The sequence below is a fragment of the Prionailurus viverrinus genome, chromosome C2 (genome assembly GCF_022837055.1).
Source record: "Prionailurus viverrinus isolate Anna chromosome C2, UM_Priviv_1.0, whole genome shotgun sequence".
In the NCBI taxonomy this organism is placed as follows: domain Eukaryota; kingdom Metazoa; phylum Chordata; class Mammalia; order Carnivora; family Felidae; genus Prionailurus; species Prionailurus viverrinus.
The window spans coordinates 41750243-41822331 of NC_062569.1; the positions used below are offsets into that span (position 1 = coordinate 41750243).

The following is a 72089-nucleotide window of genomic DNA, read 5'->3' on the forward strand; positions in this document are numbered from 1 at the left end:
CATCTTTGCTAATATTTTATTTGTTATTTCTTTTTGATAACAGTTATTTTAGCAGGTATGAGGTGATATCTCATGATGGTTTTGATTTGCATTTCCCTGATGATTTATGATATTGAGCATCCTTTCATGTTCCTATTGTCCATTTGTATGTCTTCAGAAAAATGTTTAGATCTTTTCATTTTTTAATTGTTTGTTTTGTGCTACTAAATTGTATGAGTTCTTTATATTTTGGGGGTATTAGCCTCTAATCAGATAATATGATTTGCAAATATTTTCTCCCATTCAATAGTCTGCCTTTTCATTTTGTTGATGGTTTCATTCACTGTGCAGACGTTTTGTAGTTTAATATAGTCCCATTTCTTGATTTTGCTTTTGTTGCCTTTCTTTTTGGTGTTAAATAAAAAAAGAAACCCAAAAAACAAAGAAACAAAAACAAACAAACAAACAAACAAACAAACCATTGCCAAAACTGATGTCAGGGAGCTTACTGCATTGTCTTTTAGGAGTTTTCTGGTTTCAGGTCTCACATTCAGGTCTTTAATTCATTTCAAGGCCATTGTATTCCTATACACTTAAACAATCCAAAATTGAAATTAAGAAAACAATTTCATTAATAATACCATCAAAAAATAAAATACTTAAGAAAAATTTAACAAAAGTGCCAAATCTATAGCATGAAAACTACAAAACATCATGAACACCCAAAAACTGAATTTCACATTTTAAGTTGATGAATGATATGTGAATTACATGTCAGTTAAGCCGATAAATATATAAAATAATACCTTCTCAAAATGCTCCCTCATCAAAATCCTTCAAGAATTCTCGCTGGTCGACAAATTAAAGTCAAAATGCCAGGGCATAAGCTAAAAGCTCTGTGATCTGGCCTTTCCTGTTTTGTTCCTTTTTTGGTCCATTCATGCTGCATTAAAATTAAGTATGCCTGTTGCTCATATATGTCACATATTTTCTCTCCTTCATGCCTTCTCTACCCAAGAGATACCTATCTCTTGATCTTCCTGCCCCAATTTTTCCAAACTTTTAGTCCCATATCCTATGCCATCTTTTCTCTGAAAGAGGTGACTCTCTTGCTGTACCAAGTCACTCTCTCTCCTCTGATTCTTCATAGCAAAGTGCTTCTCTGTACTTCTTCCCATAGCACTTGCCACTTTGTGTTTTCTAGCATGGTTGAATCAACTTGGTACAAACTCCTTGCAGATAGGATCCCTGTCTAATGTATTTATTTTTAACCCCCCCCCCCAAGAACTAATAAAAAGGCATACATACAGTTGGTGCTCAAAAAATATCTTAAATAAGACAATTATTTACTCAGGAAGGGCCAAGAGAATTAATAAATGGAAACAGCAAACATCCGATCCAATGAATGGATGAATCTCACTTTCTGAACTTTTAATCAGGTTTCATGGATGTAGCTTCAAGGTTCTTAGTTGCAAACAATAAAGTCCATTGTGATTAATTTAGACGGAAAAGGAAATTGTTTTTGGAGAGAAAGAGCACACATGCGCATGCAAGTGGGGGAGGGGCAGAGGGCAAGAGAGAATCTTAAGCAGGCTCCGTGCCCAGCTCAGAGCCTGACACAGTCCTTGATCTCACCACTGGGAGATCATGACCTGAGCCAAAATCAAGAGTCCCACGCTTGACCGACTGAGTCACCCAGGCGCCCCAGAAAAGGAATTTTTAAAGGTACATTATCTCACAGTGTCTCCAAAAGGGCTGGAGAGCCACATTCTTTAGCTTTCTTGTCAGAAACAAAGCTCAAGCAGAGTGCAGATTTGGATATAGAGACGACACCGCCACCCCCATCTGCTCAGCATTTATGAGAGTCAAGATGGGATCACAAAACTATTAATGTCATCCCCTGAAGAAGTGGACACCAGTCTGAGCTAGATTTTACAAAATTAGTATGTGTCCTTTTCTAGCACCCACTGTCAATGCTTCTCCTTTCAGAACCTACTGCTTGTGAAAAACCAGGTATGTTTAGCAAGGCATGAAACAGCTACTGTCATTCATCAGTGGCCAGAACACATTTAAGCATAACTTTAAAGGTGTCATAGACCTTATATTTATTGTTCCGAATAAACATTAGTCTCATGAAGAGTGGAGTACTGTAGGCTGAAGGCCTGCAATTACCTACCAGCTAGGTACACTGTCATTAGCCATGATGAAACCGTCTCTGGGTTTCCGTGTCAGCGCACATTGCCCACCTTACAAGGTGATATACCGAAATGAGAATTCAACCTCCATGTCTTTATAGGCCCCAACGTTCACTCAACCAGAGCAAGCACATGCCGAGCTATCCTTGGGTTTCAATGCTGATTTCACAAAGGGCTGGACTAAGATAGATGACAATTCAAGTTAATGATGAGTGCAGTGGACTTTAAGCAGCATCACTTGTCAGTCATTAAATGAGGACAAAAATAGCGTGACAGGGATGACCTTCAGGAGAAAGAACCAAAGTATTTGATTTTCATATCATCTGTCTTAGAAAATATCGTCAGTCTTAGAACTATTTAGTTATTACACACAATGGAGTTATTATGTCAGATACTTGTGAGAGTATCTGACATAATTTCATATAGTAACTCACTACAGTAAACCAATTCAGAAGGATATTCTAGTCTTTTGTTCAAAAGCATAAAAGAATAAAACCCCCAAAAGCTTGAAATAGGAAAGCCTGAGCATGGTGAAAGTGACATTGTAGGTAAATCATGTGACCTGTCTTGAGCCTCAGTTTCCTCAAATGTAAAATAGAGAAAATATGAAATGAAGTATATGGTTGGTTGTTGTAGAGACTAAATGAAACAAGATATATTTAAAGGATCTAAGAGAGTGTCTGGTTCATAGTAGGCAATAAATAACTGGTGGTTATAATTATTTCCTTTAACCATAACATCTATCAAATTTCTTAATATTTGTAATTGTCTTTACTTTTTTCTACGTAATAGTTTTCTGGGCATATCCACAGAAACAGCACACTCATTGTGCTCAGAATTTAACAGGTGGAAAAACTCAGATAAAATAAAGTTAAGTGATTTAACCAAGAGGGATAGGAAAGACAGAACAATTCTACTGTTACAATTACACTCTTTCTACTAATGGCGGTGGGGGAGTGGTGGCATACACAAAGGTTGGAAACAGTCAAATTATAATTGACATGAGAGATAAATTGCCAGGGTGAAAGATGAAAAGCTAATTTCTAATCCAAGAATCTCTTATGCACATCACTTTTCTTTATAAAATCATAGATGTCATGAATATTAAATCATCCATCTTGGGCCACCCCTGGTCCTCCTTATCAAGTAAGATAAAGCATTTCAAAACCTTTTTCAGACTCTTCATGACAATGTCAATATGTGACAGAAATATTATTTGTCCCCCATATCCCTTCCTATAATTTTTAATGCAATAACATTTTGTTGCTAAACACATAGAATCCCACCTTGTATCCCAGCTTTGCCTGGGTTAGGTATAACCAGGTGATAAAGGTCTGGCTAATGGAATAGATTAGATGGGTATGCAAATTCTCGACAATGCTTATTTTTTAAAATTTTTAAAAAATTCTGTTATTATTTATTTGGGAGAGACAGAGAGTGCCAGCGGGGAAGAGTCGAGAGAGAGAGCAAGAGAGAGAGAGAGAGAGGAGAGAGATTCCTAAGCACTCTCTGTGCAATCAATGCACAGAGCCTGATGTGGGGCTCGAACTCATGAAACCGTCAGATCATGACCTGAGCCAAAGTTGGAATCTTAACCGACTGAGCCACCCAGGCACCCCTGCTTTTAAAGGGTGTGAGACAGCATTTCATTTCCCATCTTATTCATCTGGCTGGCTAGAAGGTGGCCATGACAGTAGGAGCCACAACAACCTTTTTGGGCCATGAGATGGGAGCTACTGTTCAGGATGGCAGAACAACCAAATGGAAGGAGCCTAAATTTCTGACAACTTTGATGACTAAGCTACCGCACAACTTAGAATTGTATATGAAAGAAAAAGTTCTGTTTTATTCAGAGTTCAGCTACTCTGGGTAACATTAAGATTATATTAAAATCTTTTAATAAACACAATAGAATTTACAGTTTATTCCACTATTGCGATCACCACTGCTGTTAATTGTGTGTGTAACCTTTATTATGGAATTATAAAGTGCTATCTTTACAGGTTATCAGACATCAACCAGACCAATGTCTTCTCACCTCATGCATGTTTGTCAGATGAAAAATTCTAAGCCCCCAAAATAACAAATTCTGGAATTTCAAATAAATCACCTATTGCAACTTAATGGAATTTCACCTGAACCATGCTTAGGTTTTTGTTTTTGCTTTGCTCCTCCGTTTTGTAGTTAAAGATGAAAAGCATATAATGCCAATAATATGAATGTCATATCTATGTCACTTATTATACCTAAAATAACTTGCCTAAGCACATAATCTTAAAATAATTTTAAAAATACAGATATCCTTGAAAAAGTATTCATTTTAAAAATATGGTTTTAAAACAGTCTGTATTTTATGATCCAGTTTTCCTTCAAAAATATATTTATGTGTTTGTTTTTGCATGGATATGTCTATATATATTTTTAAAAATTATGGAAGTGTGCACTTATCAGTACTGCCTTCTGTGTGAACATTTAAAGATGATAAGCAGAGAGCTTTGACATTTTTCTTTATATACTTCTGTATTCATTTAATTTTTCGATGGAAATTTAAAGCTTTAATAATATATCTTTATAAAAACTTGCATTAACAATTTTATATGGCTCCATCGAGAATAGCAATAAAATCTCCAAACTTTGGGGGCATTAAATTTAATTAAATGCATTTTAATTATTAAAATTTGTTCTTAACTTTCGTCTAGTTAAAATACAGCTGTATGAACAAACTCTTTTTTTAAAATATTCTTTTAATGTTTATTTATTTTTGAGACAGAGAGAGACAGAGCATGAGTGGGGGAGGGGCAGAGAGAGAGGGAGACACAGAATCTGAAGCGGGCTCCAGGCTCTGAGCTGTCAGCACAGAGCCCGATGCAGGGCTCGAACTCACGGACCGTGAGATTATGACCTGAACCGAAGTCGGAAGCTCAACCGCTCAACTGACTGAGCCCCCCAGGTGCCCCTGAACAAACTCTTCACACAGAGCATGGAAGCAATAATGATAATCCAATAGGGATGACTCCATACTTAAGAGACTAAGAGTAAAAATGTTACAGGTGGGGTCCCATGGGTGGCTCAGCCGGTTGAGCACCTGACTCTTGATTTCGGCTCAAATCATGATCTCATGATTTGTGAGTTCAAGCCCCACGTCGGGCTCTGCACTGACAGTGTAGAACCTGCTTGGGATTCTCACTCTCTCTCTCTCTCTCTCTCTTCCCCTCCTGCAGGCTCCTCTCTCAAAATAAATAAACTTAAAAAAAGTAGTACAGGTGTTGGGTTACCTGGGTGGCTCAGTCAGTTAGGTGTCCGGCTCTTGATTTTGGCTCAGGTTGTGATCTCACAGAGTTCAAGAGTTCAAGCCCTGGGTCGTGTTCAGCATCGACAGTGTGGAACCTGCTCGGAGTTCTCTCTCTCTCCCTCTCCGCCACTCTCTCATTCTCTCTCTCAAAATAAATAAATAAACTTAAAAAGATAATAGTACAGGTATTTGTCAAAGTGTACTGGCAAACATTAAGTGGATACAAAGGTGCTGTTTTCCTTACTGTAAATGGTACAAATTAAAAATGGGGGGGCGTATGAAGAAAGGGAAGGAGGAGGAGGAGAATAAAGAAAAGTAGAAGGAGGAGGAAGAAGGAAAGAGGAGGGGGAGGCAAAAAGTTAGTGATAAAGAATAAAATGTAATCAGATTTTTACTTATTTCATACAGAGCTTGAGAGTAAAAAGATAAATCTAACCTCACCAGCCAATGTCTCAATTATTCAGTCAGTGAACAAACTGGCAACATGTGCTCTTGATATAATTCAAGAACTAATTAATCATATATAAACTTTTTATGAAATATGGAACATTACCAACATAATAGCATGAGTATTAGAGCTTTAATATATTCAGCAATTTTAATTTCGTTTAAAGAAAATCTTTCAGTACAAAACAATCTAAGTTTTGACACTCTCTAGTTATCTGTCAATGTTTTATGAGACTGAAAGAAATCATTAAGCAAAAACTAGTAAAAACTAATATTTTACAATGTACGAAACTTATATTGTACCATACAAAAGACACGGATGAGGGGCGCCTGGCTGGTTCAGTCAGTTAAACAACCAATTTTGGCTCAGGTCATGGTCTCACAGTTTGTGGGTTCAAGCCCCACATTGGGCTCTGTGCTGACAGCTTAGAGCCTGAAGCCTGGTTTGGATTCTGTGTCTCCCTCCCTCCTGTTCTTCTTCCACTCATGCTCTCTTTCTGACTCTCAGAAATAAATAAACGTAAAAAAATAAAAAAGACATGAATGAAACAAAGACCTAGAAAATTAACCCATGAATACCACAGTTTGTACATTCATTAGAGGGCAGGTAATATGATTCATCTTACAGTTAAATTGGCCATGGGAGGCTGTGAAGAAATTAATACTCCATATATTATTCATAAAATAAATACATTTGTCCATGTTGAAAGTTAAAGCAATTTTTTTCTGTTTAATCAATATGGAAAGAAAATAAAATTTAAATTATCAGTTATGTTTATAATTAAAAATTTAATATCTGCATATTCTGTTTTTTCAAATAAGGTTGTATTAGATGAATATGGCAAATGAATGAATGCCTAGAATTAAAAGGCAAAAGTGTGATGCATTTTTCTTCATGAATAGATATTATTACAGAATAGGAACAACCTTTGTCTCAATGTGGTTATTTTTTTCTTATTTAAATTTCAGTTCTGTTGAATCATGCAGGGAACAAAGATAAAATTAGGATTTTTTTCGTTTTTTTTTTTTTTTAGGACTGGTGGGAACATATAGGCTCAGAAAAACACCAGCGTAAAACACCATAGAGACTTACACTGAGGAAGCTAAATTATAACTGAACTATTAAAATCATTAACCTCCAATCCAACCCCAAACACGTAAAATCTATTGTTTCAAGATTCAAACTATAAATCTAGAACCCACATGAAGCAATGGTTAATTAAAAGAAAGAATATATAGAAATGAATAGTTTCTGCCATACAATAAAATGACTTTCTAAGTAGGTAATTGAGCTATAGCAGAAAAACAGAGGTTTAATTCTGAATAACGGACAATTAAATGAAAATTACAATGCAAGCCTAGTTACAAAATTCTATTAAATCTTGTTCCTTGTAAGTTTATCTTTATGTATATTCCAGTTGAGTAATATAATTGGTATTTTAATAACATGTTTTCCATTTTGTCCTAGAAGAAGAAAAGGGGAAAGGAAATAATGAAGAAACGGCCATTGCTCTGCCATTTTTCTATCAGCTTTAGCTGAAAAAAACTGCTTTGATGTGCTTCATTACAAGGTACCAACAGTATCAGGTGACAATTACCCTCTATTACAGCCTCAATATCCCCAGATAGAATAATATATACTTTTAGTATAATATTAATATACTTTTAGTATAATATTAATATAGTATATTATCATACTAATTATTATAATTTTAGTATAATATTATTATAATTTTGGTATAATAAATTATTAATAAAATTAGAATGATGTATACTTTTAGTATAAATTTAACTTTTAGTAAAATTTCCATAAATGTGTATCTGCTGGTGTTTACATGAAAAGCAGACGTCTGATAATAGTTGACCCTTGAACAATGTAGATGTGAGGGGTATCAACCCTCACATGGTCAAAGTCCATGCATAACTCTTGACTTCCCCAAAGTCAATAGCTTAACTAATAATGGCCTCCTGTTCATGAGAGGCTTTGCCAATAACATAAACAATTGATGAACATACTTTGTATGTTATATGTATTATATATGCTATATTATATAATCAAGTAAACTAGAGAAAAGAAAATGTTATTAAGAAATTTATAAAGAAGAGAAAATACATTTACAATACTGTGCTGTATTCGTTGTAAAAGATCTGCATGTAAGTGCACCTGCACAGTTCAGATCCCTGTTGTTCAAGGGTCAGCTATAACTGTCATTTGTTAAGAGGATGTTCAAGTTTGTACGACAGAGATAACAGATGTTTTATATAAAAGAATGTGCAACGGAGAACAGAAGTATTGCAAACTAAGTAGCAATAAAATGGATAAAGTCATTAGAAAGAAAATAAGATGTTAGTCTGAAATATAGTCAAATTCTAAGGTTTCTCCTTTTTTTAATACATGTCATTTAGTCTTTTTGGAAAACTATACCCTTAGGTAAAAACATCACAGGATTTTGAGTTTTTATGTGCCATAATTCTGTATTATAGAACTTATAATATTCTCAAAAGTATAAATAATCTAGGTACATAAGAAAATGTCAGCTTTATGATGACTCCTAACATATCAATATATATTCATTAATTCATTAATTCCTTCCATATGGAGTGTCTGCTATCCTCCAAACACTATTTAGTTCTAGGGATAAAAACGGTGAACAAGGTAAGTGCACAGTCTCAGGTACCATGCATTTTCTGTTCTATTGAGAAAGCATGAACAAACATACTAATGAGAAAAATAGTTTGAAATTGTCTTAAGCACCATGAGGGATATAACCAAGGTTTTAGAAACAAATGGCTGGAGGCAATGAGTACTAATTTCCAAAATTTTTCAATAAGAAGCTCAGAGAATTCCTTTTTGGAGAGTTTTTTTTTTCATGTTTATTTATTTTAGAGAAAGAGAAGCAGAGAGAGAGGGAGACAGAGAATCCCAAGCAGGCTCTGCGCTGTCATTGCAGAGCCTGATGTAGGGCTCGAACTCACAGACTGTGAGATCATGTCCTGTGCTGAAATCGAGTCAGATGTTTAACCAACTGAGCCACCCAGGTGCCCCTGGAGAGGTGATTTTTAAGCTGAGACCTAAAAGATAAGAAGAAGCTGGGTCTGCAAAGCTCCAGAAAAGAGAATGAGAAAAAAAGATTCTGAATGGGGCATTGGCTTCCTTGATATGATATATGTGTTTGGGGTGAATGGCCAAGGAGAAGAATGAAATGAGGTTGGAAGGTGGAGGGGGGGGCAGGTGATACTAGGCCCTATAAGTTACGGTAGCAAGTTTGTATTTTATTCCCAGCGAAAAGAAAAATCTTTGAAGAGTTTTAATCAATTTTTGACACAGATATTAATATTATTTGTCCCAATTAAATACTAGTTCCTAGATTCCGGAAACTAGTATTGATATCGTAGCCTATCTGACTCAAGACATAGGTATTTAATATCCAAAGTGTGGAGAAGGCACAGGAAATTATGTCAGAAGAAGAGTTTGAAGTAGACTGAAGAGAAAGGGTCATGAGAGTTCCTTATGATCCAATGAAGTCTGGGAAGAAAGACAGACACCAAGGTGGAGAAAAAAGCAGATTGTGACAAAAGGGTCAGAGCTTTCACTAGCTATTGTGAAATCCCAGTCAGAGGTGTGGAGTTAATTGAGGGGAAAGACAAATCAGAAGGGGTTTTGCCCACTTCTATTTTGAACTCTGAAAAGACAACCTCTACACTGTGGTATTTATAGCAACATGGGTCAGACATGGCACAGAAAAAAATGAAGATATGGCAGCATTAAGCAGACAGAGTATCTGAGAAAATGGCAGAATTAAGCAGAGAGCGTTTCTGAAAAAAAAAATGCACAGAGATGCCCTTGTTTTGTGGGGCATGGATGGGACTCAGAAGTGCCCACAAGCCCCATGGAGAAGTTGGAAGGTAGCTGAGACCAGAGCTAGGAGGCCTACCTGGGACTACCCTTGCAAGAGACGGGTGATCATGGTGCAAAGCCACAGCACAAATGGTCTAATCAGGCACCACATGGGAGGTGGTTTTGAAAATAAGGGGAGAGGACCATCGAGACCTGAAGCGTCTAAGAGAACAAGTCACAGGTTTATGCTTTACCTCAGAACACAGTACAAGGATCCTGAGGATGGACCGGCCAGAGGGCCCAGAGGTCACCCCAGGAGCCCCAGGTGTCATCTCCACTTCTGCAAAGGCAGGATGCCCCCTTGTGTCCCCTCTCCACATTCCCATTTGCCATTTGGAGACTTGCAAGTGGCAGTCTGGAACAGAAAGCACTTTCCTGAAAAAAAAAAAAAAAACATTTAATCCAGAGTCCGAGATACTAGTAATTAGCCAAGTTAAAATTTCGACCATGAACTCTGTCCCTGTCTGTCAGGGTCGGGGCTTGTGATGGAGATTAGACAGTCAAGAACCCTCAATTACTTTGTACGTTGGGTGGTCCTGAGTATAAATGTGCCGCACTACCCAGCGCCTAGATTTAATAATTATTCCGTTTATTTCAGTTCACTGACAATATGTAATTAGTATACATGTAAAAATGCATGTTTGCTAAGACATGTGCACTACTGTTAAAGAAATCCTCTGAAATGAGAAGTATTCTGAACCTGAGTAAGCAATCGTATGTTCTGTGGCTGTCACTGTCACTGCCACCAACTGGCTCTATAACCTGGGGCTAGTCATTTAATTTCTCTGGGCGTTAATTTTCCCTGAAAAATGAGGAGACTGGACTAAATCATTGCTAAGGTCAATTTTGATTTCTGATGTCTGTCATGTGAGTGCTAAAATGAGGCCTGCTGAGATGATGGCGGTTGGATTTGCATTAATCAAGAAACAATGATAATAAGTGTAGAACCATTTAATGAGTCCAGGCCATTTGCCTGGCACAAAGTAAGTCATTTTACATGGGTTATTTCTAATCATCTAAATCAACCCATGAGGAAATAGAGGTTCAGAGAGGCTGTAATTTGCTCCGTGCTACACAGCTGGTAAGTGACAGGCTACTCGCAGCCCAGGTTTTCTCTGAGGTTTTTGAATCAGTTACTGTGGTACTTATAATCCGTCTCCTCCTATGGTTGGTTTTGAAGATTCTACCTTCTAGACACTGGTAAAATTCTATCCTTCGGGCTCCTCATGTTATGAAGCTATTTTTATAGCCTGAAGGTAGAGCAAATTTTCCCTCAGCTCCTGAAGAATTCACTTATATCATTCATTTAGCACTTATTCTCAAGGATTAACGACACCGTATATGTTCTGAGAGAATGTCAAGCACTTGGACTAAGGAATGCTCGGGAAATGTGTGGTACCAGCAGTGCTGGAATTCTGATGAGGAGAGTGAAATGCCAAAGGTGCAAAGGCCCAGGACGCACTCATGCCTGGGGCCATGCCAGTGTAGGGTCACCTCACCCCAGTGATGGCTCTGGGAAGCACAGAGAAGCTGGTGGGGTAGGTAGTTCATTGGCACCATTTGAAGTTCAGCAAGATTAAGTTTTAGTAGTGATGCCTACTGAAGTTTGGCTGCCCAGGAAGACCCTAGGTAGTGCCAGGAGAATCAAGTGGGTACAAACAGAACTGGTGTCCAGAAATACAGAGCAGAAGTAAGCCAGGGTGGACAGACCTTTTCTGGCAGCATATCTTTATAATAGAACAGTGAGTCACCAGAAGAGCTGAAACAGGAGTCACTGAGCAGATATCTTTTGGTGCAATCATTCCTTCAGGCTGAACCTTGACAATGCAGTGTTATAAATGGAAAGGCTTCTGAAGCAACTCACAGGAGTTGCTTCAGGCTTTTACCCATGTGTGTTAGTCTTCTAGGGATGTCATGGCAAAATATCACAGAGGGAGGCTTAAACAACAGAAATTTATTTTCTCACAGTCCTGGAGTCAAGAAGCTCAAGGTCAAGGTGGTAGCAGGTTTGGTTTCTTCTGAGGTCTCTGTCCTTGGCTTATAAATGAATGGTTGGCTTCTTGCTGTGTCTTCAAATAGTCTTTTCTCTGTGCACATCGTGTCCCATCATGTGGCCAAATTTCCTCTTCTTGTAAGGACACGAGGCAGATTAGAGTAGGACCCACCCAGAAGCCTCATTACTTAGCCACCTTTTGAATGGTCTTGTCTCCAAATACAGTCTTACTCTGAGGTAGTAGAGGTTAGGTTTTCAACATACGAATTTGTGGAGGATACAGCTCAGCCCATAACACCATGGATCTAGAGAATTGTAAGCTCTCACCTAGACAGCTCAGCCCATAACACCATGGATCTAGAGAATTGTAAGCTCTCACCTAGACAGATAGTCCCATAATAGCTAGCAAAATGCCATGTACATTAATAGGTAATAAATATTTATTTCTTCATCCTTCAACATTTCAATTCTGACAACATATAGGCAAACAATAAACTTTTCTTGAATCAATATAATTGATAGAATGAATGAATTTAAGTTTAATATCTTGGATGGTCACCATCACCCTACCTAAATAGCAAAATTTAAGAATTAGAGATGTTTCTGAGATGCAAACTGATAAATCACACATTCTTTATTACTTAAAAGTTGATATTTTAAACAATTGAACTTACCCAATGCTGCAATTAAGGAAATAATTCTATACAGAAACATCTGTCTCTTTTTTAGTAAATATGTAGAATTGAATATTTTTCCTATTTCTTTGTTACTAGCTTTAATCAGACGTACTTCATATCCCCAGATGTAACTTGGGTATTTATTTCCCTTAATCCTATACTAACACTATACTAAATCATCTTGAAACTGGCTTTCTAGTTTTAAGTTACCTTGAAGTAAAAATATCACATTTAGTTTAGCTGCTGAAAAGATCTTTGCATCATGCATACATACTTTAAAAATTTATTTAAGCCATTATGCTAATAATGGATTGTCTTCATTGTATTTTTATTTATTTATTATATTTTTCATATTACACATGTCATCAACCAAAAGATCAGGACCTTTCATCTTATCATCTCTGTTCTAAAGTCTTCTGATTTCTCTTTTTTACATAGCAATAAATGGGAAAGAAAAAATGATTATGTAGATTTTATTTTACACATTACAGTGTACCATCAACATTCTTGTCAAGATTCTGTCTAATCAGATGATTATTTTCCACTTGACTCTTTAAGAATAAAATAGCTCATCACTCATCAATTACACTAACAAAAACCACTTGTTTTAACTTGAAATTTAATTTTTTAAGTTTATTTATTTATTTTGAGAGAGAGACAGAGACAGAGACAGAGAGAGAGAGACAGACAGCATAAGCAGGGGAGGGGCAGAGAGAGAGAGAGAGAGAGAGAGAGAATCCCATCCACTCTGTGCTGTGCTGTCAATCCCAACACGGGGCTTGAACTCATGAATCTTGAGATCATGACCTGAGCTGAAATCAAGAGTTGGACACTTAACTGACTGAACCATCCAGGCACCACTTCACTTGAAATTTCAACTGAATAGTTTACTCTTAGCAATATGCCAGCAGCAGTGGGGCTCAGAGTCGAAGCAAAGGCTCTCAAAACATCTGTTTTTGGTAAAGCCTATATTTTTGTTTATTACATTTATTTTTACATTCTTTTCTACTTACGAGATTTGGGGTAGAGTGTAAATTATGAGATGAAGCAGTATATTCTTATATCAAATAGAATTTCTTACTGAGCTTTCACAAGATTAATTTAAAATAGTACTTAGCTAATAGAGCTTGCACCAGGTTTAAAAGACTATACAAGATTGGGGCACTTGGGTGGCTCAACTGGTTGAGCGTAGGACTCAATTTTGGCTCAGGTCATGATCACAGGGTCGTAACATGGAGCCCCAGTCCAACTCCCAGCTAGTGTGGAGTCTGCTTGAGATCTCTCTCTCTCTCTCTCTCTCTCTCTCTCTCTCTCTCTCTCAAAATAAATAAATAAATAAATAAATAAATAAATAAATAAATAACTACAAAAGACATAAATTCATGGATTTTTTTAGAAGTTAGTTTATTTATTTTGAGAGAGAGCAAGAGCAATCTTGATCTCATGAACTGTGAGATCATGACCTGAGCCAAAATCAAGAATCCAACATTTAACCAACTGAGCCACCCAGGCACTCTTAAATTCATGGATTATAATAATTATTCCAACCATTCATTTTACAGGTAAAAAAAAAAAAACAAAAACAAAAACAAAAAAACAACTGAAGCTGGGATAGCATAGGCCAAAGTTGTATACAGAAGAATGATGTGGAAAGGGCTTTGATTATTAGGTTCAGAGATTGAGAAAAGTGTCCCAGACAGGACTGTTGAGGAATAAATAACTGTGCTTGCAGGTCAACAGGCATACACCAAAAATAATTTACCCAGGGGGAGTGTTGAGTTACTAGTGGTAGGTTTTAAAGCCAATGGGAAATTGAGTTTTGTATATTGGAAGAAGAGAGTCAGTTGAGAAATGGTACATCGAAAGTTCAATATGACTTGCTTTCATAGTTTGTGATAATGCTGGCTGACAAAATGGACTAAAGAGAAGAGAAGTCAGGCAAAGACCACTTGTGAGAACATGACTACATGGGATGCGTTTGTGAGTTAAATGGGATCTGGTGAAAGTCTATGGTGATGAAAATGAGGTGAAAAAAATACAATAGGAATCACATCATGCACTCACAAATTATGTCTAAAGATAACCTCATGACATTGAAACTAATGTCAAAATTTCAAAAAGAAAAATAAGTCAATAATAAAAAAGGAAAATGTTGTCATCAGAGAGAACAAAGACAGTTAAAGATGAAAACATTTGGGGGGGCCAGGGTGGCTTGAGTTGATTGAGTGTCTGACTCTTGATTTCAGCTCAGGTCATGATTTCAGGGTCGTGGGATCAAGCCTTGTGTTGGACTCTGTGCTCGGAGAGGAGCTTGCTTGAAATTCTTTCTTCTCTCCCCTGCCCCTCTCCCCTGTTTGCGCTCTCCCTTTCTCTCTCTCTTAAAAAAATTATGTGTATGTATGTATAAAATTTGGTCTTCATTATTTTTTTTTTGCAAAACAAGTGAACTAACTCCACATTCGCAATTCCTCAGGAATTATTGTTCACCAATGGTTTAAAAAAGGATAAAAGATGGTAGCTTCCTTAAAAAAAAAAACTAATATATATTTCAGTTGACCATGTAAAAAAACTTTAAATGCACCTCACCCTTTGTATATTCGCGTATAGCATCTCTACTCAGAGGTTTTATATTGTATAGACCTGAGAGCCGGTCCACATGACAGCACATATTTGCAGTGATAAGGCCGGGGGGCGGGGGGAGAAATCTCTTTGCTTTCACACTTCCTTTGTGACCAAAGTCATTTGACAACATGGAAAAAAACCACCTTTTTCTTTCTCCCCAGTGGTGTTTATGGGAAGGAGGCTGCATATTGTTTCACGGTATGCATTTGCACGTTGTTTGGATGTTAAGCATTCCACCCCAGAGAACCCTGAACTGGTGGGAAAGCTTAGAGTCAAGTCACTTGAAGTGGGAAAACAGCTCTGATGTATTGCCCCTCTTCCCTCCATTTTCCTCAATTTCTCAGCTCCCTACAGTGTTTTCAACCCTGGAAGTGTGAAGAGCAAAGCACCGCAAAAACATCACCAAGGTTAAGGCTGTGTCTAATCTAAATTCGTTCATATGCATTTAGTCATTATTTGTACAACACTTTCTGAAAAGGGAAGATATCGCAATTAAAGGCTGAGCAACTTAACGAAAAAGAACTCACTTAATTGGGGTTGAGGAAATAACTTCTTTTCAGTTTCTACTCTAGGGCCATGAGACTGTAGTTTAACTGACTAAGAAATACCCGAAGGTTCATTGTGTCATCTCTTCTTTTAGTGGATGATATGGCTTTGAAAATTAGTGTTGAAAGTCCAAGAATTATCTGATAATTATCTGTAGTCGGTTGAATTATGTTCCCTCAAAAGACAATGTCCTAACCCCTGGTACCTATGAATGTGACCTGATTTGGAAATAGGGTCTTGAAGATATCATCAAGTTAAGGTAAGGTCAGACTGGGCTCTAAGTCAAACGACTGGAAACTTTATAAGGGAAGGAAGATTTGGAGACACAAAGATACATACAAAGGGAAGAGAACATGTGAAAGCAGAGGTAGATAGTGAAGCTATGCAGCTATAAGCCGGGAATGCCAATCATTGCCAGCAGCCACCAGAAGCTAGGGAGAGGCACGGAAGATTTTTTTCTCTAGAACTTTTCATGAGAGCAGAGACCTGGAAATATCTTGCTTTCAGATTTCTAGCTTCCAGAACTGTGAGAGAATACATTTCTCTTGTTTTAAAGCATCCAGCTGTAGAAAAATTTTTACAGCAGCTCTAGGAAACTAGTACATGCTCTGAACTATAATTTTTCTCTGTTTATAAATTATCTACTCATTTTTAAATAATTTTTTAAGTGTCTCGTTGTTAAAAAATTCACCTCCCAGTCTTTTACATAGAGAATAACTAAGAAGTATAGGAGGTAACGGGGCAAGTGAAGCACTCGGGGCGGGGGGACACTTACTATAGCTCTCGTTTATTACGTTGACCACTTCTTTGGGCAATTCTGGACTTAACACCTTATGATAAAGATACTCTTCTAGATCCACAATAACTGCAATGAACATGGCCTTCCACCTCCTGGACTGAAATAACCTGGGCCTCCTTAGAGGTCACCACCTGTCTTACAATTCACCCAATCAGAGGCAGCTTAATGTCTCACACTCCCAGAATCTATGTCCCTAGTATGATCAGGGATTTTCCTTGCTTCCCGTGTCATGTTGTCACCCTGTCTTACATTTGTGACGCCTTCCCTTTGATTCTCAGAATTTTCTGTGCACTCCAACTCCCGTCAGTGATTATAATGACTTCAGCATTCATGTGAAAGATGCACCAGGTGTGTGGACTCTCAGTTCCTGGACCTTCTGGTTCCCAAAGACGTTGGACACTTGATGTTAGCTATCGCCTTCCACTGTTTTTATCTTAAACTCTTAGTTTACCAATACCTGAAACTACCTGGCCTCTAAATGTCACAAGCGAAGGCCCAAATCTAGAAGACAGTCGTGTCCAATGGTTTCCCAGAAAGCTATCATGTTTGAACTGTGATATGAAGAGGTGATGTGGCAACGAATTGAGGGCAGCCTCTCGCCAATAGCCAGTGAGGAACTGAGGCTCGTGGCCCAGCAGTCTGCAAAAGAAGTATATCCAGCCAACAACCATGGGAATGAGCTTGGAAGTAGATCCTTCCTCGGTTGAACCCTGAGATGACTGAGGTCCTGGACAACATCTTTCAAGATGCCCAGAGTCAGAGGTACCTAGCTAAGTGTCCCCAGATGCCTGGCCCACAGAAACTGTGAGACGAAGTTGTTTTTTAAGCCATTAAGCTTTGTTATTAAGCAATGGATAAAAGATGCCATATCTACGGCCAAAAAAGAAAATCATCCATTTCTTTGGAAACTGACATGAACACTGGGAACTAATGTTGAGCAATTAGGTGATTGTTAAGTCAGAAGTAACAATAGTCTCTAAGAAAAAGAGAGAAAATAGCTAAAAGGTGGACCATATACCCCATAATACACCCATGAATGCATCCACATTTCTGCCTTCCCCATAAAAGTGCTGTTATTGCCATTACTACTTATGATCACCCCCTAAGGACTTGCTGTTCTTGTCAAACAGTACGATATGTGTAGAATGACTCTAATGCATTCTTTGAGGCTGCCTTCCAGATTATATGAACAATTTAATAATACCTATTTCTTCCTGTTCTCAGCCTTCCCCTGCTCAGGCAATTTTGGTTGGTAACATTTTCATCTCCTACCAGTAGAGTGTGGTGTGGTAGGATTTCCCAAATTCTCCGCACCACCCTTTTTTTTTTCTGCTGTGGCCTCCATAGACTGTGGTCATAACACCAACAAACTGATTATGACATAAAAGTCTAATCTTAACACAGTTATGGGCCATTCAAAAGCAGGTCACTGTCATTAACCTTTGTCCTTCCATGCCTGGACTCCATTGTTTCCATGTAGACAATTCAGATACTTGGTGTATTGATTCCAACCTTACCTTCATATTGGCTGGTATTGTTTTTGAGGACTCAAATGTCGCACAATAGTATAGCTAAACCACTTTAGAATCCAGTTACTTGTGTCATAGCGTAAGCGTGGTACCAGTTCAGTCAGTGGCATCCATAAAGCTTTGGTAGAGTGTAAAGATTAACAATATCTATGAGTCACTTATTCTCTTAGGGTCTCAGTTTACCGATCTGTCAAATAGGGACAATAATCCTCTCTATGGTTGCTGTGAGCACTGAGTGAGTTAAATATTAAATCACTTAGAACAGTATCGGGCACATAGGAAGTTCTCGCTGTCAGCTGTATATACCAAATGTAAACCTTCCCCAAACAGGGACGATTATAAACAGTCTCAAAAAGGTTCTCGTGCACTATATTTCACCCTGCGGTGGCAAAAAGCACTGAGGAAGAAATGGTGTAGGGTATTTTACAGCATTTTCATTTTACAGATGAAAAAACAGAGGTTTTAAAAAATTAAATAACCAGCATCAAATCTCAGCAGTGTCAGGGATAAGACTGAAATCTAGGTTTTCTTCTGAAAAATTTGCTGAAGCTTTATCTGCCTGTTCTAAAGAGGTAGATAGGTACCCTTATATGCACTCATCATATTGAATGAGGATTCAGTGGGTTGTGATTTTTCTGCCTCTCTCCAGTATAGAGCCAGGACAAGGTGGGGGTATGATGGGAATTGAGTGAAGAGTTGAGGTGAATACATGTAAAAGAATTGCCACAATATATGGATACCCCTTTGTTTGTTTTTTTTTTTTTTTAATTTTTTTTTTTTTCTCAACGTTTATTTATTTTTGGGACAGAGAGAGACAGAGCATAAACGGGGGAGGGGCAGAGAGAGAGGGAAACACAGAATCGGAAACAGGCTCCAGGCTCTGAGCCATCAGCCCAGAGCCTGACGCGGGGCTCGAACTCACGGACCGCGAGATCGTGACCTGGCTGAAGTCGGACGCTTAACCGACTGCGCCACCCAGGCGCCCCTATGGACACCCCTTTGGACAATCATTATTAGTTGCTCAAGCTTGGGATGATGCACTCTTTTTTTTTCCTTTTGTTGTTATTTAATTAATTTATTTATTTTCAATATCAGTAACACAGTAATTTGTGGCCAGTGTTCAAGAATGTTGAGATAATGATGCTTAGGGACAGCACTTCTCAGTGCTTTTTGAGGGTGTGGTTTTGTTTTATGTGCGTTTTAAGAGTAAGAAAGTGTCTAGTCTCACCATTTGATAGCATGAAATAAAACCATAAAGCGAAGCATGATGTATACCTCATGCTCTATGGTATTTGAATGGTGTTTCTTGCTTTAACATAAGCCAAATATACAAAAGTACAGTAACGCAAAAGAAAGTGCTCCTGCTAATGGAAGTGAGCAAACCATGTATCAATCGGTGAGTTAAACCCCTCTTTTTTTTTCACCTCACTCCCATTTAATGCATCATTGCCAAGAGTTCTGGATATCGTCCTAATAAAATATCAGAAGGATATAATGCAAAAATATCCAAAAACCTGTTTTTATGTCTGGATTGAGTGGCTTTTTATACTTCACTTTTTTATTTTTATAGGAATTGACTGTCAGCAGAGAGCTATCAGGTCCTAGTGTTTATCTATAGTCCTGGTGAAAGTGCCGCCTGTCTACTTCTGGCTTGTGAGAGTTTCTTTCCTTTGGGGTGGTGGCTGGTGCCAGAATGAGAGGAAATATCATGCCCTCCGAGAGTCAAGAGCAGCTGGTGCAATTGCCCTGGTGTTTATGGGATGTTATAGGCATAAAGGCACATTTGGAACTGGTTGGGGAAAGAACTTAATGCTTCTTTCTTTTATCTTTATAATCCACTTTCCTAGCAAGGATTATCCTACCGTTCATACTAAATTTAGCAAATGCAGATTAAAAAAAAAAAAAAAGCTAGGCTGCCACAAGGTACTTTGAGAAGGCAATGTATGTGCTGGGTAGATAAACTGGCTTTTATCAAATGAAACAATAAAGACACAAAGAAACTTGTTCAAATTGTTTTTTTTTTTTTTTTGAACAATGAAAGCCATTTTTGTAAGAATTAACCAGAGGGAGTTGTACATCTGGAAAGCGGTGCACACATAGTTTCTGTTTGGGAGAAAACTGGCATTATTGCCAAAAAAATTATACATCCACAGTATGATCCAAATTTGTCAAGCTGGGGGTGTCATGGAGAGGAATTTGCTACCGGAAATTTGCATTAGATGGCATTTTCACTATTTATTTTCAATGACATATTCTTTCATTTTTGGCAGAATTTTTATAGTGTTTATTTTGTGAAGAGCAACAGAAGCTTAATATAATAAAATAAGTGAAGTATCAACATGGCAATTTAGGGTCCTAGGGTCATAATGAGGACTTTTGTTTTATTTCCCTATAGAAGTCAAGTCTCAGACCAAATTTTGCAAATCACAGAAGTTATTCCTTAGTGCTTTGTTGTCTGCTTTTTTTTTTTACACTGCTGTATTTCCCCTTATTATTTTTTATTATTTTCTTTTTCCTGGTCCTATAAGGGAAACCATTTTGTGGCTTATTCTCCACCCTTTTAACAAACATCAGTACTTCAGGTGTTCACATCTGCTTTATTCACTTATCAATAATTAATTCCATAAACATTTGAGCAACTGTGGTCTACATTTGAGAAGGCACTGGATATAAAAAGGTGAATGCATGTCAAGTCAGAAGCAGAGTGAACTTCTGCTTCAAATACATACCAATGATGTATAGATAAAAACTTTTAAATATCATATGGTTGAACTCAAATAATAAAATTGAAAAAAAAAAGTTGTCAGATGCTATGAATGAAGCAGGAACATGGTCAATGCAGAACTGAAGGCAGGGTGGGCCTAGGGTTTTCCAGCATAGATTTTAACTTTATGAGGTTAGATCCTGGGTTTTGATGCTCAAGTAAATATACAAGATGAAGCCCTCATGCCATCAAAGGCATGAAGCCTCCAAATACACTTAGGAACCAAAAGCATACTCTGCTGTTTATCCTGAAGTACATCACGGAAGCCTTCCATCTATCTACAGCTCTGGTAGAAAAAAATCACGTGGGAGAAATGGAAATCCAAGCCTACCCACATGCAGCTAGGAGATTCAATTTCTTCTCAGTGTTTTGCAAGTGAATTCTGTCCCTCTCGGGGGCAAACTTAAAAATCCTGTGTATGCTTACATCTGTACAGCAGGCTTTTCCCAGGAAAGACAGTGCCCACTGGAAATAATCATACCACCAAAAATCACCAACCACATAACAAAGTAAACATCTATGAAATAATCAACAGATGTAACAAAGATAAAACAGCTACATTTCAATCTTAATAGTTGATGGTGCATTATTAGGAACCATGTTTTCATATTTGTCATAATATTTTAGTGTTTTTTCTCAAAGTTTCTTAAAAAATATACAGACTTTTAATCCTCATTTCTGCTTATCTGTGGGCTTGCCCTGAACTTCAGTGGAAAAAAAAATTTGTTGCGTTCTGGAATTTGAAGGGAGGTTTAAGGGAGGTTTGCTTGCTTACTCATTCCCTCAACAAAAATTTTTTGAAAGCGATATTGAACCAAGTACTGTGCAGCATGTTAAAGATACGGGTTGAAGATGAAGCTGTCACTGGGGCTAAAGAGACAATGTCTAGTTGGCAGATGCACTAGAAAACAGAAAGTTATAATGCAACGTAGACAGATGACATAAACACCACAGCTTACACTGCTCTGGAATGAACTCTACAGTCCTGAAGAAGCGTTGGGCTCACTCTGGTTAAATTTTTGAATGTAATATATTTTTTTAACAAAATTCTATAGGCATCTGAATAAAATAAAATTTGCAAAATAAATAAATAAATAAATAAATCACTGATCGGATTTGCCTCAAATGTCTACTCGATAACCCAAACTCCAGAAGATTTGGCAATGTCTACAGACTTCTTACTGAAGAAAATGGTTTGACCCCAAATTCCATATATCTGAGTTTTCGATCGCATGAGAAATTAATTGAAAAACAACCTTACATATATAGGAGTTCAGGAACTATGCCTTTTATGTTACCCAATAAAAACAGTTAATGAAATGCACATGGCAGTTAAACCAGAGATAAACGGAGATAAGGAAGAGGAAGGGAAGTTTGGGTTATAAAAGGATGTAACTCCAAAGCATGTGCAATTCCAAAATAAAAAGCAAGTGCTTAAAAATGGTTTTTGAAGAGGAAAATATGTTCTTTAAAATAAATTTAACCATAATAATCAAAGATCTTTGGCTCTTGGGGTAGCACCATAATGGTCAGTAAGATGAAGCACCTTATTAAAGCTGACAAGAAGGAAGCCCAAAAGAAAGTGGTTGTCTTTGCTTATGTAAGACTGGTAGAATGTGCATCTGGGTTCAACATAAGAATTATTGTGGCAGCAGTACTGACAAGGGTCATGGAACCAGAATTGCACTGAGTGGTCGCAAGTGCACATTTTGTTTAGTGAGCCTTGCCAATTTGCCGATGAGGATTTCTTACATCTATGATTTCATTTAATTACTGAGATTGTATCGGACAAAAACTGCTTGACCAACTTCCCTGAAATTGACCTCTCCCATGATTAAATATATATTATGTTTTTAAAAGGTAGTCTGTGATTTAAATTCTTGTTGACATCAAAGCCACCAACGGTCATTCGTTCCTTTTCCTATCTTTTCTGTGTACTTTACTAAAAACTACCACAAATAAATTCCAAAGACCTTTATAAACAGTACTGATAGGTTCAACAAATCTGGAATAAAACAATGGAAATCAAAAATGACCCAAAAGATAGAAACTAATGATTCAAAATAAGTGACCAGTTTTTTCACCAGATAACACTGGGGAAAATTAAAAAAATACTTGCCAGTGTATGTAGGCAGTATCTGTTATTGTTATGTCTTGTTTATTAGAAAAGTTGAAATGCTGAAAAAAGTCAAATTTATCATGAGAATTCTAATAGAACTGTACGATAAAGGAGGTCTGGGAAAAAATCTTATCAGCGGAAAAGGTACTCTGGGTCGAAATACCAGTTAACATAAACTAAAATTCAGAAGTTGGAAAGGTAGCAGTTAAAAAGAGTAAAATTTCCTCATCTACAGAAAGGAGAACTCAACCACTACGGTAACTTGTGATAATACAGTTGGAGAATAATCCGTGCTTTAAGATTGTAGGGGCACCTAGGTGGCTCGGTTGTTTAAGCCTCTGACTCTTGGTTTTGGCTCAGGTCATAATCTCATGGATCCTGAGTTCAAGCCCCACGTTAGGCTCTGTGCCCACAGCGTGGATCCTGCTTGGGACCCTCCATCTCCCTCTCTCTCTGCCCCTCTCCTGCTCTCACCCTGTCTCTCTCTCTCTCTCTCTCTCTCTCTCTCTCTCTCTCTCTCTGTCTCTCTCAAAATAAATAAGTAAATACATTTAAAAACTTAAAAAAAAATTGTAGGGGCACCTTGGGTGACTCAGGTGCCTAAGCGTCGACTTCGGCTCAGGGCACGATCTCGTGGTTCATGGGTTCATGAGTTAGAGCCCCACATAAGGATTTTTTGCTGTCAGTACAGAGACCACTTCAGTTCCTCTGTCCACCTCTCTCTCTGCCCCTTCCCTGCTCACTCTCCCTGTCAAAAATAAATGAACACTGAAGTTGTAAATGAAAACGCTAAGAGCATTAAAGCAGACTATTTACTCTTCAAACCAAAAGAATTAAAAATAAACAGGAAAAGGGAAGAACTTAAGATTAAAAAATATTAAAAGACATAAAAGTGACTGGAAAACCTGAAAAGGAATAAGCACTGCACCCTAACATGACAGTGAAGTGCATAAAAATAATTTCTCAGTAACGATCTACTGAATTTATCTGAAATATGTATTTTTATCCGAAGTGTTTTTGGAGTTCATAGAGCAGAATACTTTTCTGGCTCTTATGCATGTTTGTATATAAAGGTTTTAAGGAGGTAATTAGCTCACTATATTAAAAGAAAGAAAAGATGTGAAGATGTAATGGGTTATTACATTCAAATTAAACTCAAATTATTTCGTTATGATTTAACTTGCATTGTACAGTGATTCAGTTTTCATAGTTTGTAGTTGGATTCATTATATTACTTGCCATAATCAAATGTTATTTATTCCATTTTTTAAGAGATGTCATTATAAAAACATATTGAATAAACACCCATGTCTTAAATGTAGACATTTAAGCAGCAAATGAAAAATATCTTTCTTGTCAATGAGTGCAAATTTCCCTTTTCAGCTAAAAATAAAAATGAGATGTGCCACAAAGGAAAGATATCAACTTCCAAATCAGGATGAGAGTTCTGGAAATTGAATATATTTTCAGTATGTGTCGGGGAAGAGTCTACCCTCAATGCATATGAAATGTTGGCTTCAGTAGATAAACCGAATATTTTTTTGAAGAGGTTACTCTATCCACCATTCCTTTTCTCCACCCCCTCCCCCTCCTCTCCTCCTCCCTCTTCTTCTTTTTGGTGGTAGGGAGGGCCCATCCTGTTTATTTTGCCTTATTTAGAAGGGTTTCTTAGTACATCAAGTCTTTCATTCAATATGTACATATTATATTGAGAACATGCCATGTACAAGGAAATATCAATAGAGAATTTTATGCTTGTGGGTTGAAAATATGCTTGCATATCCATTTCTCATTCAGTCACCATGGGATCACTGTAAATTAGGTGGTAGGGGCATTATCATTTTATATATTTGGATTATGAAGCTCGGGAAGATGAAATGACTTACTATTCACAGCTGGTAAAGGCAGTGCTTGAACACGAACCCAAGAGATCTGGAAACACATCCTATGATTATTCTACTTTGTCATGTCACCTCCTCTTAGGATAGGACATATTTTCTTCTATCAATCTACTTGACATTTGTGAGAGGGATGAAGGAAGGACACTTGGGAGATTATTTTAGCAGTCAAATGTATTCTGTTGTGACATCAGCAGAGTAACTTGCATTTATTGCCTTCTGCCATTTGACCAGTGGAATAGTCAAGTGCCGGCACAGTTTGGGGGTAAAGAGGTCAGTTCTCCTTCAACGTGTCCAGAAATCCACAGAGGGGAAGGTAGGCCTAACTTTCTTAGTGTCACAGGTAAAGGCATCCCCTTTGAGACTGAGGAGACAGGCAGGGAGACTCAGCCACCATTGTCCAGCCTGCTCAGCTCTGCTGTTTCTGACAACCCCTTATTTCACAGACTCTTACCTTTTTTTTCCCTAATGTAATTTTATAGATTGGGAACTATTTTATCATCTAAAACAAAAGAAACTTTGATTAACAAAATTTAGTCTTGATGGAAAAATAGTCCAATAAGATGGATTGTAAGAGGGAAAAGATAGAAGATAAACAGGAATAGAGCTTACTTTTAGTCAAATTCTGATGCAGGATAGACATATCAAATGTGACTGCACAAATGAAAAATCTCCAGTTACAAAGTATTTTTCACAAAGACAAAAATCAAGCCAACTCGCACCTCTTTATGGCATATCCATACATTTATGTCAGTGATCCCAGATTCATTCAGGGTAGCGAATAACATGCTTTAATTGCACACGAAAGTACTCGAACAACCTTTTGTTTCTTTATTTACCTCTGTTATAAAATGTCTTGGCAGACTCAGCCATTAACATTTTCTGCTTTCTCAAGGAAAAGATAATTTACCCGCTTAAAGATATTAGGCTCCTGTGTATTGTTTTTCTCCATTTGGTACCCCTGATTCCCCTTCTGAACACTTGAGTGCCTGCAATCAGGGCACAATGACACTCACTAATAACAACTGAACCACTGCACCCGCCATAATGCTGTGCGGCGCCCAGATTCACAAGCGCTGAGCCCCAGCTATGTGGAACAGCATCCCAGAGACGAGGCCGGCTCCTCTCCACAGCTACATCTGCTTCTCTTCTCCCCCTGGAGCATCTGCTATGAAGTGTAACTCCTGCTGAGCATATGTGGACCCAGACTTGAGCATTTTTTCTCCTGATATTCTCAGATCCGAAAATTCTACTTGAACTCAAATCCTCAGATTCCAACAGCCATTGGTGCGATACTGGTGTTCAGAAGCAGTAGTGTTCGTGGTTTCAATCAGGGTATTTTTCCACCGACAGAAATAGTTATAAGAGGTTAGTGTGACTTTCCTGGAGGAAAAATATATTTTGATTTTGCTAATAGGTGCTAGAGAAATGGTGTCTTTAAAAAAATAAAGACCTTATGAATGCAAAGATTGTCCTTATTGGAGGAGTTTTGACACTTCATCAGTTGTTTTCTTTTACAGTGCCTTGCCTTCGTCCTCAAGGTAAAGTATGTCATGTTTTATTTTTACTGTATATGAATCAAAAAATATTTGGCCATCGTGAGTCAAGAGATGGCATGATCCCCCTGAAATAATGAAGATGACCCAGTCAGTCACAAATTGGAATTTTTTAACTCAATTAAATCACAAAGATAGGATGGCGTTTCCTCTTAGAAATAACACAATGATCAGATTTCCACTGGCTGTTTTGATTCTTTGGGGGCAGATCATATTCAGCATTCATGGGACGGCACTGGGGCTGGGCTCCCTCTCCTGTATAATCTCTGAGTCCTTTTAAAATTGTAACAGTTTGAGGAGGGCACCTTTTGGGATGAGCACTGGGTGTTGTATGGAAACCAATTTGACAATAAACTTCATATATTGGGAAAAAAAAATAAAATTGTAACAGTATAACATAGGAGATGGGGGTGGGGTGGGTTGGAGGGATACACCTTGTTTTTAAAAAAGAAATCCGCCTTTGTTCTCTCCAGTCAATACTTCTAACAGCATTTACGTCTGCTTACGATGTCCCATTTTTCTCAAGCATTATCCAACCAACTTGATCGTCTAGTCTATAAACCCTCTAAACCCTAAAACGGGGATCGTCATGTGTACTGCCCAGCAGCGGCTGATGCCACAGCGAAGCTTGCAGTGAATATCTATTGAATAAATGAATGATCAAAAGCATGAATTCTAGGATTTTCCACAGGCTTAGACTACACATTTACCTTAGGAATGCCTATTATTTTAATGCCAACATGTTGTTGATGTATAACGTAAGTCATTTTTAAAAGTGTGAGTTTCCACTTGTTCTCTCACTATCGCCAGGACCCTGTAAAGATGGACAGATGTGTACACTGAGGTAAGCGCAATCACTGACCTCTGGTCTCCTGCTCACCACCTCGTTCGCTAACCAGACAGGTTGGCTACGAACGGGGCTCTCCTTTGCACCACGCCAGGCAGACTAGTGATGAGTTGCTGTTGGCAGGGTTTTGTTCTGCAAAAGGTATCAGTCCAGGGATGAAACAGAAGTAAAATGGTGCAGAGTCTTCCTGTGCTTTCTCTTTTAGCCCTTTCAACTTCCTTTTACTCCAGGCTGCTTGGAATACCCATCACAATGAGCAGACCTACTGGAAACTACCCCTGCAGCCAGAAAAACAAGGTGCCTGAGTCCCTGTCCTCTGGATTGCATACCCAATATTGCTGAGGTTTTTCTTAGGCATTGCCAACCTACTTTATTTGTTTGTTTGCCTCCCTCCCTTTTAATAGCTGAAATTAGATAGAAAGCTCGGTGTTTATATGAACTTCATCATTACCTCTCAGAGGATTTGGAGGATCAGCTAACTAACATATAAAGGGACCAGGAATGTCTTTGGGGACGAGACATAATATTAATTACTGGCATGTACTTCCTGTTCCCTTTGTAATACCATATCTGCCACCTGATAAGCAGCTCCACAAGAGTCTAGAGGAGCTCTCATCGCTCTGCAAGCAGGAATTTGGCTGAAATTACCATCTATAGACAGAAAAGCCTTTTAGCAGCAGAGGGGCTCTTTGTATGTGCAGAGTCTCCTGTGTGTGGCTGGTTGGAGTGGCCAGCCAGCTGTACATTACCTGTGGGCACCAGCCAGGTAAGGCCAAAGACCAGTGAGGAGACCTGAGTTCCCCCACCCCCTCCACAGATGGGATCTGAGACACGGGCGGGGGGGCGGGTATTAAGGCTGTGGGGTAAGGCAGCATCAATGAAGATAATGGTCCCTCACAGATAACGCAGCCAGGCAGCTCAAGCCAACAACGCATTTTATATCTTTCATTTTTACAAGGCACTGGTGAGATCACACACAGACACACACGCGCACACACACACACACACACACACACACACACACCATGCTGGCAAAACAGAAGAGACTATGCAAAGCAACAGAGCAGCAACTTGTTTTTTTTTCCCCCTCTGAAATGGGAAAGCAAAGGTTTAAATCACTGCAAAGGTTGCTACTTCCGCTTTTCTGTTTGTTTTCTGTTCAGATTTGGCCAAAATACCCATGACAGCAAGGGAAGTGAGATGGAGAGTGTAAGTCAGGCTCTCTCGTTAGCTGCTTCTAAATCCTCTCAGCCCTCCAGGAACCTTGATCTGTGTATTCTGAAAATGGCAAGAGATACATATTGTATATTCAAATAATATAGCAGTAAAACCAAGATTCAAGGGTTGTTAATCTCAAACATATTATGGGATTGCAGAGCAACTAAGGTACAGAGTGTCTCCATTTTAATTACCGGGATTGGCAGAGGAATCCAATTATGTTGCTGTGTCCCCAACATAACCCTTTCTGTCTTTGTTTGCTGCTCAGCTATTCTGAGCATGTTTTGATCACCTTTATTTGTTTGTTGTGTTTTGTTTTCTAGTACGCAAGCCTCCTGCTCAAATTTGAAGGATATTTTTGGAGGTTTTATTCTCATTGAAAGAGATGCTCATCTTCCTCTTGCAAGCATGAAATGTTTCATGTTAAGAATATATTTTTTTTTCTTTTTATCATTCCCTAGTGGAATTGAGGCAAATGAGGATGACTGGCTTCCCATATGTGCCAGACCATTGTTTGAATCTGATGGTTACAGGCACAAATTAGTCTAACTCTGAGCTCCTGGCATTGCTGGAAATTTCAGGCTAGGAGTAAATTTTTATTCCATATGAATTCTTAGTGCAGTGCAAAGAAAGGATCCTTACACTTTCTGCTTCTGAACATATTCTCACATCCTAGTACCTGTAAGATCCCAGGACTGAGTAGAAATACAACAAAATTTTTAATTCAGATGATCACTCTCATTGATAGTTGAGTCAGAAAATTATCAGCATGGATAATGGACAGCACTTTTTTTTTTAATTTTTTTTTCAACGTTTATTTATTTTTGGGACAGAGAGAGACAGAGCATGAACGGGGGAGGGGCAGAGAGAGAGGGAGACACAGAATCGGAAGCAGGCTCCAGGCTCTGAGCCATCAGCCCAGAGCCTGACGCGGGGCTCGAACTCACGGACCGCGAGATCGTGACCTGGCTGAAGTCGGACGCTTAACCGACTGCGCCACCCAGGCGCCTCGTGGACAGCACTTTTATCACAAACATTAAATTAGTCGCCCAGTTCTTTCCATCCACCCTCTATTATCCCTGGAATCTACTCTTTCATTTCTGTTCCTGTTGCTACTCCCTACTTTAGCCCTCATTGTGCTTCCCCAAATATTTTAATAATTTTCTAACTAATCTCTCCACTTCCAATCTGTCCTTGTCCTCTCCCTCACTACCATTTATTCCTCCAAAACACAGGCATGACCATCTCATTTTCCTGCTAGAAAATTTTACAAGGTCCCCTGCTGTCCGTAAAATATCACTCACTCCCTGCCTCTGACATTAAAACTCTTTTCCAACATGACACTGATATAACCTTTCTGTCTGCACTGTATTTCCTCATACTCAACACTTCCATCAAATTGCATTATTGACTCCAACTTAATAGGCAACATATTTGCCTAACACTGACTTTTTGTTTTTCTCGTGCTTGGTTATTAGCCGAGAATTAGGTTTTTTTTTTTAAATAATTAGCACATTTTATTTTTTGTAATTATTTTTTAATGTTTATTTTGGGAGAGAGAGAGAGAGAGAGAGAGTGTGTCAAGGGCAGAGAGCGAGGGACACAGAATCCGAAGCAGGCTCCAGGCTTCGAGCTGTCAGCACAGAGCCTGATGTGGGGCTTGAACCCACGAACTGCGAAATCACGACCTGAGTTGAAGTCAGACGCTTAACCGACTGAGCAACCCAGGCATCCCAGCTGAGAAGTAGTTTTTACTTCTTTTGTCTTATATTTAAATCTCATTCTACAAGATTAAGCATAATTATTATTGTTGTCCTACTCAAATTCAAAGAAGTCTTTACCATAGTTCTTTTTTGTAACATATTTTGTACTTGTTTTATCTTCATTATGTTTATATTGATCTCCTGTAACACATTTTGGACTCCTGGATCATAAAGTTTATGTTTTACACATTTGTGTGTATCCCCCGTTGCCTTGCTACTTCGGCATTCATGTAGGTGCTGTTTCATTCATTCAACGAATATTCATTGAGGTCCTATTTGGTGTCAGGTGCTGTTCTGAATGCTAGGGATGTAGCAATGAACATAATACACAATACTTACTGTGCTCATGGAATATATATTTCACTGAAGGAAAACAGATAATAAATAAAAGAAGTTGGTAAAAATGTAGAGCTGGGGAAAAAACAAAACTGTGGAAAAGGTGGGGGAATGTCATGTAAATAGGGTAACATAGGGGAAGGAGACGTTTGAAAAAGTTAAGAAAGCTGAAGAAAGTAGGAGAAAAGGTCATGGGACAACTGGGAAGAAGAGCATTGCAGGCTGATGGGATGGCAAGTGCAAAGGCCCTGTGGAGTTGTTGCTGAAGGGGAAAGAGAAAGGGAGAAAGTAGTAGCAGATGAGGAAATTATAGGGTGGATGGAATGGACAGTAGGGGGCAGTCATACAGTACCCTGAAGTTAATTGTAAGGACTGACTTTAATTTTGTAAGGACTTTAACTTTCCTTTTCAGAAAGGAAAATTGTGTGAAATATAATTTAAAGCATCACATCAGTTTCTGAATTTCAAATGGATTGAAGGGAGCCAAGGGTGAAAATATAGGGAACAGTTACAATATTATGGACACTTGAGGTGCCTTCTGGAAACAACTGTATAGGATCTCTATTAACCCCTCTTTCTAACCAATAACACAATGCCAAAAACATAAGCTACATATACACACTATGGTCTTGGAAAAGATTGAGAGGTTCTGCCCCTCATCTTTGTCTATTATAATGATGCTTTGAATGACAAAGTTAACTAAACAATATGTAATGTGATCTAATCAAAATGAAATAAAGAAGGAGCAGGGGAGAGGGGAAAAACAAAAAGATCCTCTCCAACTCTTTTTGCACTGACCCCCCTACTGCCCCTTGCCTGACTAGACATGGTCGATAATAACAAAATATGTCGTGGCAAGGTGTCACAGCTTCTTTGATGAATTGTTTTCATCTGTCTCCCCGCTCCCCGCCCCATGCATATGCTTTGTAAAAGAAAAAAAGTAAATTATTTTAATTCTATTCTTTTTTATAAATTTATTTATTTTGAGAGAGAAAGAAAGCATGAGTGGGGGAGGAGAAGAGAGAGAGTGACTGGGAAAGAGAATCTCAAGCAGGCTCTGTTCTGTCAGCACAGAACCTGCTGGGCTGGATATCACAAACTGTGTGATCATGACCTGAGCCAAAATCAAGAGTTGGCTGCTTACCTGACTGAGCAACCCAGGCGCCCCTATTCTTTGTTTTTGTTTTTGTTTTTGTTTTTCGTCTAAGACAGGGAATCCCTTATTAAAACCCTTAAGAGTAATGGATAGCCTGAGTCTGTAACAAAGTGTTGTTTTAAAGCATAGGTCAGTGAATGTATATGAGAGTATACACAGCTACATACAAAGTAACTGATCAGAGTACAACTTTTCAATGTTTAAAACAGAATAAACTGTAAAAGCAGCACCTACGTGACATTTTTAACTTTAGTATTCCTCTCCTTCTTCTTCACCTTCTCCTTCAACAGAAACCACACCAACCTCCTCATAATCCTTCTCAAGGGCAGCCATGTCCTCACAGGCCTCAGAAAACTCTCTTTCCTCCATGTCCTCACCCACATACCAGTGAACAAAGGCACATTTGGCATATATCTGGTTAAACTTGTGGTCCGGGTGAGCCGGGGCCTCAGCAGTGGCTGTGGTGTTGCCCCGCATGCACAAAGCTCGTTGTACTTTGGCCAGGTCTCCACCAGGGACTGCAGTGGAAGGCTGGTGATTAATGACAACTTTGAAACCAGTGGAGTACCGGTCCACAAACTAGATGCTGTAATTGGTCTTTATGGTGGCAATGGCAGCATTGATATCTTTGGAAACCATGTTGCCATGGCGTCACAGGCATCAGGCCATGTATTTACCATGGCGAGGGTCATATTTCACCATCTGGTTGGTTGGCTCTGAGCACACATTGGTGATCTCTACTACAGAAAGCTGCTCATGGTAGGCTTTCTCAGCAGAGATGACATGGGAATATGTGGCCAGAGAGTAGTAGTTGTGAGGATGGGGCACCAGGTTGGCCTGGAATTCTGTCAGATCAACATTCAGTGCTCCATCAAATATGATGGAAGCAGTGACGGAGGATGCAATTTGACCTACCGACCTATTCAGGTTAGTGTAAATTGGGCATTCGATATTGAGGTTTCTATGACAGATATCATAGATGGCCTCATTATCTACCATGAAGGCACGATCAGAGTGCTCCAGGGTGGTGGGTAGTGAGGATGGAGTTGTAGGGCTCAGCTACAGTTGTGGAAACCTAGGGAGTTGGGTAAATGGAGAACTCAGACTTGGACTTATTGCCATAATCGACAGAAAGACATTCCATTAGCCAGGAGGTGAGCCCAGAAACAGTTCCCCCTCCAAAGCTGTAGAAAACCAAGAAGCCCTGAAGTCCGTGCACAGGTTGGCCAGTTTCTGAATTCAGTCCAAGACAAAGTCAATGATCTTCTTGCCAGTGGTGTAGCATCCTTGGGCATAGTTATTGGCAGTATCATTCTTGTCTGTGATGAGCTACTCAGGGTGGAAAAGGTGGTGGTAGGTGCCAGTGTGAACCTCATAAATGACTGTGGGTTCCAGGTCTATAAATATGGCCCTGGGCATATGCTTGCCAGAACCCATCTCACTGAAGAAGGTGGTGAAGGAGTCCTCCCCCCACCATGATGGTCTTGTCACTGGCATCTGATCAGTGGGCAGGATGCCATGTTCCAGGCAATAGAGCTCCCAGCAGGAATTGCCAATCTGGACACCAGCCTGGCCAACATGGATGGAGATGCATTCATGCATGGTTGCTGCTTTGAGGCTGCCAAGCAGATGGTGGAGAAGAAGAGGAGATTGTTGCTTCTTACAGTGTGACTCTTATGTGGTTGATGTAAGAGAACCTCTTAATTATATTCTTAAAATTCTATTCTTAGTTATTCTTAAAAATACAAGTCTTAATAAGGGCCTTCAAAATGTAGTTCTATGCATGTAAGGCAAAGTCTCATAGATTGCAATACAGTTGAGAAGACAAATCACTACATATATTCTGAATAGAGTAGTGGCTCAAAAAGGGGTAGTGCCTGAAAAAAACCAGTATATAACCAACTAGGTGTACCTCATAAGCAGAAAAAATATATACTAGCAATTCTGAATTAGGATCATCTATTCTGTGTTGATGTATTATAGAGATTTTATTGAAGAATGGAGATAAGGTAGAGAAAAAGGAGAATTCCAGGTGTATAGAGGGTATAAATAAATTCTTGGGAGAGTGGGAAATAGACTATCTAGAATGGATCAAATAAGTTGGAGTAGAATAAAAATATGACTGTCCAGAAGGCTCAACTCTAATAAAAAAAATAAAAAACTCTAATAATAAAGCTGGGCTCTGGCCAGCAATGAATAGCTGCTAAAATATTTTTAGAAAGTATAAAATGGAAAGAAAATGTTGAAATTATAAAAACTTCATTTAATAAGGATCAATCAAGAAGCCAGGTGCAAAATAGAGAGAGAGCCCTGACATATCTTAAACATTGATGATTTTGTGACATCACTGAAAGTCCATCTCCTGTCTTAAATAATGTGCCTGCAATTTTTTTCAGACCTTTACACTGGTATTCCATAAACCATAAATCAACAGAATTCTGGCTGAATCAATATAACTTCTCTATCTGTAGGTCACAAAGCCTGTATTTACTTTGGGCTAAATAGCTGCTTGGTCATTTCACAGCCAGGAAAGAAAAGCACAACATTTAGAATGGGGCTTCTCCATTACCTCATAATCTTGGCTAAAGCCACATTGCTTATGCTATTGGTTGTTGATACAAATGCCACAAACCAAAGAGAGGTACTACACACATCATAATGGATCATAATGGTTGAAAGAAAGACTACAACAGTGACCATTGCTCACCTGAAACCTATGTAGATTGAGACTAGGGGTATATTGATGAGGACAGGATTTCTTGAAGTGAAGGAATTTATAAGAAGATAGGTACCTTCCTTGTAGGTACCCCTTAAAGTAAATTAGAAAGGTCTAAAAAATCCTTGAAGAGATTAGGAGAAATTGGGGTCAAGGAGAAATCAGAGTCCTACTTCCTGATTGCATGTTCCTGAGCTCAGAAACTCAGGGTGTTGCTATCAGGGTAGAGAGTATTGAGGTTTTAGGAGAGCCTGAATTTTGGCAGCAAAGAAACTTCAGCCTCACTCTCACATTGAAAGTTCTCAAGCTGGGGGCACCTGGGTGGCTCAGTCAAGCGTTGGACTCTTGATTTCGACTCAGGTCATGATCTCACAGTTTGTGAGAAGGAGCCCTGCATGAGGCTCTGTGCTGACAATACAGAGCCTGCTTGGGATTCTCTGTCTCTGTCTCTGTCTCTCTCTCTGCCCCTCCCCACTCGTGCACTCTGTCTCTCAAAATAAATAAATAAACATTTAAAAATTAAAAAAAAAGTTCTGAAGCTCTGATGATGCCTGGAGCACCCTTACATTGATGAGGTAAAGAGAAGAGAAGCCATAGTAGAAGCAAGCTGAAATTCTATAATTTGACAAACAAGGGAGTTTATGTTTCTTTGAGCCAAGTGGGTACTGTGAAAGATAGCTAGACTGAAGTATTACTGAAAGTACTGCCCCTCCCTCACCGCCACCACCACCAATAAAAACAAAACAAAAACAAAAACATGCTTGCCATAGAGAAGACCTAGTGTGGTAAACTGTCAGAGGCACTAACCAAGAGTGAAATCAAAATGTTATCTCAGGATGGCCACATTTTCACCATAGAACATGTAATAGTGAAGGTCACCATGGGATGGGTAGAGAGGGGAGGTGGTTCATAAAGAATCGAATAACATGCTTCATAAAATTACAGGTGTCGGATGTTTGCCATGACAGAGGGCAATAACTGTGGGGAAATAGGTTCTACTTACATCAATGAGTTAGAAAAAAGCTTAGGGCAGAAAGCTGCCACCATGGAGTGAAAATGCCCGAGGTTAGTTATCGAGATATTGTCACGAGATCACGAGTAACTTGTTATATCACCTGCAGGAAATTACTTCCCATCTGATGCCAATATACTATTATACTTTGATCACAAACTCCACTTACCCGCCAGACCCTTTGCTTCTTACACATACAAGTTAATGATTACTCTGTGATTGTTTTCTTCACATTCACCATGTGTGTAAGATCTTGTTTTCTTCACGTTCACCACGAGGGTAATATCTTGAGAGCTCAATAAATACGAGACAAAACCCCTGCTTAGGGCTCTTGTCTCCTCCTGGACATTAGCTTCTCTTGTATTCAATTCTGCATCCACTCTCTTGCTGGACAAGAGAGAACTCCAGACTCATAGTCTCTGACAAATAACCAGTCATTGCGAGCCAAGAAAGAATAGCCAATAATTCCACTACTAAAAAGACCTTTCATTTTTCAAAACCTTCTTCATTGTGCTTTTGTTCTTGGAAAAACCAAGAGGATGAGGAGGAAGAGAGGAAGTGCAAGGTGAAGGTATGGGTGGATTTACCTTGAAGCTAATGAAGCTGAAACGTCAGAGTGCCTCATTTGCACAGATATCCTTGGGATGCCATGGACCAAATTTTGTATTACTAATTTGTAGTATTTTTTTTTTTGTAAAGAGGGTGCCTCTCCCTAAACTGTAAATATTTTAGACTCCACAAACCTGGGTAAAAGAATAGACAGTGTATGTCCCTTTCCTTAATGCTACTTGCTTGGCCATGGGTTAGACTAGATTGGGGTAGTATTTAAATGGAAGGAGAAATTGATGTTTTCATATGGGTTGGGCTAAAGTTGTTAATATCTGAAATGAAGACTTCTAATATCTGAAAGTCACTGTAAACTCATAAGATAGGCTTGAGTTGCCATCAAAAGGCTAGGACAGGGAGATCAGAAGGAAGGTTGGAGGGATGGAAAGATAAGCTGCTTCCTGGTGTACTTTAGGGAATTTAACCCCTTGAATATTTGTGTTTTGTTAAGATAAGGAAATAGGGACAATTTTATGGTGAAACTTAAATGTAATTGAGAAAAAAAGGAACTCCTTTATTCTCATTGCCATGTTTCATATTTGGACCAAATTTTTATCCTTGAAATCAAGATTTTAGAGTGATACAAGGGAAGATGGCTTAAGGACTGTAGACACACATACACACGAGTATTTCTATTTGTTACAGTAAATCTGTAACAAATTTATGAGAAAATTACTCTAACATTGCTGGCCTTGTGCTGGTCTCATGCCCAAGGAAATCATTAAGAAGGTGAGAATTTTAAATCTTTCTTTTTAAAAAATTTTAAATATATATTATTTTGAGAGGGAAAGAGAGAGAGAGAGAGAGAGAGAGAGAGAGAGAGAGAACAAGGGGGGGAGAGGCAGAGAAAGAGGAAGACACAGAATCTGAAGCAGGCTGTGCCGACAGCTCAGAGCCGGACACGGGGCTTGAACTCACAGACTGTGAGATCATGACCTGAGCTGAAGTCACGTGCTTAACCAACTGAGCCACCCAGGAGCCCCCAAAAGGTGAGAACTTTATATTTTTGCCTCATATTTACAATAATGTAAATGAAACATATGTATCTAGATAAATGACATATTTTGTTACCTCAGGGGAAAAAAAAAAGCACTCATTTTGCCTGAGAAATTTTTCTACTTCTATGTACAAATCGATATTGTTGGCAGGTTTGTCATCTGGCGATAAATAGCTTCATTGAGTTTACAATAAATGGAAAGAGAAGAAACATTCTCGAATGAAAGGAAAGCAAAGCAACAGGTTGTGATACTAGGGGTAATAAAATTTAATATGTAACAATTAGGGTGCAAAAAGAATTCTGCGCTGAAATTAAATCGGGTAGTGAAACTTCAGATTTTGCGTGTGTGGAGTATATTATTTCATGTACCTAAAATGTTTTTGTGTTCTTATGTGTCAGAATATCCATGCACATATTATAATTTGCCCCCCCCCCACTAGTTGTAATCAGCTCATCTTTTATGTGAGATATGCCATTTTTTTTCTTAGAACATTGTGCCCTCAAGTCACATTTGTTATACTTCTGGTCCCATCACAAACCCTTTGGAATAGAGTGCTATTGAATTGAGTTTCCATTTGGATTTCTTCCAGAGCTATTGTTTTGAGAGCAGCATATGAAATAACAAAATTGGCATGGGCTGGTTTAACTCCATGGCTAACTCTGTTGTTTTCTGTTGATGGTAAGTGTGTGGCATAGTTGAAAATGTAATCTGCAATATCGTCCTTTTATGCAGGCAGATTACATTATATGTAATTTAACATTCATCTTAGCTATATTCTGAGGCTTCACGTGTTACAGTAAACATCTTTTACAGCTTTTGATAATTGATAACAATAGAGTATTGAAAATAGAGAAGCAGAAAAGGTAGCACTCTCATTCACTAGCTACACATAATAGCTAACCTTAGGTTTTTCTTTTTTTATAGTGGCAGTAGTTTTTTTCGCAAAGGCAGTAACATGATCTGGGAAATTGAGATTCTATATTGGTATGATATCAAATAAAGGTAAGCATCTTGGAGTTAATATAACCTAAAGGAAAACAGAGGATGTTAAGTGGCATCAGTGTACTTTAAAAAAAAACACTTTTTTTTAATGTTTATTTATTTTCGAAGGAGAGAGAGACAGAGTGTGAGCAGGGAAGGGGCAGAGAGAGAGGGAGACACAGAATCTGAAGCAGGCTCCAGGCTCTGAGCTGTCAGCACAGAATCTAACACGGGGCTCAAACTCAGGAGCTGTGAGATCATGACTGAGCCGAAGTTGGGACGCCCAACCGACTGAGCCACCCAGGTGCCCCTAGCATCAGAGTACTTTTGAGGTGAATGTGTCAGGATGCTGCTGGAAACCCCTTGTCCTGCTTTAACTTGCTAAAGCAGCATTGTGGAAGCACATTTCTAAAAAATGATCAATATTTCGTAAACACACAGTTTTTACTGTGTTTGAAGTTTGATGTTCCAAAAAATTTACAAAACATGTTGATTTCCATAACCTATGTGTCAAACTGGGTGCCCTGGACATCTAGATTTAAGTGAATGACCTCAATTCCATTGAATCCTGAGCTCCTGAGTATCTTGTAACTACACGTAATTCACTGTTTCTCACTTAAGTTACCTATAAAATGTATCATTTCACTTGTAACAATAAAGGAAAACAAAAAGATGGATATCATGATAAGAACCTGATAAATGATAGAACATATAAAGATGGGCATTGAGAAGGGCACCTGTTGGAATGAGCACTGGGTGTTGTATTGAAACCAATTTGACAATAAATTTCATATTAAAAATATTAATAATAAAGTAATGCTTTCAATTTCAACATTGTCAAGAGATAAATATTTCATTACATTTTCAAAATATGTGAAACCTTATTAATAGCTACCAAGTGTCAGTTTGAAATGCTAATAATTTATTAATGTTTAAAAAGTAGGGGTGCCTGGGTGGCGCAGTCGGTTGAGCGTCCGACTTCAGCCAGGTCACGATCTCGCGGTCCGTGAGTTCGAGCCCCGCGTCAGGCTCTGGGCTGATGGCTCGGAGCCTGGAGCCTGTTTCCGATTCTGTGTCTCCCTCTCTCTCTGCCCCTCCCCCGTTCATGCTCTGTTTCTCTCTGTCCCAAAAATAAATAAACGTTGAAAAAAATTAAAAAAAAAAATAAAAATAAAAAAAAATAAATAAAAAGTAAAAAATCTTCTAAAAGTTGAATACAAATGTTTAAGCCTCAGATTATTTAAGAAAAAAAGAGAATACAGTGTTTTACTTAGGTGGACCCTCCCCTTCCTGTGAATAAGCTGATATTCAAGTAGTAAATAATAACTAAACCATAGGCTTAAATTCTGACCCTAATCCTCTGAGATTCTGTCCACTCTTTCCCCAAATTATTCCCAACTGGATTCTATGAGGCCAAGTCTACTTTTACTGCACCTGTATTCTTACCTATGTTGTCTATACTCTTCTCCTTTCAAAAGTATTAACACTGAGAATGACAACTTTTGTTCTAAGTACTCAACAAAACCTAATTTTGAAAATGGGCAAAAGAGAGGCACCTGGGTGGCTCAGTCAGTTAAGCATCTGACTCTTGTTTTCAGCTCAGGTCATGATTTCATGTTCGTGAATTCAAGCCCTGCATCAGGCTCTGTGCTGGCAGTGCAGAGCCTGCTTGGGATTTTCAGTCTCTCTCTCTCTGGTCCTCCCCTGCTCACTCTCCCTCTCTCTCTCTCTATCTCTCTCTCTCTCAAAATAAATAAATAAACATTAAAAAAAATGGGCAAAAGACTTGAGTAGGCACTCCATAAAGGAAGATACATGAATTTCCAATAAGTGCTTGAAAAGGTATTCAACGTCACTAGTTACCAGGAAAATGTTAAAACTGTAATGAGATACCCACTGGAACAGCTAAGATTGAAAAGTGTTAGCAAGAATATGGAGAAACTAAAATTCTTGTACATTGCTGTTGGAAGTAGAAAATCTTGCAACCACGTTGAAAATTGCTCAGGTAGTTTCTCTGAAAATGAAACATATATCTATGTTGCCACCTTAAAGATCCATTTGGAATTCTGAGGCCAGATAATTAAACAAGCCTCAAAATTCTTTTAAACTGCTATTCTGGGGCGCCTGGGTGGCTCAGTCGGTTGGGCGGCCGACTTCGGCTCAGGTCAAGATCTCGCGGTCCGTGAGTTCGAGCCCCGCATCGGGCTCCGTGCTGACTGCTCAGAGCCAGGAGCCTGTTTCAGATTCTGTGTCTCCCTCTCTCTGACCCTCCCCCGTTCATGCTCTGTCTCTCTCTGTCTCAAAAATAAATAAACGTTAAAAAAAAATTAAAAAAAAACAACAACTGCTATTCAAGGTCACTATCCAAAATGTAAATCTCTCTAATAAAGTTATAATTTCACATAACCATATCATTTTTTAGCAATTTGATTATAATTTGCTTAGTTGTGGTTTCGTTTGTGAATGAATCTTAACATGTACTTCAAATCAAACATGAAAATTAATTTAATTTGGACAATAAGCCTAAATATAAAAGCTGTAATGATAAGCCTTCTAAAACAAAACATTGGAATATATTTTCATGATTGTGGAGTAGCATAGCATAAAATTGATTAATCATAAAAGAAAAAAGATAAAGTATTTTTACAAAAATTAAAATTTCTGCCCATCAGGACTCACCATTAAGAATGTTAAGAGATGAGGGGCGCCTGGGTGGCTCAGTCGGCTGAGGGTCCAGCTTCCACTCTGGTCATAATCTCACGGTTTGTGGGTTTGAGCTCCGCATTGGGCTCTGTGCTGACAGCTCAGAGCCTGGAGCCTGCTTCAGATTCTGTGTCTCCTCCTCTCTCTGCCCTTGCTCTGCTTGTGGCTTGTGCTTTGTCTCTCTCTCACTCTCTCTCTCTCTCTCAAAAATGAATAAACATTGAAAAATTTAAAGAAAGAATGTTAAAAGACACCAAAGAATGGAAGAATATATTTGCAATGTATTATCTGACAAAATACATTTTGAGGATATGTATACACACACACACACATACACACACACACACACACACACACACCTTCTATACATCAATATTACAAAGACGAATAGAGATTGAATCAAAACACTTGAACAGGAGCTTTGTAAAACAACATATCAGAATTGCCAATAAACATATAAAAAGTGGTTTGACTTCATCAAGGATTGGCTCATTAATATGACACTGTGATGCAATTTCACAAGTACTATAATGGCAAATTAAGAAGGCTGACAATTTTAGAAGTTGACAATGATGTGGAGCAAGTAATATTCTCACACACTTTGGAAATCTATTTTTGCTAGATCGATTATAGCTACGTTTATGCAATTCTAATCCTACCTAAATATCTATCAGATATATCACAGTATCAGTATTTGTGACAACCAATAACTAGAAAGGGCTCAAGTATCTGTCAGCAATAGAAAGGATAAATACACTGTAGTATATATATTTGCCATGAACTATTACACAACAATGAGCATGAACTACTTTTACATGCAACAGTATGGATAAATCTTACAAAGGTCCTGTTGAGCCAAAGAAGCCAAAAAACAAAACAAAACAAAAACCTATTTCTACTTCTATTTTTGTGAAATTTTAAACAAAACCTAATTGGTGGTGATAGAAATCAAAGTAATTTTCTGATCTTTGAAAACAAATAATGACTGGGAAGAAGTAGGAGGAGGCTCCCACATTGTAGATTATATTTGCATTTATTGATTTGGAAGGAAGTTACAGGGGTGTATTCACTTGGAACAATTTTATCAAGCAGATAGTTGTAAATTGACCTCCTTCAAAACCTTCTCACCTTTAGTTTACACACAATGCATACCAAATTGCCTCTTCTTGATTTCAGAACAGTAGTAGATGAGGTAGGGTGGAAGTCTTGGTTACTCAAAGAAGACTTACTGTCAACAGAAAGATAAATCAATGAACCTAAGGAAGAACTAACCCAAATACTTTAGTACTCAAAATGTACCGAAATATGGAGACCTAAAGTTCTTAGATGCTCAATGGCTTCCAAAGTAGCCTACCATATTACAAGAGAATAGAGTAACAAATATTCAGCATGATAGTTTTAATCAATAGTAAAAGTTTAAATCATTCATTCAATAAATTAACTGCATTTTGTATTAAGTCTTATATTAGTACCTGGCATGGGAAACTTATATGAAATATCTGGCATGAGAAGTTACAGTGACTACAATGGACAAGTTCTCTGCTCTCAAGGAACTTGCACTTTAGTCAGAGAGACAGAACAAAAGCAGGTAAACAAATGCATAGAGTCCTTTCAGATAATGCTAAATACTAGGAAAAAAAATAGTGATGGGATAGGATAAATGACATATGATCTGATGAGAACAATGAATGAGAGGTAACAGTGTAGAAACCATGAAGTAGAAACAAGCTAGATATATTCAAGGGCAGAGAGTATACACGTAAAGAAGAAACATGATAACCATGGGTGGCAGTGGTGGGGACCTGGGGCGGGGGCGGGTTGCTGACGATGGGAATAGAAGTGAAGTCAAAGGAGGAGGCAAGACCCAGATCAAGTATGGTTTAAAGGCATATAAGGAGTTTGTGTTTTATTATGAATTTAAATTACCAGGGAGTCTTGAGCAGGAGTGATGTAAAATAATCTGATCTATCATATCTCTCTCTCTCTCTCTCTCTCTCTCTCTGTCTCTCTGTCTCTATCATCTATATGTATATCTATATATCTATCTATATCATCTATATCTATCTATCTGTATCTATATCTTTCTATATTTTAAAATTACTTTGTGTATGGGGTGCCTGGGTGGCTCAGTCGGTTGAGCGTCCGACTTCGGCTCAGGTCATGATCTCATGGTTCGTGAGTTCGAGCCCCGTGTCGGGCTCTGTGCTGACAGCTCAGAGCTTGGAGCCTGCTTCACATTCTGTGTCTCCCTCTCTCTCTGCCTCTTCCCTGCTCATGTTCTGTCTCTCTCTGTCTCAAAAATAAATAAACATTAAAAAAATTGAAAAAAAATAAAATTACTTTGTGTAGAGAATGGACTGCCATTGGGGATAAGTGGAAACATGGTGTCAGTTATGTGTCTTTTGAACTATTTTTATTTGTGACATAGAGAAATATAAAATAGTGTTGATACATATTAAGCACTTAAATATTAGTTGAATGGATGTTTGAGTAACTATTACTAATAAGTGATAAAGTGGAGAATATCATCTAGGCTTCTATTAACACATATCACCACTAACTGTATTGTGGATTATATTATATTTAAAGAACTCATAAAACTATTAAACTCTATATTCAAAAATTGACATTGGCAGAACAGAGTCGCCGGAGCCAAACGCAGACGAGAGGCCCACGGAAGAGGGTAGGAAGGGCGGCAAGGCGGTGCGCGCTCCACGGACTGGCGGGAGGGAGCCGGGGTGGAGGGGCGGCTCGCCGGCCAAGCAGAGCCCCCGAGTCGGGCTTGCAAAAGCGGAGGGGCCGGGCGGACTGTGTTCCGACAGCAAGCGCGACTTAGCGTCTGGGAGGTCAGAAATTAACAGCTCTGCTCGGAAAGCGGGAAGGCTGGAGGACAAAGGGAGGGAGAGCTGCTGAGCCCCCTGACAACAGAGCTCAGTTTGGTGGGGAACAAAGGCGCTCGCCAGCGCCATTTCCCCCGCCCATCCCCCAGCCGAAATCCCAAAGGGAACCGGTTCCTGCCAGGGAACTTGCTCGCTCCGCGCAAACACCCAACTCTGCGCTTCTGCGGAGCCAAACCTCCGGCAGCGGATCTGACTCCCTCCCGCTGCCACAGGGCCCCTCCTGAAGTGGATCACCTAAGGAGAAGCGATCTAAGCCTGCCCCTCCTGCCCCCGAGCACCTTGCCTACCCACCCCAGCTAATACGCCAGATCCCCAGCATCACAAGCCTGGCAGGGTGCAAGTAACCCAGACGAGCCACACCACCCCACAGTAAATCCCGCCCCTAGGAGAGGGGAAGAGAAGGCACACACCAGTCTGACTGTGGCCCCAGCGGTGGGCTGGGGGCAGACATCAGGTCTGACTGCGGCCCCGCCCACCAACTCCAGGTATACACCACAGCACAGGGGAAGTGCCCTGCAGGTCCTCACCACGCCAGGGACTATCCAAAATGACCAAGCGGAAGAACTCCCCTCAGAAGAATCTCCAGGACATAACAACAGCTAATGAGCTGATCAAAAAGGATTTAAATAATATAACAGAAAGTGAATTTAGAATAATAGTCATAAAATTAATCGCTGGGCTTGAAAACAGTATACAGGACAGCAGAGAATCTCTTGCTACAGAGATCAAGGGACTAAGGAACAGTCACGAGGAGCTGAAAAACGCTTTAAACGAAATGCATAACAAAATGGAAACCACCACAGCTCGGCTTGAAGAGGCAGAAGAGAGAATAGGTGAACTAGAAGATAAAGTTATGGAAAAAGAGGAAGCTGAGAAAAAGAGAGATAAAAAAATCCAGGAGTATGAGGGGAAAATTAGAGAATTAAGTGATACACTAAAAAGAAATAATATACGCATAATTGGTATCCCAGAGGAGGAAGAGAGAGGGAAAGGTGCTGAAGGGGTACTTGAAGAAATCATAGCTGAGAACTTCCCTGAACTGGGGAAGGAAAAAGGCATTGAAATCCAAGAGGCACAGAGAACTCCCTTCAGACGTAACTTGAATCGATCTTCTGCATGACATATCATAGTGAAACTGGCAAAATACAAGGATAAAGAGAAAATTCTGAAAGCAGCAAGGGGTAAACGTGCCCTCACATATAAAGGGAGACCTATAAGACTCGTGACTGATCTCTCTTTTGAAACTTGGCAGGCCAGAAAGAATTGGCAAGAGATTTTCAGGGTGCTAGACAGAAAAAATATGCAGCCAAGAATCCTTTATCCAGCAAGTCTGTCATTTAGAATAGAAGGAGAGATAAAGGTCTTCCCAAACAAACAAAAACTGAAGGAATTTGTCACCACTAAACCAGCCCTACAAGAGATCCTAAGGGGGACCCTGTGAGACAAAGTCCCAGAGACATCACTATAAGCATAAAACATACAGACATCACAATGACTCTAAACCCGTATCTTTCTATAATAACACTGAATGTAAATGGATTAAATGCGCCAACCAAAAGACATAGGGTATCAGAATGGATAAAAAAACAAGACCCATCTATTTGCTGTCTACAAGAGACTCATTTTAGACCTGAGGACACCTTTAGATTGAGATGAGGGGATGGAGAACTATTTATCATGCGACTGGAAGCCAAAAGAAAGCTGGAGTAGCCATACTTATATCAGACAAACTAGACTTTAAATTAAAGGCTGTAACAAGAGATGAAGAAGGACATTATATAATAGTTACAGGGTCTATCCATCAGGAAGAGCTAACAATTATAAATGTCTATGCACCGAATACCGGAGCCCCCAAATATATAAAACAATTACTCATAAACATAAGCAACCTTATTGATAAGAATGTGGTAATTGCAGGGGACTTTAATACACCACTTACAGAAATGGATAGATCAACTAGACACACGGTCAATAAAGAAACAAGGGCCCTGAATGAGACATTGGATGAGATGGACTTGACAGATATATTTAGAACTCTGCATCCCAAAGCAACAGAATATACTTTCTTCTCGAGTGCACATGGAACATTCTCCAAGATAGATCATATACTGGGTCACAAAACAGCCCTTCATAAGTTTACAAGAATTGAAATTATACCATGCTTACTTTCAGACCACAATGCCATGAAGCTTGAAATCAACCACAGGAAAAAGTCTGGAAAACCTCCAAAAGCATGGAGGTTAAAGAACACCCTACTAACGAATGAGTGGGTCAACCAGGCAATTAGAGAAGAAATTAAAAAATATATGGAAACAAACGAAAATGAAAATACAACAATCCAAACGCTTTGGGACGCAGCAAAGGCAGTCCTGAGAGGAAAATACATTGCAATCCAGGCCTATCTCAAGAAACAAGAAAAATCCCAAATACAAAATCTAACAGCACACCTAAAGGAACTAGAAGCAGAACAGCAAAGGCAGCCTAAGCCCAGCAGAAGAAGAGAAATAATAAAGATCAGAGCAGAAATAAACAATATAGAAACTAAAAAAACTGTAGAGCAGATCAACGAAACCAAGAGTTGGTTTTTTGAAAAAATAAACAAAATTGACAAACCTCTAGCCAGGCTTCTCAAAAAGAAAAGGGAGATGACCCAAATAGATAAAATCATGAATGAAAATGGAATTATTACAACCAATCCCTCAGAGATACAAACAATTATCAGGGAATACTATGAAAACTTATATGCCAACAAATTGGACAACCTGGAAGAAATGGACGAATTCCTGAACACCCACACGCTTCCAAAACTCAATCAGGAGGAAATAGAAAGCTTGAACAGACCCATAACCAGCGAAGAAATTGAATCGGTTATCAAAAATCTCCCAACAAATAAGAGTCCAGGACCAGATGGCTTCCCAGGGGAGTTCTACCAGACGTTTAAAGCAGAGATAATACCTATCCTTCTCAAGCTATTCCAAGAAATAGAAAGGGAAGGAAAACTTCCAGACTCATTCTATGAAGCCAGTATTACTTTGATTCCTAAACCAGACAGAGACCCAGTAAAAAAAGAGAACTACAGGCCAATATCCCTGATGAATATGGATGCAAAAATTCTCAGTAAGGTACTAGCAAATCGAATTCAACGGCATATAAAAAGAATTATTCACCATGATCAAGTGGGATTCATTCCTGGGATGCAGGGCTGGTTCAACATTCGCAAATCAATCAACGTGATACATCACATTAACAAAAAAAGAGAGAAGAACCATATGATCCTGTCAATCGATGCAGAAAAGGCCTTCGACAAAATCCAGCACCCTTTCTTAATAAAAACCCTTGAGAAAGTCGGGATAGAAGGAACATACTTAAAGATCATAAAAGCCATTTATGAAAAGCCCACAGCTAACATCATCCTCAACGGGGAAAAACTGAAAGCTTTTTCCCTGAGATCAGGAACACGACAAGGATGCCCACTCTCACCGCTGCTGTTTAACATAGTGCTGGAAGTTCTAGCATCAGCAATCAGACAACAAAAGGAAATCAAAGGCATCAAAATTGGCAAAGATGAAGTCAAGCTTTCGCTTTTTGCAGATGACATGATATTATACATGGAAAATCTGATAGACTCCACCAAAAGTCTGCTAGAACTGATACAGGAATTCAGCAAAGTTGCAGGCTACAAAACCAATGTACAGAAATCAGTTGCATTCTTATACACTAACAATGAAGCAACAGAAAGACAAATAAAGAAACTGATCCCATTCACAATTGCACCAAGAAGCATAAAATACCTAGGAATAAATCTAACCAAAGATGTAAAGGATCTGTATGCTGAAAACTATAGAAAGCTTCTGAAGGAAATTGAAGAAGATTTAAAGAAATGGAAAGACATTCCCTGCTCATGGATTGGAAAAATAAATATTGTCAAAATGTCAATACTACCCAAAGCTATCTACACATTCAATGCAATCCCAATCAAAATTGCACCAGCATTCTTCTCGAAACTAGAACAAGCAATCCTAAAATTCATATGGAACCACAAAAGGCCCCGAATAGCCAAAGGAATTTTGAAGAAGAAGACCAAAGCAGGAGGCATCACAATCCCAGACTTTAGCCTCTACTACAAAGCTGTCATCATCAAGACAGCATGGTATTGGCACCAAAACAGACACATAGACCAATGGAATAGAATAGAAACCCCAGAACTAGACCCACAAACGTATGGCCAACTCATCTTTGACAAAGCAGGAAAGAACATCCAATGGAAAAAAGACAGCCTCTTTAACAAATGGTGCTGGGAGAACTGGACAGCAACATGCAGAAGGTTGAAACTAGACCACTTTCTCACACCATTCACAAAAATAAACTCAAAATGGATAAAGGACCTAAATGTGAGACAGGAAACCATCAAAACCTTAGAGGAGAAAGCAGGAAAAGACCTCTCTGACCTCAGCCGTAGCAATCTCTTACTCGACACATCCCCAAAGGCAAGGGAATTAAAAGCAAAAGTGAATTACTGGGACCTTATGAAGATAAAAAGCTTCTGCACAGCAAAGGAAACAACCAACAAAACTAAAAGGCAACCAACGGAATGGGAAAAGATATTTGCAAATGACATATCGGACAAAGGGCTAGTATCCAAAATCTATAAAGAGCTCACCAAACTCCACACCCGAAAAACAAATAACCCAGTGAAGAAATGGGCAGAAAACATGAATAGACACTTCTCTAAAGAAGACATCCGGATGGCCAACAGACACATGAAAAGATGTTCAGCGTCGCTCCTTATCAGGGAAATACAAATCAAAACCACACTCAGGTATCACCTCACGCCAGTCAGAGTGGCCAAAATGAACAAATCAGGAGACTATAGATGCTGGAGAGGATGTGGAGAAACGGGAACCCTCTTGCACTGTTGGTGGGAATGCAAATTGGTGCAGCCGCTCTGGAAAGCAGTGTGGAGGTTCCTCAGAAAATTAAAAATAGACCTACCCTATGACCCAGCAATAGCACTGCTAGGAATTTATCCAAGGGATACAGGAGCACTGATGCATAGGGCCACTTGTACCCCAATGTTCATAGCAGCACTCTCAACAATAGCCAAATTATGGAAAGAGCCTAAATGTCCATCAACTGATGAATGGATAAAGAAATTGTGGTTTATATACACAATGGAATATTACGTGGCAATGAGAAAAAATGAAATATGGCCTTTTGTAGCAACGTGGATGGAACTGGAGAGTGTGATGCTAAGTGAAATAAGCCATACAGAGAAAGACAGATACCATATGGTCTCACTCTTATGTGGATCCTGAGAAACTTACCAGGAACCCATGGGGGAGGGGAAGGAAAAAAAAAAAAAAAAAAAAAGAGGTTAGAATGGGAGAGAGCCAAAGCATAAGAGACTGTTAAAAACTGAGAACAAACTGAGGGTTGATGGGGGGTGGGAGGGAGGAGAGGGTGGGTGATGGGTATTGAGGAGGGCACCTTTTGGGATGAGCACTGGGTGTTGTATGGAAACCAATTTGTCAATAAATTTCAGAAAAAACAAACAAAAAAAAAAAAAAACAAAAAAAAAAATTGACATTTATTTTCTAATTTTCCCCTTTTTTCCCTCTACCCCCAAACTATTGGCTATTTAATGTCAGAACAAGGAGAAAAATCATAACCCTGTGGGAACCAGGAAACCATTTACTTAAGCTACCCTATTTAGTCACTTAATTTTATGATATTTAATCCAGACCTCTCCTTCAAATGTCATATTTGCATTCTTCTGGAAATAATATGTTTTTCAAGCAAATATGAGGTGTTTTATTTCTACACCTTGCTATATCCATTTACATGAGCTTCTTAATTTAAAATCATATTAGCCTTATAAAACTTTATTTTTGTTAGTTAACATATACATTTTACACTTAGGAACAGGTGTAAACTCTGACATCTGGGACATCCATCAGAAAAGAATGTCCCTGAGGCACTTACACAAGAGGATATCAATACACATTCACACAATGACATTTCAGACAGATAAGTGCCCTTATATCAATGCACCAAATAAGAAAAATAGAAAGCATGAGCAAAGAGCACATGACATAAAATGAAATACATATGTAGAGACTGACCATCATTTGCAGGGGTTAGAGCCCTATTCCATAGTGAAACTGAAGTACATTTTAAAATGGAAGCTTTAACATTTAACAGCTAAACACATAAAAAGGAATTCATAACAGAAAAACCTACATCAATTGAAGTGACCTTTCTCAGAGATATCTTTTACAGATTTTCCTTCTGGCTGTCTCTTTTCTTCTTTGCTCTACTCTAGACCTTTTTCAATAGAGACCCTTTTCTTTCTTTCCTTATAGATAACCCATATTTTAACATCTTTAGTTTTATGAATCAGATTCCATTGTGGAAAATTTTGAGTTGATATTTCTATCCTGGTGTTTGATGACTTTGGGATTCCAGAATCCTCTGTATTGTATTGGATTCCTTTTGTCAGGGAGTTGGTTCAAAATATGATATTAGGGAAAATAAACAAACATGGAAGCCTATCACAGTTGATATACATCAAACTTTTCAAAAATCTGGTCTTTTTTCCTTTATTTTGTCTCATCCATGTAAAAGTCTAAGAGACCCCATTTGCTAACTCCAACCTCTTGAGCTCAAGGTCAGGGAATAAGAAGGAAGACACAGATTTGATATTTGAAGTCTCTTTGAATGATTGGATATAGCCTCATTGCTATAATAAATTTGATTAATATTCACTTAGGAATGGATTAAATAAATATAGGAATATCAAACAGTCTTTTTTTAAAAAATTCTTAGTCAAAACCTTTACTTGCATGGCAGCTAAGACAGAAAAAATTTTGAAAATTTATAAAACTAGTCATTCCAATATGTAAAATTTAATCAAGTTGCATTTTATCACTATAAGATTAAAGGAGACAGCTTTTGGAAAAGAATAAAAAAAATATCATGCTTGGGAAGTTTTATGACCAGGACTTCTGGAACCTCATCTACTTCCCTCATTTAGATATACACTCAGATGGTGGTAGGCTTAGGTGTCTGTCCAAAGTGAAGACTGAATTCTAACCAGGATTCAAGGAGCATCAAAGTGGGGGGAGGGGGCTTTATAAACTTCTTATAGCCATATAAGAACCCCAACATTATATGGTTTATAAACACCTTTTTAAAAACCATGTCACATTTAGACTCAGGTTATAATTTCTTACTAGGTCAACATTATCCTGTGTATGTATTTTTTATAGAATGTGTAAAAATGACAAGGCACCACCCATGTGTAACAGTTTTGAAAATATGGGAGAATGACTGATATGGGCATGTGCAATTTGTTTGTTGCACACAGGATTAGGAGTGACTGAGTCTGAAAAACATGAACAAAGCCTATCAAGCAAAAGACTAATTTCTTAGAGAAGTGCTTCTTTGAATAGATCATTGTAATAACTCAAAATGATGCACTTGGTGCTTCAATCCCCCAAGAAGCCTTGAGAATGACCGTCATGGTTATTCTTGGGAATAACACTAATTCTTTCCAGGAAACTCAGTTACCCTGGTACCCTACCATTCAAAATGATATTAAGAAGGGATGCTCTCCTTGTTCCTCTAATAGAAATTTTCTTTAGTCTTAAATGTAAATTATGGCACAAATACAATAAAATAATTCATTTGAAGCCCATTCACCATTGTATTTAAAATAATAAAATAGCCTGTTCTTAATTAGAATTTTATCACTTTAATATGTGTACATATATGATGATGGGATCTTAGCTTGAGAGATCTGTTTCAGATATGTTTCAGCAACTCTAGTGAGTCTGTTTAAATGCTTATCAGGGTCTTTTTGCATAAAGGAAAGGGTCTTTCCTTGGAAAGAACAAATCTCTTTGATAAAGAGAGTCTGTGCGTATAAACTTTAAGTGTTGAGAAAAGATGGAAAATTTGGTTCAGATCAGATGTTATGTGTTTCCTCATTTCCTTTAGAGACATATAGCAGAAATCTGAGTATAAGAGACATGAATTAAATAGAGCTGGTTTCTTAAAATCTCTGTAAAACCTGAAAAGTACAGCAAAACCATAACCCAGTAGTCTATATAGCAGAGTACAGTGCTTTCTGTAATTTAGATAATTATTGATCTGTGTAGTCACATTAGTGGAAGCAGCAAACCAATCCAGCCTCTGTGTAGAATGAAGGAAAAGAAAAGAACTGTATCAGGGCTGGAACATCAGAGCATTAGAAGAAAGACATATCCTCACAGCAGCTGGAGTAGGAGACAAAAGAAGTGGAGGGCTCCCTGGGGTATCCAAGAAGAATATGTAAGAGGAAACCATACTCTCTGCATGTGAGCTGAATGGACTGCTTTTGGCTATCCCCATGGGGACAGCTTAAAATCTGTTGGAAAAATCTGAAGAAAGCTGAAGCTTCTGAAATTTTATGCATAGTGGCAAAAACAGAAATACTATTTTATTACGCTTATTAGGCCATTATCTTTACTCCTAGACTGGTTTATTTTTGAGAAATTTGAGTTTCAAATACATGTTGCTTGGAGAATTTTTTTCTCCTTTAGATTATTTTTATAATGATCTCATCTTGGATAAAGCTGAAGTAAAGTCAGCCTGAATAAGTTTTTGATAGAATGCACTATTTTGAGCACATGCCTTAGATAATTTTTTATTGTCAGTAAGAGCTGGCTGGAAATAGAGGTCTGCTTTTAGGATTCATTAAACTTTGTCTTCCTAATCAATATAGGATAGTTGAATCATTAATGACTAAGTTTTGCCTGTTTGAGTGGATCCTCAGCAAATGAACGGATATGCAAGAAATGCCTACATTCGATGCCTTGAGTGACAGAATCAGGAGTGAAGTTCAGTGAAAGGACTTTCCCAGTCACAGCACGGGACACCTCATGCTTGTTCATATGATGCTGTAAGACTGCATGTGAACTCTCTGACTTTTCCTCTTGTACAAGACACCGAAATCAAGGGCCCAGATGTGCAGAGTCAGGGTCAAGGTTACCACCAGCTGACGTCATGTCTTTTATCATTGACTTGCTTTCTGAGGTAGAAACATTTTGGGTATAGACTTGGAAGATTTGGAACGGAGGAGATGGAGAGGAAGATATAGATGTCTTATACCAAGTGCCTCCTTGCCTTCTCTTAGTAGTTTGTGTTAGTTTTGTTTGTTTTATTCTCTTTGTTTCAGCACATCTGATGCTGAATACTCAAGTGAGGTGGCACATATTTGTGCCTTAGAGAGGATTAATATTTGCTCCAAATTCCTCTAACTTAAAAGGAGTCATCTAAGATATGTATGTGGTTCTCTCTCTCTCTCTCTCTCACACACACACACACCATACACATACATCTTCATATTAAATATACCTGGGGGCAAAAGCAGACATACATACATTTTTTTATTCCCTCCTTTGATATCTTTGCATTTTGTTTTGCTGTCCTATTCTTTGGGGAAAAACAATATGGATAACTTAGCCACTGGACCTGGAACCATCGACAGTCGCCTTTTAACCAAGTTCTCTATTATTAGGTACATACCATGAATTCATGCTCACGCTCAGAAAAAAAGACTTTGTTATTCACGGAAATAAAATAATCCAAAACTTGTCTCTGTTGATGTTTTGCTTTCATGGTAATGTATCTGGTATCTGTAAAATGGTGTTCCCCATAGAAATAGCTGGGGGAAAATGGAAATCACAATCTTAGAACTTTAGTTTTTGGCATCCCTAAAAAAAAATGTTCTTTCCTGCTCACAGACATAGGATACCAAATATTTATTATAGCATCATTTAAATATTAAATAGAAAAAAAAAAAACAAATGGCCAAACCTGATTGAACATAATGCTAATTAACCAAGATCAGAAATCAAGGTTCAATAGACCCTTTCACCCTTTTCTTTCATGATGAAGAAACAACACCTCTATATGAACAATCAACCATCTTCAAATGAGTACTTTCAGCTAAGTTGTTGATTAGGCAAAAATCATCCCAATTATAGGAAAAGTATCTCACCAGTACTGTATTCAATTAATTCATGTATTGAACTTACATTGTTTAAATGAAAAACACCATGTTTTGAATACTATTAAAAAACAGTTTTTAAATATATACAACTGCTGTATTAAAACTATGATTTAGTGAATGTTCAATTACTTTCTAATCAGTTTTTTACCAACAAACTTGTTTTTTTCCTTAATATTAAAGGCAGCTTTCCCCCAAACCTCTCTACTCTCCCTAAAAGGGATAAAAAACAACAAACAAAAACCAAAAAGCCACACCCACACAAAAACCTCTTCCCTTTTTAAATTAGAGAAGGAAACATTTACAAAGAGGTATAATTAGGATAGAAACTTAAAGTGATTTCAGTTGTTAATTCAATGGAAAGGGTCACATTTTAGTGCATGTTCTGAAACTGAGTTTTTTTTTTTCTGGCTTCTTTTAAATGAGTAAAGGGAGAGATAATTGAGACTAGGGAATATAATGTGCTAAGAAGTGCTGATGTAAAGAACACACTGCCTCTGAGATTCTAGACGTCTTTCTTAGAGCTGAAATATCATGGGAGATTCAGGAAAGTAGGATTCAGTCAGTTTCATTCCTATTGTGAAATAATTCTGATTACATATAGTTTTATTATCTCTTAATAAAGTTTTAACTTTTCCTATAACACCAAAGTTTAAGGTTAATCTGAAGTAAATGCTTCACCTTGGAAAAGAACAAAATCATTTTTTTGTGAAAGATGATTTATTCACCGACAATGCAAATATTTTTTTCCCCTCAAATAGAAAGCATATTCATCAGCAGGCAGGTTTATTTACTTTTCAATTTTGATTAAATTCACACAAAATTGATTTTTGTTTCCCTTTTGTTAAACTGATAATCTTCTGTACTTTCTACGCAAGGATTAAATGTGTGACTTCTACGTGTGAATAACATCCCTGGAAGTCCTCTCTTAAGTATATTTTGCACAATAAAACACACAAAAGATTGTTCTTTATGTGACTTTCACGTCACTCTTTGTGTAATAGCAATTGACACTGATAGTACAATTGAGAAAAATCAAATACATATGGGGCAATTCTGAACCACAGACTTTTTAAGGGTTAGAAACTGTGTTTTAGTTCATCATTTATTTAGTTCATCATATTTTGTTTTTAGACTTACACATTTGTACATGTATTTTTAAATAGGAGTATATATAAACAACCAAAATAATTGAAAATGCAAAATCTAGTCTGTAGCAGTCTGGTACTATCATGACATAATGTTATATAGGAGTAAATCTAGAGGATTTTAGCTTAAAAAAAACCAAAAAACTATGTACCTGTGCCCAACTTATAAACTTCCTATTTGGCAGGAATAACCGGAAAGGTTGGAGGTGGGGCTTTGTCTTCCATTACAGAAGACAATGAGGGGACGTTGTCGTATAGAAGGTAGAGTGACATGATGTGTGGTCAGCTAATCAGACACTTCCTCCCAGGAGTTCAAACCTGGGAGAGTGAGAAAAACAGAGCAGAGTCCAGTAGAGATTATTTTTGGAAGATACAGTGGAGTAGCATATGAGCTAATGTCAGAGAGAGCAGAGTCCCAAACTATGGAAATATCCTAAATTGAAAAGTGTTAGGGTCTTGGCCTTCGTACCTGAGCCTGGTTTTCCAAACTTCCTTTCTATCCCATGATGATCTTTCCAGGAAATACCCTTGTTGCTTAGCTACCCAAAATGACTTCTGTTGTTTATATCTAAGAACCCCAATTTTACAGTGCCTCACCTTCATATGCATGGGAATTAAGCCATGAAGGTTTAGGCTTGGCATGGACAAATATAGGGCTCAAGTAAATAAGTTATCCTTTTGGAATTAGAACCCACAAGGGAAAATGTAGTTAACATTACTCATGGAAACAAATTTGATAGTTTTTTACTATGAAATGTGAAATTGCTGATATTTGATTACTTTTGACATTCAGTGGTGATTCCATAAGGTTCAAGTCAACAATAAGAATATCTTACTGAGTTGACTACACCTTTCTGTAGCATATTTTATTCTTAGGAGTTGCAGAAAAATGGATTTTTTCCACATTAATATTCTTATCCACCAGAAGTTACTGGATTTCTGTGATTACCTATAAAATATCAGAATGTTACCTGGGCTCCAGATGACGGCTTTCATGATTAGAAAGGAAATAAATTTTGACTATGATTTGTTTAGAAAGAATTACTAGGTGACTTATTTTGAAAAAATTATATATGTATATATAACTCACATATCAAACGTATCTTTCTATGAGATCACTCATTTCAGAATATGGCGTTAAGTAGCATATCCCCTTTAAAGAGACTCCTGGAAATGTCTGATATAACAAGTGGAACAACTCAAAACAAAATATTTGGAAAGTACTTAATTATTATGAATATTTAAAATCAAAGTGACTAATATTTATTGGGCACCTACTGTGTTTTAGGCACTATATTATGCTCTTTTTACGTATTATCTCATTTAATATATTACATATATCATCATTATGCTCATGTAACAAATGAAGTGTTAAATCTTAGAAAGGTCAACTGTTCACCTAAAGATCACAGAATGAAACTGACATGGCTAGGATAGTAACATAGGTCTGTCTGATTCTAATACCCATGATTACGAACACTATTACATTACTTTAAGAGACTACCTGGATATTACTACTAATTATCAGATATAAGGCAAACATGCAGCACATTGGTCGAACAAGATTGAAATACTTTGGATATCTTTTAATCCTTGACAATGGTGGTTCTCTGTTGAAGGAAAACTATTGTTTCCTCCTAGGTACCTGCATTTTCCTCTATATATTGAGGAGAAAAAAAAATTAAAGAAAAAATTATTCTGATACTTGTTAAAGATGATAAGGAAGACTTCATTCAGTGGACTAGTGCAATGGGGTTTGCAGTAGGGGAGAAGGGGGGTTGGGTTCAGCCATAAGTCAGAATTTATAACCAAGGAGCAGGGCTGTGGATGGAAAATTATTAAGAGGGATGGAGATTCTCGCTAAACCAACTTGACAGGATACTTTCTGAAGGCAGTCAAGAATGATTAGATATTAAGGTGGAGAGTTCTGACTAAACCTATTTAGCAGGATCCTTGGGCAATTCAAAGACTGACTCAGAAGTCCAAAGGTCAAGGCCTAGTCCAGAAAATGGCTCAGAGGAGCTTGACTGGAGTTTGGTCGAGGAATCTCTGTCAGTTCCTCCTCTGATTGGGGGAAAGAAGAGACATCCTTCCTTCCTCTGAACAATGTAAGTCCATTTTCTCTTTCAATTGCTTTATGATCATTAAGGACCTGCTGAACCATCTGTTGAGACTTGGTAGTAGAGAATGTTTGCTGAATTGTACAAACATTTAGGCATTTAATGAGAGGTTTCTATGAAAAGAAAAACAAAGATTAATAGCTGAAAACCTAGTTTCTGAATCCAGAGGGAAGCCCATTGAGAAGATTTCTAGATACCGAGCTTGAAGTGTCCTCAGGTGGTGGAGTGAGAACAGTAGTCTTCTGGAAGACTCATCTGTGACCATCCACCTGTGCCACACTGGCAGCATCTGCTAAATGCAGGCAAAATTGCTTGTGTGTTTATCCTTATTACTAGTTCGTATGCTTTACTTTTGAGAGAGAGGAGATAGAATGACAGAGACAGAGATACTTTTCCTTAACTAAACCTCTATCCTGTTCTAAGTAAGGACATGTCAATTACTTTATAACTCCTAAGCCTCTGGTTTCTGCACTCCAATCCACACAGCCCAAAAGTCCAACAGGATACTGAAAATATTCCATTTAAACATTCCATTTAGGCCTTTTTTAAAGTAAACCACCACTGCCCACCTTGAAACAAACTAGTTTAAGACCAGGTTACGTTTGTTAACTTCTAGCCTAAGCTGCAGGGGACTTCTAGAATGTTTAATAATGTGTAGCCAAGGGAAGGTTAGGGCAAGGGAAAATACCTTGGGACAATGTGAGTTCCTTTCTGCTTCTGTGGTCTTTATGCCAACTATTAGAAGGCTCAACATCCTCAGTTTCCATATATATCTGCAACTTTGAAATCCAAATTTGTAACCACAAATCAGTAGGCATTTGTCTTGAAGATATTTATATTTGTTTGGTAAATTAATTGGTCTCAAAAGGACTTTAAACAAAATATTTCTATATGTATAGACACATACACTTTTCACCTTTATCATGTATACAACATTGTTGGTAATTAAGAACTGTGATGAGAATATAGTTGCCTCCATAATAATCTATGGTTGTTAGGAAATTCCAAACCTGTGCTAGCTTTTTGATGGGGCAGGTAAAGGAGTATAAAGGGAGAATGCTAAAATGTACCATTAAACTTCTCCCTATTATTCACCTGAGTGCACAATATAATATAAGCTCCAAAAATATATTTTAAGAGAGGTTTCCAGGATACAGAATGACAATCTACTCTGATGCAAATTAGTGGTCTCATTCATTAGCTGTTGAAAGCATCTCCAAAAATAAAAAATATTCTCTTGTAGAATGATTGTTTTGGTATTATCTTAATTTCCTTCTTTGTGCATGAGAAGAAACGAGGGTGAATAATAATGAAAGCATACTGTGCACAACAGTTCAAGTGGCTGCTTAAAACCCTACTCCTTGTTTCATCAGAAATAATCAATTTCACATGACTTCTTTTCTTTCTTTCCTCCCTGTCTCCCTCCCTCCTTCTTTCCTTCCTTCCTTCCTTTCTCTCTTTTTATTTCTTGCCACTCTTACTTGCAACATCAACCTTTTATATTTCAGGTCATGCTTACCAAGTTTCTCCTCTTCAACGTGTGTGCCTAAACATGTTTGGGGGAGGGGGTGGGTTGTGTATGTATTTGTGTCTGTGAGAGAGACAGAAGGAGTAAGATAAGAACACAGGAAGGAAAAGATAATCTGCTTCCACATTTCAGCAATGCTCATTCTCAAAGAATTTTCCTAGATTCAGGAGACAATAGCTGTACAAGAAAATAAATTTATTACACCATTTAACAAAGATTCATTGAATACCTATGCATGCCAGGTATTGGGAATGATGCATAAGTGAAAAAGATTGTTAAAAATAAATCTCTTCCCTCATTAAATTTATATTCTTGTGGGAGAGGCAATAAATAATAAATAGTAACATTTTAGTATGTCATAAATATATGCCTTGTTGAGAAAAAACACAGATGGTGAATGGCATCTACAGTATTGGGGAAAGGTAGTAAGGATAAGTGTAACTGAGAAGAAAACATTCAACAAATACCTAAACAATGAGTAGGTTAGACTTATAGATGTGGTAGGGGAAGAGAGTATCAGGAAGAACCAATAGCTAGAACAAATTGCTTGAATTGGGGGATAGGCATGGTATATCAAAAGACCCAGCATAAATCAAGAGAAGGTTTATAGGAATTGAGGTCAGAGAGATACTACTGGGAAGGAAGTAGATCTTGTAATCTATTACAAGGAATTTGGATTTTTACTGAGGTATAATTGATGAATAGCATTATATTCGTTTCAAGTGTATAGCATAATGATTCCATATTTGTATACACTACAAAATGATCACTACAGTAAGTCTAGTTACCATCTGTCACCAAGTTACAAATTTTTTTCTTGTGATGAGAATTTTTTGAAGTGACATTGACATACAATATTATATTAATTTCAGGTATACAGCATAGTGATTCAACACATATACATTACAAAGTGATCATCATGTAGCTGCCATCTGTCACCATACAAAGCTGTTACATATTAACTACGTTCCCTATGCTGTATGTTGTAGTTCCTTGTCTTATTTATTCCAGAATTGGAAGTTTGTAACTTAAAAAAAATTTTAATGTTTATTTACTTATTTTTGAGAGAAAGAGAGAGAGAGGGAGAGAGCATGCACACATGATCAGGGGAGGGACAGAGAGAAAAGGAGACAGAGAATCCCAAGCAGGCTCTGCATGATAGCACAGAGCCCATCATTGCAGAGCCAGACATGGGATGCCAACCCATGAACCATGAGATCATGACCTGAGCTGAAAGCAAGAGTCAGACACTCAACTTGACTGAGCCACTAAGGCACCCAGGAAGTTTGTAATTCTTAATTCTCTTCCCCTATTTTGCCCATCTTCCTACCCTCCTCACTTTGGCAACCACCAGGTTGTTTTGTGTATCAATGAGTTCATTTCTGTTTTGGTTTTATTGTTCATTTGTTTTGTTTTTAGGGTCCACATATAAGTGAAATAATGCAGTGTTCGTCTCTCTGACAATTCCACTTAGCATAACACTCTCCATATCCATCCACGTTGCTGCAAATGACAAGATTCCATTCTTTTTTATATTACCTTGTGTGTATGTGTGTATGCATGTATGTATGTATGCATGTGTATGCTATATTTTCTTTATCCATTAACCTATTAATGAATACTTAGGTTGCTTCCATATCTTGGATATTTTGAAGAATGCTGCAATAAATGATAAATATAGGGGTACATATATCTTTTTGAATTAGTGTTTTTATTTTCTTCAGATACTCAGAGGTAGAATTGCTGGATTATATGGTAGTTCTATTTTTAATTTTCTGAGGAAACTCCATACTGTTTTCCATAGTGGCTGCAACATTTTGCATCCCCACCAACCGTGCACAAGGGTTTCCTTTTCTCCACATTCTTGCCAATAGTTATCATTTCTTATCTTTTTGATAATAGCCATTCTAATAGGCATGAGGTGCTATCTTACTGTGTTTTTAATTTCCATTTCCCTGATTATTGAGCATTGTTTCATGTATCCGTTGCCCATCTATGTATCTTCCTTGGAAAAGTATTCATTCAGTTCCTCTGCCTATTTTTTATTTGGTTTGTCTATTTTTTTAATTTTTAGTTGTGTAAGTTCTTTTTATATTTGGATATTAACCTCTTATCAGTTACATTATTTGCAAATATCCTTTTCCATTCAGCAGGTTGCTTTTTCATTTTGTTGATGGCTTTCTTTGCTGTGCAAAAGTGTTTTCGTTTGATACAGTCCATATGTTTTGTCTGTGGAGACAGATTAAAAAAAAATATTTCTCAGACTGATGTACAAAAGCTTGCTGCCTTTATTTTATTCTGGATTTGTTATTGTTTCTAATCTTATATTTAAAATTTTTTTTTCAACGTTTATTTATTTTTGGGACAGAGAGAGAGCATGAACAGGGGAGGGGCAGAGAGAGAGGGAGACACAGAATCGGAAACAGGCTCCAGGCTCTGAGCCATCAACCCAGAGCCCGACGCGGGGCTCGAACTCACGGACCGCGAGATCGTGACCTGGCTGAAGTCGGACGCTCAACCGACTGCGCCACCCAGGCGCCCCTCTAATCTTATATTTAAGTCCTTAATTCATTTTGACTTTGTATTTTTGTATGGGTATAAGAAAATGGTCCAGTTTCATTCTTTTGTTTGTCGTCCAGTTTTCCCCACACCATTTGTTGAAGAGACTCTCTTTTACCCATGGTTTGTATATTTGTGCCTCCCCTGTCAAAGATTAATTAATCATATAGACATGGACTTATTTCTGGACTATCTGTTCCATTGATCTATGTGTCTGCTTTTGTGCCAGTACCATACCATTTTGATTATTATACTTTGGTAGTGTTAGTTTGAAATCAAGGAGCATGATACTTCCAGCTTTGTTCTTTCCCAGGATTGCTTCAGCTATTCAGGATCTTTGATGCTTCTATACAGATTTTAAGATTATTTGTTCTAGTTCCATGGAAAGTGTCATTGGTATTTTGAATGGGCTTGCACTGAATCTGTAGATTGCTTTGGGTAGTATGAACATTTTAACAATATTAATTCTTAAAGTCCATAAGAGATTTATTAACTTTGATGCAATTGGAAATGGGATTGTTTTCTTAATTTCTCATTCTGATAGTTCATTATTAGTGTATAAAAATGCAATGGATTTATGTATATTCATATTGTATCTTGCAACTTCATTAAATTCATTTATTCTGATTTTATTGGTGGATCCTTAGGGTTTTCTATATTCAGGATCATGCCATCTACAAATAGTGACTGTTTTCCTTTTTTTTCTAATTTGGATGCCTTTTATTTCTTATTCTTGTCTGATTGTTGTGGCTAGGACTTCCAGTACTATGTTGAATAGAAGTGGTGAGAAAGGCATCCTGTCTTGTTCCTGATCTCAGAGGAAAAAAGCCTTTGGCTTTTCACTGTTGAGTATGATGTTAACTGTTGTTTGTCATATGTAGTCTATTTATTTGAGGTATGTTCCTGTATACCTACTTCGTTGAGAGTTTTTATAATAAATGGATGTTGAATTTTATCAAATACTTTTCTGTACTATTCAGACAATAATATAATTTTTGTTAATGTGGTATATCACTTGGATATATTTGTGGATATTGAGCCATCTTTATATCTCTAGAGTAAATGAGCAACACTTGGTTATGGCATATGATCCTTTTAATGTATTATTGAATTTGGTTAGCTAGTATTTTGTTAAGGATTTTGCATCCATGAATAATTTATTTGATAACTAGAAGTTTTTACCTTTTTACCCTCTTCACTCATTATGCCCACCCCCTCAATTTTCTTCATCCCTGACACCACCATTCCGTTCTCTGTAATTATGAGTTTTGTTTTATGTTGTTTGTTTTGTTCTTAGATTCTATATATAATGAAATGATTTAGTACTTGTCTTTCTCTAACTTATTTCACTTAGCATAAAGCTCTCAAGATCCATTCAGGTTATTACATATGGCAAGATTTTATTCTTTTTAATGGCAAAGTAATATTTTATTGTATATATCTCCTTTATACACTCATCCACTAGTGGACATTTAGGTTGTTTCCATATCTTGTCTGGTGCATTAATGCTACAATAAACATAGGAGTGTGTCTGTCTTTTCAAATTAGTGTTTTTGTTTCCTTTGGATAAATACCCAGAAGTGGCATTGCTGGATCATGTGGTAGTTGGTTATGTTTTTAATTATCTGAGAAACTTCCATACTGTTTTCCATAGTGGCTGCACCATTTTGCATTTCAACCAACAGTTGAAAGGTTCCTTTTTCCACGTTCCCACCAATAGTTACTATTTGTTGTCTTTTTTATAATAGCCATTCTAAAAGGCTTGAAGTGATATCTCACTGTGGTTTTGATTTTCATTTCTCTGATGATTAGTGATGTTGAGTGTCTTTTCATGTGCCTGTTAGCCATCTGTATGCCTTCTTTGGAAAAATGGCTATTCAGATCCTCTGCTCATTTTTTAAATTGTGTTGGTTTTTTGGCTATTGATTTGTATGAGTTTCTTATGTATTTTAGATATTAACCCTACTAACCCCTTATTGTATATATAATTTTCAAATGCTTTATCTCATTCAGTAGGTTGTCTTTTTTGTTTTGTTTTGCCTTTTGCTGTCCAGAAGCTTTTGAGTTTGATGTAGTCTCACTTGTTTATTTTTGCTTCTGTTGCCTTTTCATTTAGAGTCAGATATAAGGAATTTGGATTTGATTTTGAATGGAAGTGAGCCACTGAAAGATTTTGAGCAGAGGAGTTCTAGGACCCCTCACTGACAATTTGAAAATGGCACTTGGTTTGAAGTATTGGGAATAATGATAGAAGGGCAGACTATCTAGAAGACTGTTGAAGTAAATCAGGTGATGGTGATAGCAAATATTGTGGTTAAGAATGAGCAGGTTCTGAAATACTTTGAGAGTGGAAGAAATACATTTTACTAATGGATTTGATATAGAATATGAACCAAAAAAAGAGACATTTGAAAGTATGCTAACATTGTTGGAAGGTGGTTTTTCCATCAACCGAAATCAGAAAGATTATGGGAGGGAAACAAGTATGAGAGGAAAGTTTAGAAGTTAATTTTTGGAGGCAACAAGTTTGGGATTCCTATTAGCTATCCAAGTGGAGATGCCAAGTGGGCAGTTGGATATATGTGTTTAGAGATTTAAATTGGAGTGTTGCTGACACAGAGATAAATATATGTATAAAACCTATAAATCTCGTTGAGATCACAGAAGATGTGAATATAGATAGAAGAGGATGAATTACTGAGCTCTGGGGCAAGATTAAGAGGTAGGGGGGATAAAGATGAACCAGCATCCAGTTAGGAAACTAGAAACCATTTGACTATTTTCAAATAGCAATATAATATGGGCAGAAGCTCCATCATCTGCTAGATGTTATCCATAAAGTGTTCACATTCACAACAATTGTCACTGCCAAGAACTCTAAAACTATTGGCACATCCTGCAATAACCTTCAGTGGTCCAGTGTTACCCACTGCTACCACTAACTCAGCTACGTTCAGAACTCTGGGACAAATATTGGAATCACCTGTGCTTTTGCAGGAACCTATAGTTGCTCACCTGCTGCTGTCAGAAGAGAACACTTTCTACCTGACAGCCTTCATATCTGGGATAGGGTATCCATTACCAGAAGACAGCTAGAACCTAGTTGGTTAAGATAGTACATGAAATGTAATTTGCAGTCTTCAACCTGACTTTACAAAAGAAAGTAGAGAAGAAAGAAGAGTATGATAGGGTCAAGTGCCAACTAGGAATGTCTGTTCACTTCCAACACTTTGATTACTCAGTACCCATACACTTTCTTGCCATATTTAAACTTCTGAATAGCAATAATAATGCAGAATCATATTTTTATTAATATGACCCAACTATTGCTCACATAAATGATAGCACTTTCATTCCCTCCCCCCAACAAAAGTAGGAAAATCGTGTTAGTAGTTGTAACTATTTTTGGAGAATGTTAATTCGTCTTCTAGTTCAGTTGCAGTTTCATCTTCAACACTCTTTATTTAAAATAATAGGAAAAGGAGGAAAAAATGTGTCATTGCTCACAAGACAGTGTTTGACATTTATGAGTTCCTTTTTCTACTATCGATTCCTTTAACCTCACCTGGCCAGGACTTCCCATAGTAGTATGGCCTAACAACCTGAACATTTATTTCTCAAGGTCCAGTCTCTAAGTCATCCTCCCTTTATTATTTATATGTAGTCTTCTATTAACATTTAACACTTAATATTGAAATACCAAGAGAGATCCCACATACTTCATTGGGTCCTATACAAAGCTCTCGCTCCTTTGAATAACTTCCATCTATTACAGCAGAGTAGATTACCTTCTTTTCCTATTGGCATGACGAGCCCCAAATACTCAGGTAGCTATCACAATTTCCATTTTCAAAAATCATTTTTTGTCCCTTGTTGGAATTATTTCTCCCTTTTGAACTAACATTTTTGAACTAGTATAGCCCAAAGGTTTCAGACAGAAAGGAAAATATTAATGAGTTATTAAGTTTGTAAGAAAAAGGGCATTATAACTTCCATCTATTAATTTCTAGATCTGTATATACTGGCCATAAAGGATTGTTGGTTCAAAGTATGCACTGCATTTTTTAGGAAAGTGCACAAATTTGCAAGATTTTGCTCTTCAACTGTCAGTGAATCTTCAGCAAATTATTTCATGTTCCATTGTTCTGCAAGGCCACCTGCTTCTAGTATGGTATGCTGTAAGAGCAATGAATATCATGGATATGAACCCATTGATTTTTTGGGGGGGGGGATAATAAATGAATTCCTTAGTCAGAAACATGGAATGCCATGATAGAAAATAAGGTCTTTAATAAATCCATAGATGGCAGTGCTAGAAAAGTAAAGCAGATAAGAAAAGAAAATATTAATAATATAAATAATATGGGCAGACCATCTCTGCAAGGACCCCTCCATGATGGAAGTATCCAATGTAGTCACTTTGCCATCAGATGGACAGATAGTCCCCAGAATTCAGGTACCATATAGTGAATTCATCTTTGGCCTTTGTAAATGGCAAGTTAGGCACTCATTAGTGGCAATTGACAGAGAATTTTTGTTGAATGGAATATTTATTGCTGAGCCCATTTATACCATCTTTTTTTGAAGCCATGGTCATGTTGTACATGGATTCACTGGTCTTATACTGGGGTTACTGAGGATAGAAAAGTCAACTGACATTCATAAAATGGATCATTGTCTCCACCCAAAGAATCTTCTCTGCAGTGGGTGTTCTTTTGTGAATAAAATCATGAAATGCAAATATCCTAACATACTGTGTCCTTTACAATAAACTTATCCACAAGCTTTGTTCTTTTTCTCTAATCTTCCCATCTTATTTTGTAAGTCTTTTACTATCTATTCAGAATAGAGAAATAAAGAAGAATATAATTTATAAAAATATGCTTTATTTTTCCACAAATTTAATTAATCTTTAATTTAATTTAATTAATTTAATTAATTTTTGGTTACCTATACCAGGCCCTCTCCCGGTTGTTGGTCATATTTTAGTGACTGAAACAGTAAGGAAATCAAAGGTGAACAATGCTCAGCAAAAGGGATCTTGTTATCAAAGAGCTTACAGTTTAGTAGTGAATACACTAATCAAATAATTGCACAAGAATGTAATTCCAAACTCTCATAAGTCCTATGGAGAAGTCCATGGAGTTATAGAAGCATACAGCAGATCTAGAATAGTGGGTCAGGGACAGTTTTCCTCAAAGTGATTATTTAAGCTGAGATATAAGGTTGTGCTCTGCATGGGTTAATTAAGAAAAAGTTTGGGGGGGGCACCTGGGTGGCTCAGTCAGTTAAGCATCTGACTCTTGATTTTGGCATAGGTCATGATCTTGTGGTTTGTGAGATGGAGCCCTGCATTGCACTTTGTGCTGACAGCAAGGAGCCTGCTTGGGATTCTCTCTGTCCCTTCCTGGCTCGTGCATGCATGCACTCTCTTTCTCTCTCCTCTGTGCATGTCTCTCTCTCAAAAATAAATAAACTTAAAAAAAGAGAAAACTCTCAGGACGGGGGAGAATATATTTCCAGACAGAGGCATATATAAAGGCCCTGAAGTGTTTCAGGCATCTGACAGAAAGCTAAGTTACCTGGAGTGCACAGACTAAGAGGAAGAGTGGTTTGAGATGATGCTGAAAATGTGAGATGTGAAAAACAGCTTATGCAGTATTTTGAAGAATAGGTGAAGAATTGGGATCTTCAAACACAGAAAAGGCAAACCTTTGTAGAAGCAACAGAGAGATATAATGAGATTTAAAGCAATGCCTCTGGCTTTTATATAGAGAAAAGATTAAAAGGAGGTAAGAGAGAAAAAGAGAAAATCATCAATGGCTAAAATATCACCATTAGTAATATAATTCTGTTATATTTAGACTAAGTGGGCTTTGGGGTGTTGGCTTTGGAAGTCAATTACTGTTTACAATACTGAATATGTGGAAAAAACAGTGCTTCTCTCTACTTCACAACTCAGGTATCTAGGGACCTCTGTTTCTGACATAGTAGTTATTGTTCTATATAACTCTTCTCTGCCCACGACACATTCAGTATATACATGGGAGAGAAGACTGTACAAACACTCATGATTTGGGAATGGCTTCTTGAAGTGATGGTGGCAACAAAATAAAATAAAACAAAAAAAACCCCCACAACTCTAAAGGCACTGGTACTAATGAGTTCTGAACTTCCTGTATGGAAGGAGGGTAGCTAAGAAAGTGATGGACTTTACTGAAAGAGTAACTTGATTTGGAATATCAGATTCATCCCTTGTTAACCATATGACTTTCTGTAAATTATTTAATCTGTTCAAGATTTGGATTCCTTAGTTTGAAATAATTGTTCGGTTTAAAATGTATATAATAACACCTAGGGCAAAGGATCATTACAAGGTTTAACAGGAGATAATGGGCACACAACACAGCATAGAGTGAAACTTATAGAAAACAACCTACACATTGTTTACTCCCTTTGATAAAATAATCTGAAAGTCTAGTGATGGAATCTTCAGGTCTATTGATGTTACTTCCACATAAAGATATCATTACAATTTATTGTATATCTTTTCCCCATAATTGTATTCCATTCTCATGTAATTTCCATTGTTCAAATTATATCATAGACAGAGCAAAGTAGGAACTAGGTGTTTTCATTGTTCTAAATAAAGCTAAAACATTTAGAATATGGGAATTATGCTGGATAAGAGCTCAGTAAATACTGGTTAATTCATACACTTATAAAAATGGAAAGCCCTTAATCTTTATTATTTTTAAATTTAGAAGTCTTGAAATTATAAGATTTTTATTCATCAAATAGCCAGAAAAGCTTTTGTGTTCTTTATCAGAGAGAGGAAAAACTAAAATAGTACTTGAGAGTCTTGTAAAAGTCAAACTCTGTGGGAAGTGTTTCATGTATTTGTTCACTTTTCTTGTCTTCTGAAGTAGTTGCCATTTGTGTTTTCCATAGATTTTGCCATGTAAAATCGTTGCCATTTTACACTGAAGTAAACAGAGGTGGGGGGTGGGAGCATCCAGGAAAGTTCAAGTCTGTAACATAATGGTATTCAATCAGTAACTAAAAGAGCCAGAATTCCAGGAAGGACCCAAGTGACTCATGTTCTCTCCTTTCTACCCAGTTGCTTTCTGAGTCAGCTACCAAGAGGTCCTCAATTGCCTTTGCACACACACACTCTCTCTCTAAGGCTGACTCAATTCTCCTGGGGGATCAGAATATGACAAGGGATGAAAACTACTTCATAAGACAGTGCTTTCTTCATGTTATGAAATCTTCCACAGAACCCAAAAGCTAATAGGAACTCAGCACCAAAATAGTATATGTAATTTTTATAAGTAAGCACACGTTAATAATTCTTCTTCCCTACTTCTTTCTTCTTTCATCTATTCATCTCAGGAGAAATTGCTCTCATGAGGAACTACCAGAAAGTACTTAAGTATGGTATCTAAATATCTGCTAGCCAAGGAGTAATAATGTATATGATGTTTTTTATGACAGGCATGTTTCCCCTGGATGTTGACTAAAAGCACATATGACTTAGTTATTATGGAGTATTCTAATAGCAGACTCCTTTTTTTAGCCTATATAGGTCCCTTTGGGAGGATGTGACATTTATCCAGATGTTTAGCCAAACCCACTCTAATTAATCCATATATGCTTAACAAAGAAAATAAAGAAGTTAAAACAAAAATTACTTGGAATCTAGTTTGGAAGAGAGCTTGCCTTAACAATTTTGATAATTTTCTGAGTCTTTATTAAAATGTTATTCCTTGCAAGTTATAAATTTTAATGATGATTGGTAAAATTTCAAAACCTTATTTATACGTGTTAACTACATCTGTGTGGAAGGATGTTTTTTTTAACTGTGAAATGAAAACTGCCTGAAAATGTTGTTTCTATAAATATTAAACTCAGAAAATGAGATTATAGGAGGTATAAAATAGAGAGTGAGGTGTTAATTTAAAGATGTCTTCATGGAGGCGCCTGGGCGGCGCAGTCAGTTAAGCATCTGACTCTTAATTTCAGGTCAGTTCATTGGTAGTGAGATCGAGCCTGTGTCTGGCTCTGCACTGAGTATGGAGCCTGGTTAAGATTCTGTCTCTCCTCCTTCTGCCCCTCCCCTGCCTGTGCACATGCTGTCTCTCTCTCTTTCAAAAAAAATTTTTTTTAAGATATAAGTGTCTTCATAAATTCTGCCTTTAGGATCCAAAACTTAGAAGATCCAAACAATGACAGTCCATGGTTCTCCATGCTCAATGAGAATTCCTTGTTCAGGGACCATGGGTCGGAAAAATGACCCATGCTTTCATGAAGCCTTTGTCTTTAGTGACAAGCTTAATGAGTTTGTATATCAGGAAAATTCTTGAAGATAGGATCTGTATGCTCAGTGTAAGTGCACACATACATACAACATGCACACATGAGAATTATTACATATTAAAGTGAGTTATTTTTGTATCAGGAAAGCTTCTTGTAGGCAACTTTGCTCCAACATAAAAGGAATCATCTTAGGAAATTTTACTATAATGTTATGTAAATCTTTATCTTTGAACATACAACAAATTGAAAAATTTAAAAATCATTGCGCTCTTACTTTGCAATGCTCTGTTTGGCCTGTTTGAAATTAATGTTTTCTACGAAGGAAGAAAGTCTGTTTTTTTTAATTCCTTTTAGTGGGAAAAACACACTACCTCAGCAAATCAATCTCTGCTCCTTATATGGAAGATGGTGTGTTTGTAGATGACACCTTAATGTTGTCCATTTTGATGCCCAGTGGGTGAACACAGTGACTAGAAACTATTCTCTCCCCTGGCATTCTTTTGGTGGCCCAGTAGATAGATGGTGACATCACCGGCAGAGCTGTGAACATAATGTAAAGGTCATCTCTAGTATTAAACTGAGGTCAGGGAAGATTGTGAGCACGATGAGACAACCTTAAAGTGCTTTATACACCCCAGGCTATAGAATCCATTTACAAATGTGTCTTCATTGTACTTCTAGTCAGTGATAGAATTAACTGGATTTGCACTTTGATGTAGAGTGAAGAGAAAATCTCAGTACTGCTTCCCTTTTTAAAGCTCACATAAAATACTTGTATTTTTTTGTTGTTCTTAAGAAAGATGCAGAATATTTTGTGTAACTTGGATGGGCTTACATTAAAACATATATATATATATATATATATATATATAGCTATTTTAACCATGAAAACAGTATATTTTAATTTTCTAATTTCTTGAATGGATGGAGAGACATAAAATTAGAAAAGGCAGAATGCATAAAATTGTGAGTTGCATGTTCTTCATAGGCACTGCTCCAAACTCTTGTCTCTGTTGGAGTACAGAATAGAATGATTTGCTTCTGAATGGGAGAGGCAAATGGAGGTAAGTGACAAAAATAGCCAATATACATTGGTTTCTGAGGGAGAAATTGTAAAACAAAATTATTGGCTCCTATAATGTAAAGTGTTTTTTTTGTTTTTTTTTTGTTTTTTTTTATGAAATTTATTGACAAATTGGTTTCCATACAACACCCAGTGCTCATCCCAAAAGGTGCCCTCCTCAATACCCATCACCCACCCTCTCCTCCCTCCCACCCCCCATCAACCCTCAGATTGTTCTCAGTTTTTAACAGTCTCTTATGCTTTGGCTCTCTCCCATTCTAACCTCTTTTTTTTTAAAGTTTTTAATCCAAGTTTCAAACACCGTCATTGGGATGGTTTTTTTCTCCATCTCTCTGCTCCATTTACTCAAATAGACACTTCTCTCCTTGGGGTAACTCCAACAATATTCTCAAAGGTTCAAGTAAAGGGTAAAAAAGCAAATCTTTCTTTCTAGGTCTGACTGGCTCAGATTGAGTCATGGGCTTATCTATGAACCAATTTTTATGGCAGGAAAGGATTAAGAGGGTGCCAGGTAGGGCTTCCCCCAAATGAACTCAAGGTGTGTTACCCAAAAAGGAAGGATTCAATGGCAGGCAACCAACTGGACAAAAATTTTCTTTACATCAAGAACAACTTTAATGGGTCCAAAAATTAAAGGATGCCTCTGCAGCTTATCAAATTGTGAGTTCAAAGAAGAGAAATTTCAAGTGTGTTTGAAGAATAGACAGTGGATCAGAATAGCTAGAAGATACAAAGAAGTTTCTTTGTTATGTTTTAGTTTTAGTTATGTAATATTTGACGAATCAAAACCAATAACTTGAGGGACAAAAATGTTATCTATGCCTTGTATACTGTCAGTATACCTTGTATACTGTCAATGAACGATGCATTTTAAGAAAACTAATTTGGGGCTCCTGCGTGGCTCAGTTGGTTGAGCATCAGACTCTTGATTTCCACTCAGGTCATGATCCCCAAGTCGTGGGATCCAGCCCCACATTGGGCTCCACACTGAGCATAGAGCCTGCTTCAGATTCTCTCCACACCCCCTCCATTACCCCTCTCCCCCACTCACTCAGGTGATCTCTCTCTCTCTCTCACCCTCTCAAAAACAAAATTAAAAAGAAAACTAATATGATAGTAATTTATATCCTGGAGTGGTAAGATAATATAGTTAGGATTCTGCTGAAAGAAGTCAGTAATGAAATTCAAAGAACCTATCAAATCTAATTTGTCAAAGTGTTTTTTATGTCCATACTAATAAATTCAAATGGCATTGAAGCTTTTGAAGTTTGTTTAAAACTGTTAGGAGAGTTCAAAGTAGATTCTCTCTCTCTCTCCTTTTTGTTTGCATACTGACTCCAACTGGTTCAACTGATTGTAAACAACTCAAACCAATTAACAGCTAATTTAAAATTGTTTTCATATTGAAAACTTGCATGATCGGAAGTATTTGGAGTTTTTTAAACTACTGTTTCCTTGAACATTCATTCTTGGAATTAAGTTGCAGGTCTTTTAGAACAGGGGGTTAAAAATTATTGAAAATTTGACAGTTTGAGTCTACATGGGTGAAAAATTGGAGCAAGCTGTGAGAGGTACAGAGCCTACCCAGTGACATCTTTTCTGCACACTAGAAATCAATCCTTACTTTGGACAGAGACACTTAACAACCCTTTTCCTCTCACATTAGAAAGAATGAAGAGAAAATTCAGTCTTGTGCCTCTTAGAGTCTGTTTTCCACTTTCTAGTTTGAA

The 72089-nt window shown here is 37.7% G+C and overlaps 1 pseudogene; it reads right to left on the bottom strand.

Annotated features, from left to right (window-relative positions):
* Positions 1 to 31883: 31883 nt before the first annotated feature.
* LOC125175317 (tubulin alpha-1A chain-like) lies at positions 31884 to 33236 on the bottom strand (annotated as a pseudogene).
* Positions 33237 to 72089: the final 38853 nt, after the last annotated feature.